This window comes from Ursus maritimus, unplaced genomic scaffold (assembly GCF_017311325.1).
Source record: "Ursus maritimus isolate PB19 unplaced genomic scaffold, ASM1731132v1 scaffold_1, whole genome shotgun sequence".
Taxonomy (NCBI): Eukaryota; Metazoa; Chordata; class Mammalia; order Carnivora; family Ursidae; genus Ursus; species Ursus maritimus.
The window spans coordinates 54,112,094-54,183,414 of record NW_024423343.1 but is presented as its reverse complement, the minus strand read 5'-3'; the positions used below and the strand labels follow the sequence as shown (position 1 = coordinate 54,183,414).

At 41.8% G+C, this 71,321-nt stretch overlaps 2 protein-coding genes across 9 annotated transcripts; one reads left to right on the top strand and one right to left on the bottom strand.

Moving 5' to 3' along the window:
• Positions 1 to 15,440: 15,440 nt before the first annotated feature.
• Positions 15,441 to 25,300, top strand: HNRNPA3 (heterogeneous nuclear ribonucleoprotein A3). Of its 5 annotated transcripts, none has more exons than XM_040643524.1 (11): positions 15,441 to 15,576; positions 17,501 to 17,623; positions 17,714 to 17,860; positions 17,939 to 18,149; positions 18,429 to 18,518; positions 18,602 to 18,694; positions 18,780 to 18,860; positions 19,542 to 19,685; positions 20,671 to 20,793; positions 20,894 to 20,968; positions 23,750 to 25,300. In XM_040643524.1, the coding sequence occupies exons 1-10, from the start codon at positions 15,505 to 15,507 to the stop codon at positions 20,944 to 20,946; spliced, it is 1,137 nt and encodes a 378-aa protein (XP_040499458.1). In that variant the 5' UTR covers positions 15,441 to 15,504; the 3' UTR covers positions 20,947 to 20,968; positions 23,750 to 25,300. The 5 variants fall into 5 exon arrangements, with proteins under 5 accessions (XP_040499458.1, XP_040499463.1, XP_040499451.1 ...); XM_040643529.1 differs by lacking the exon at positions 23,750 to 25,300 and adding an exon at positions 21,061 to 23,020 and having other exon boundaries at positions 19,542 to 19,682; XM_040643517.1 differs by lacking the exon at positions 23,750 to 25,300 and adding an exon at positions 21,061 to 23,020.
• A 5,079-nt stretch (positions 25,301 to 30,379) lies between these two features.
• NFE2L2 (nuclear factor, erythroid 2 like 2) lies at positions 30,380 to 63,696 on the bottom strand. Of its 4 annotated transcripts, XM_040643485.1 has the most exons (6): positions 63,496 to 63,677; positions 52,568 to 52,650; positions 34,487 to 34,753; positions 33,849 to 33,938; positions 33,040 to 33,231; positions 30,380 to 32,115 (listed from the first exon to the last, which is right to left on the bottom strand). In XM_040643485.1, the coding sequence occupies exons 3-6, from the start codon at positions 34,748 to 34,750 to the stop codon at positions 30,889 to 30,891; spliced, it is 1,773 nt and encodes a 590-aa protein (XP_040499419.1). In that variant the 5' UTR covers positions 34,751 to 34,753; positions 52,568 to 52,650; positions 63,496 to 63,677; the 3' UTR covers positions 30,380 to 30,888. The 4 variants fall into 4 exon arrangements, with proteins under 4 accessions (XP_040499419.1, XP_040499413.1, XP_008685395.1 ...); XM_040643479.1 differs by lacking the exon at positions 52,568 to 52,650 and having other exon boundaries at positions 63,496 to 63,696; XM_008687173.2 differs by lacking the exons at positions 52,568 to 52,650; positions 63,496 to 63,677 and adding an exon at positions 62,645 to 62,934.
• Positions 63,697 to 71,321: the final 7,625 nt, after the last annotated feature.

The window sequence follows — 71,321 nt, the reverse complement described above, 5'->3', positions numbered from 1 at the left end:
TCTTTTCACATACAATTTGTAGTAAAGACAGGACAGGACTAGTCTTAGCCAAAATGATAAGATACAGAACACTTGCTACTTTCTCGGCTAACAAAACCCACTTCTCAGCCTCTTGACCTATTCCGTTCAAACTAACCTACTTTTGACAATCAATTCCCTCCTACTGGGTTGCCTTTGGGTTGCCCAGATCCCTACCCTGGCCTTCCACTCAGGACTGCCCTCCACCTTGGAAGTCTCATTCTTCAAACTACCTCTCTTTCTGTTGTAGAAAGTGCTAGTTATTTCCCAATATCTGTATGACCCTTCTCCCATTTCGTGGCTCCCTTGCAGTCAGTTATGGCCATGTGACAAAGTTTTGCCCAATGGGATAAGAACACACTTTGTATATGCAGTTTGTAGCAAATATCCTTAAAGGAAGGTGATGTACCTTCACTCCCCCTTTCATTCTGCCTACTGGCTGCAATGTAGATTAAATTTCTAGTGTGAAATATAGCAGATAGCAAGATTGAAAGAGTCTAAGTCTCCAAGTCTTACTGAATGCCATGCCAGATATGGACAGACAACCTGGTGAACTAAAAAAAAAACTTCTGGAATATGATGGAGAAACAAACTTCCACCGTTTACTCTTACCTGGAGTATTTTTGTTACTTGCAGGCAACCTTAACCTAACTACTCCCCTTTTCAGCTATTGAGCAACAAGACTTGTGGTTTTATTAATATAAACAGAAGAGTATCCTCTCTATATACCACAGAACTTTATGAGCTGGTCCCTCCTGCTTCGGCCAGTGAATGACAAAAGGATTTGGAAAAATCCTCTCTTAAGATAAAAACTCAGCATGCAAGCCTACTGACATGCATAATACTTTCTGCTTTCCAAAGCTGAATATCATGTAGATATTTCTTTTTGTGTCCTTTCCATCTCAAATCCCAATTTCCCAGTTCTGCCAGCTAGATCAACACCTCTGCTAATGAGAGCAAATACGGCATCCTGAGAAAAGCGAAAGAGAAGGACACTATAATGGTTTTCCAAGTTTATCCCTTTGAGTTACCCGAAGGAAAAGAGTTAAGTCTTGTTCTTCTGCATTCCTTAAGCCATTTCCCATCCAAAAGCCACCAAAGTTCACCTTTTTAAAATGAGAAGGCTCTCCTGGGTGGCCCAGTTGGTTAAGCATCTGCTTTCGGCTCAAGTTGTGATCCTGGGGTCATGGGATCAAGTCCCAGGTAGGGCTCCCTGCTCAGTGGGGAGCCTGCTTCTCCCTCTGCCCCTTCCCCTGCTAGTCCTCTCTCTTTCAAATAAATAAATAAAATATTAAAAAGAAAAAAAAACCCTTAAAAATGACAGACGAGTCTGTAGACACAGAAAGTAGATTTGAGTTTACCAGAGATGGGAAGAGGGGGGAATGGGAAGTTATGACTTAGTGGGTACAGAGTTTCTGGTTGCAGTAATAGACAAATTTTGGAAATAGCAGTGATGGTTACACAACATTGTGAATGTAATTAATGTCACTGAATTGTACACTTAAAATTGGCTAAAACGATGTATTTTACGTTATATACATTTTACCACAGTGAAAATAAATAAAATGCCAGAGAAAAATGCCTATTAAGGGAATAAAGGGAATGATGCCCACCCTTCAAGCCTTATAATAATCTGCCTCTTCTTACACCTACTTCTTTTTATTCTATTTTTATCATTTTTTTAAAGATTTATTTATTTATTTGAAAGAGAGTGTGAGCATGAGTGGGAGGGGCAGAGGGAGAAGGAGAGAGAATCTCAAGCAGACTTCATGCTGAGCCTGGAGTCCAATACAGGGCTTGATCTCACAACCCTGAGATCAGGATCTGAGCCAAAACCAAGAGTTGGGCCCTCAACCAACTGTGCCTCCCAGGTGCCCCTCTATTTTCTAATTTTTATGTACACTTCTGGAGGTTAAGGAATGTGTATAAGATATACTGCCACAGTAACCAGAATATTTTGTTTGCTTAGCTGTGTAAATAAAAGTACTTTTCTTATTACATGGTTTTTTCCACTTATAGTTAATGATATGGAGGCAGGAGAGGTAACTTCTTAGCAGCCCATACCAAGATTCCTTTTACAGAGAGTCTGAGCAGAGCTCCAGGGTGGAAGAGAACCTGAGATGGTTTAGCTATTCCATGTAGCAAAGCAGAGAGGGGACATCTGAATTACACGTAAGCCTATCAAATCTACATCCTTGTTTTACTTACAAATTATTTGTCCTCTAAGATTGTGTATAATTTTATATAGTGTGTAGGATTAGCAGAATTCCCTTCATATTGTTTCCAGGAAATACTTCACTAAATCAAGAAATCCCAAAGCTCCTTGTTAGGAAAACTGAAGTAAAAAACATTCTTGATGGGAAGCACATGACAGTAGATACGAGGATATTAACTAAGGCAATGACAGTAAAAGGACTAGATGAACCCGAAGAAAGGGAAACACAGGGAAATGAAAATCAGCACATAAAGCAAAAGTATTTAAAATCTATGTAGGGATCTACGTATGTAGAATGAAAAGAGGTTGGGAGATTATTGAATAGACTGGCAGTCTTAAATGTCTCTTCCATTCTTCACAGAGTTTTTTAAATTTCTTACATCAAATATGTCTTGAGCATTACTATATTTGCAGCAACATGAAAGCATTTGTCCTTCCTCCTATAAGAAAGGAGATTGCATAACTCAGGGTAATTTAATCTTCTCTACATTCTGCATGTTTACAGCCATATAGTGAGTGATAAGATTGTAGGCAGGGCCAGAGATAGGTAGCAGACTAGGAAGTAGCTATGACGGTGTGACTTATGAAAAGAGTCCAAAATCAAATTCCTCCACTAATTTGTCTCAGTGACTCCCTTACCACCCTTGGAAAATGTTTGCTTTGGGTTAAGGTATTATTGTCACAAGAAATTTTCTTAAGACACGGCTTTTTCCTGGGATACCTAAGATAACTTAAAGCTGTGGGATTTGTTGTCAGTGTGAGCTCAGAAGGCCATGAAGGAACAAGGTGCAGGGCAGCCAGATTTCTGTGTGTGGACAGTCCCAAAGGCGTGCTCTCTCAGCATCTCAGTCAGAAATCTCTCATCACTATACACATTAACATGTGTTAAAAGATACACAGGCCTATAAAAATTTTGAGTTTGAGCAAAATTGATTCAAATCGGGCAGCATCTGATCTAGCAGGCAGAACAGCACTTCAAAGAGCTGTACAAAATCAAAGACTTCTATAGGCAGAAGGGAACAGACATGAGGAAGTTATGGTGGGCAAAGAGCCGGTTGGTTATCACAAGATTACTTTCCTCTAGGGGATGGCCGGGGCCTGTCAGGCATATGACCTATAAATAGTGCTGATCAGGTGATTCCTGTTTGACTGGTTTGGGAGTCCACTTCTGGGTGAGTGAAACTGCAATTAAGTCTTGGATTAGTGATGTAGGATTTAGCCTAAATGACTCCATTTTGGACCTACTGTCTTATTTTTAACTACGTGCTTTCCTTATTTAAGGTCCCATATTGCTACTGATGAATGTTTCCCTTTAATTATTTTTAAATTAGCATTTATTTATTAAGTAATCTCTACACCCAATGTGGGGCTCAAACTCAGCGTCCCAACGAGATCAAAAGTTGCATGTTCTACTGACTAAGCCAATCAGGAACCCCCCCCTTTTATTTCAATTAATTATATCTGGGTCATGTTATCTTGACTCTTCCTTCACAGATATGTAGGCAGTTCTTAATTTACAAACAAGTGGAACATTCACATAGTAATTTCAGCCTCCACCTGCCAATAAATTCTGAAAAACCATGGAGCTTTTGGTGAATCTTGGGCTGTGAATGTGAAGGAAGGGAAGATTCCCCAGGTCAAGATGAGCCTAGGCTGGCTGACTCTAAGGACAATCTTGCGGGCTTACATGTATATAGGCCACTTTCTCTCTTTCTTCATCTCCCAATCTTTCCACATATTGCCTAAAATTCCACCATCTACAGTTTGTTTTGATTAATAAAATTCAAATGCACCTGAGAGAGAATTCAGGCAAACTCTTTAAGGCTAATGGGGGCATGGGATGCCTGGCTGGCTCGTTGGTAGAGAATGTAACTCTTGATCTTGAGGTTGTGAGTTCGAGCCCCATGTTTGGTGAGGAGATTGCTTAAAAATAAAAAATCTTAAAAAAAAAAAAAGATTAGTGGGAGCATGACACAAAGGACATAGAAGCCAAATTTGGGGCAATTTATGTATCAAAAGGAATAATGACTGCAATTGATTATAAAAGATTTATAAATGAAAAACCCATGGCAATGTGATTATAGAAGAGAATGACCTTATTTTTAGGTTATGCAGGCTAAAGTATTAGGGGAAAAGTGTCATGATGTTTGCAATGTATTTCCATACAGAAACAAAAAATATATGGCAAGTGGTCATCTATTGTTTTATCTAATTGATAGGTATAACGGTGATTTTTGTACAGTTCTTTCCATTTTTCTGTATTTTAAAAAATTTCTATAATAAAAACAGAAAAAAAGTAGTCCTGAGAGAATTAAAGGTCTGTCAATTTGGATGTTAATCTCATTTTTTTCAATCAGATTACTTTCTTCCTAACAATAGCTGAGACCAACTGTACTGACAGCAACGCCCACCCAAATTTTTCTTCACGGTCTTGAACTTCATACTATTTTCATTCAGTGCGTTCACTGGTATTTCTCACCCACAAAGAAGCCAGATTGGTACATGATGTTAAAATTAATAAAAGTAAATCAAAATTAGGATGATGGGAATAGTAGTGGTGCTGGTGGTGGAAAACTGAAGTTGAGAAATTAAGACAAAACTGAGGACTGGCTACGGAGAGCTACCAAGATACCACAGTAAGAAATGCCACATCGAGGTGGTTACATAGAACACTCCCAGTTGGAGGGAAGTAATCCCAAACTGGGGAAACCATCCACCAAAATTAAGTTGATCCCCTTTCTAGGACTTCCATCTCCTTCCTCTTACTTCATCTGCCTGGCTCCTCCCTAATGATGTGGGAAACAAAGGCAGAAGGAAATGTAGATAAAATTAAATGTTCTTATAACCTGCAGCCCATGGACAAATACTCGAGGCAGGCAGAGTATAGCTTTCCTCCAGGAAGCTCCCAACTGTCTTAATGTTAATGCCTTGCTAGAGGGGGAAAAACAACCTTGGCTTGACAATAATAGCAAGGCCTCAGGTTTGAGGAGTCTTCTTTTAGCATATGAAAATCCTTTTGGAACTTCCCTTATCCTTACTTCCCCCCAACCCAAAGTAAAATAATCAGTTGCTCCCCACAATCCTGGGGCAGCAGGGGGGTGTGGGTGTTGCAGCAGCAGCTTGTTCTGCCCTTGGGTCCTGTTCCAGTCCTTTAATAAAACCACCATTTTGCACTGAAGACGTCTCAAGAATTCTTTCTTGACCGTCAGCTCCTGGACCCCACCAAACCTCACCTATATTCAAAAACTACATCACTAACAACTGGCTCTTATTTGATGCTCATTTCTCAGACTCATTCAAAAGTCTATCCTTAGCTCTGAGGATCAGAGTTGACAGTTCACTCTCAACTTCACCAGTTTTGAGTCCTTCTAGCCCACTTTATTTGGGTCATGTTATCTTGATTCTTCCTACACAGATATGTAGGCAGTTCTTAATTTACAAACAAGTGGAACATTCACATAGTCCCTCTAATCATTTCAGTTCTATCTACCATGCACTCTGGGTGGGATCTGAATTGCATTCATTGATCAGAGATTAATACCAACGCTCTACTGGATTGTCGTCTCCTTTGAGGACCTGAGGCTTTCCATATCTCTCCCATCTATTGGAATAACAAGTAGGCACTGTGTTGTATGTACACTCATGCAGATTATCTCATTTAACCCTTTAAAAAATATATCACTATTTCTACAGCTACTAAGTAATAGAAGTGGCTCTGCTAACTCAAAAGTTTACCTTTCATCTTCTTTCAACTACCTAGCATCAAATCCAACAAAAAGTCATCTTATTTTCTCCATATATTTTCTCTCTAGCCAAGATGTTTTCTCACTTCCCTATGTCAATTTAAGATGCATCAAAGACACCCAAGAACTCTTTCGTGGCCGTCGGCTCCCGACCCCATCAAAGCTCACCTATATTCAAAAATTACATCACTAACGCTCTTGTTTCTAGCACAGTTTCCTTTTCTACTCCAGTCCTGTCATCAGGGATAAATCCAGTGTCCATGTCTAACTAACCTAACACTCTGGTTTCACATTTCCCTGACTTGAACATTTGGCTCCCATTTGGACAATCACAAAGACTTGAAAGACAATCAAGAGCCCGGGCAGGGCTGAACAATAAAGTTCATCTCCTATACAAGACTATTCCCTCAAGACCGGAAGAGGTGACAGAGACTAAAGGAAAATGAAGAAACAGGTGTGCCTGGGTGGCTCAGTCAGTTAAGCCTCTGCCTTTGGCCCAGATCATGATCCCAGGGTTCTGGGATCAAGTACTGCATCAGGTTCCCTGCTCAGTTGGTGAGTCTGCTTCTTCCTCTCCCTCTGCCCCTCCCCACTGCTCATGCTCTCTCTCTCTCACTCAAATAAATAAATAAAATCTTAAAAAAAAAAAAAAAGAAAGAAAAGAAAAAGAACAGAGAAATATGTTCCAAAAAAAAAAAAGAGAGAACAAGATAAAACCCCAGAAACAGACCTTAATGAACAAAGATAGGAAGTGCTCTACCTGCTAGAGTTCAGAGCATCCAGTAAAAATCGAAGCCTCAAAACTACCCAATGTTTCTCCTATCACAGTAAAAAAACAAAATTCTTAAAATGTCCGACAAGTCCTGCGTGACCACATCTCCTATTATCTCTGATCCTACTGCAGTTCTCTTCCCCCTCTCTCACTCTGCTTCTACCAAATGAGCTTCCTGGCTCAAATACTCCCAACAAGACCCAGCTTCAGAATGTTAAAAAGAAAGCCACAGGACCAAGATGGAATTACTTGCCCCACCACAGCACTGCAGTTTCAAAACTTCTCCAGGAGTGGAATCTTAAGCCAAAATATGGAATTTTCTGGTAGGCACCACCAGGTAAACTGTTACCTGGGCCCTCTCTGCCAGCCCTAAAGGAAGATGAGGTAATCTACCTAGTAAGACATCTTTCCCCTTAATTCTTTGCCCTAGGGGAAGGACCTTGCCTGAAACAATCTTTCCTTTTCTTTTGCTAAAACTTCTTGCTCTAAGCTTCTTTCTATAAAAGCCTTCCATTTTGTACAACTCCTCACAGGAGGCCCCTCTACTTGCTAGGTGGGATGCTCCCTAATTCATGCTTCCCTTGTTTAATAAAACCAATTTGACCTTTAAAATTTACTCAGTTGAATTTTGATTTTTAACAAGGGTCTCTACACTTGCTATTTTCTACTCCTATATAATTTATTTATTGTCTGCCTCCCTCACTTTGAATGTAACCTCCATGAATGTTGTCTTTTTTTTTTTCTTTCCTGTGATGTATCCCTAGCACCTAAGACATTTTCAGGCACATGGTTGGTGCTCAATAAATATTTGTTGAGTGAATAAATGAATCAATGAATAAGTCACTTGCCCTATTGAGCCAATTACCATAGCTTAGAGGTGCTATCAGCAAGATCCCCAACAACCTCCTTCTTCACAAGAATGTTAACCTTATCTTTTAGAGGCAAACAAAAGGAAGAGCTCCTGCTGGCCTAGACCAGTTTGCACCTGACTCACACCTGCACAGATGGACCTCTGCAGGTGAGCCCTGGAGTGCTGGACAGTTACCTCTACCTCCTTATGTTAAAATCTCCACCCAAGGAGGAGTACAAACCTCGTTAACATAACATATAACGCGTGTATAGGCATGTTTCCTGAATATGCATGCATGACCTTATGCTCACCTCTACATATGATGACAAAACTCCCCTTTCTGAATATTTACCCTAACCCTAAATAAAAAGAACCCACTCACCCTTGCTTGGGGAGTCACAGCTTTGGAAGTTATTTCCTGTGATCTCCTTATTTGCTGCAAATAAATTTTCCTTTGTGTGACAACTCCATTTGGTGTAGTCCTTTATTTGTAACTCACCAAGGAACAAACTCCTTAGTTTAGTTACAAAGTGATACAATATTCCAATTGGCCAGACCTAAGTCAAATGCTGCTCTTGTGGTCAGGGGTGGGATCAGCGAGCTCCCCCTGCACCGTATACTCTAAGAATGAGAAGTGGGTAGTTCCATAAAAAAATCAGAGTATGAGGGGTGCCTGGGTGGCTCAGTCGGTTAAGCATCTGCTTTCAGCTCAGGTCATGATCTCAGGGTCCTGGAATCGAGCCCCGCATCGGACTCTCCACTCAGCAGTGAGTTTGCTTCTCCATCTCTGTCTCCCTCTGTGATCTCTTTTGCTATCATTCTCTCTAAAATAAATAAATAAATTCGTAAAAAAAAAAAAAAGAAAAAGAAAAAGAAAAAGAAAAAAAAATCAGAGTGCAATTACTAGAAGGAAACTAGATGTTAGACAGGTGAAATCACAGATATCCATTCCACAAGATGTGACAAGGGAAGCACAGGGAAGTCATTTGTAAAAGACCTATTACAAAGATTTTTAGCCTTTCCAAACTTTCAAGTTGGAACCTGTCGGACAGCATAATCAGTGTGCATTCATCAATACTTCTAGTATCAAACTACCTCATCCTTTAAATCATCCATCTGGGGGGGGGTGTGTTGGGGAGGAGGGTGTTGTGATCTATTCCATCATCACAACACACTTATCAGAACTGACCGCTACTTTAACCTCCTGGGAAGCATGTACAGATTCCCTGAGGATTCTCAGTGCTACAAATCTCATGGAAACAGAGGGAGAAGGAAATGGAGGAAAGGATCCAGAGGGGATTAGAGAGAACAGTGAAGGGGAGAATTAATGTCCTTAATAAAGACAAGGTAGGAGAACACCAAAAAGGAGGGATAGGCATTATTGTCAATCCCCGGGTTAGGGAGGTATGCTATGGATTGAATATTTGTGTTGCCCCAAAATTCACAGGTTGGAACCCTAATACCAAATGTGCTGGTACTTGGAGATGAGGCATTTAGTAGGAGACAATCAAGTCAGCAAGGTAGAGTTCTCATGTTGGGCTTAGTGTCCTTATAAAGAAGAAACACAAGAGCTAGTTCTCTTTCTCTTTTTTCCATGTAAGGACACAGCAAGAAGGCAGCCATCTGCAGTCAGGAAGAGGGCTCTAACAAGAAACCAACCATACTGGCACCCTTGATAGACTTCCCAGTCTAAAACTGTAGAAAATAAATGTTTTTAAATTCACCCAATCTCTGGTATTTTGCTAAAGTGGCCTGAACTAAGTCAAAAGAATTAACACTGAGAATAGAAAAATTAATTTGATGGTTAGATAATCATTTATGACTTTGAAGAAATTTTCCATAGCCTGAGGAACAAACTAGATTATGAACACTTAAGAAATGAGTTGCTGATGAGGAAGTGTAGATACATCACAAAATGAAGAGTGAACAAATTGTTTAAGAGACTGAGACCCTACTCTAGACAGGGCACTACACTAGGCATCAGGTCAGCCTCATAGGTATATGACACAACATTCTACACAGGGCACTGGGCTCTGGAGAGTCCTGGTTTGGCTTGATACTCTGATGTCAGTCTTGAAATTCTTACTAATTTTTGAACAAGGGGTGCTGCATTTTCATTTTGCACTAGGCCAAAAATATTTCATTCATTGTTTATTTATTTATTTATTTATTTATTTATTTATTTTTAAAGACTTTTTAAAGAACATTTATATCACAGAGAGTGAGTGCAAGCACAAGCAGGGGGGGCAGCAGGCATAGGGAGAGGGAGAAGCAGGCTCCCCACTGGGCAGGGAGCCCAATGTAGGGCTCAATCCCAGGACCCTGAGATCATGACCTGAGCTGAAAGCAGATGCTTAAACGACTGGGCCACCTGGGGAACCCCTTATTCACTTATTTCTTCAAAAACAAACGAGTTGCCTACTATGAGACAGCCACTCTTGTACACAAGTCTTTGGAGACATGATGAAAGAGGTAGTGAATGTGACAGATACAGGACAGAAAATCTTTTAAGAAAAGGTTGTTACTTTCAAGAATAGTAAAATGTACAAAGAGCTATGATGTAACATTCCACCTCAACTCCTCGGTTGTAGGGCCTATATGACCCTGATCAATTTATTCAACTTCCTAAACCCTAGTTTACTCACCTAAAAAAAATGGCAATAATGGGACCTACTCCTAAGGTTGCTAAGCGAATCAAATGAGATCAGGAATAGAAGGTGCTTAGAAAAGTGCCAGGTATACGGTACGTGTCCAAAAATGTGACTATAGGGGCGCCTGGGTGGCTCAGTTGGCTAAGTGTCTGCCTTTGGCTCAGATCCTGATTTCAGGGTCCTGGGATCAAGCCCCTGCCTCTGACAGCATGAGATCCCTGCTCAGCAGGGAGTCAGCTTCTCCCTCTCCCGCTGCCCCTCCCCCACCTTGTGCAAGTGTGTGCACATCTTCTCTCTCTCAAATAAACAAACAAAATCTTTTTTAAAAATGTGACTATAATGAATTTTCAGCACTTAGCAGTACCTGGCACATAGAGTTCAATAAATTACTCGTTTATTAAGTGGGGGTTAAATGAAAACTTCAGATCAATCTGGATAGTTTGATATATTTTTGTATAAATGAAATAGTTATGGTTACATATATACATTCATATATTTATTTATTTGAGAGAGAGAGCAAGCACGTGCGTGTGCACAAGCAGGGGGAGGGGTAAAGGGAGAAGGAGAAGCCGATTCCTGCTGAGCAGGGAGCTCCAAATGGGGCTCTATCCCAGCACCCTGAGACCATGACCTGAGCTGAAGGCAGGCGCTTAACTGACTGAGCTACCTGGGTGCCCCATACGCATTCATATATTTTTAATACATTCATTAGGTCTAGAAGAAAATATAAATGGAATTTTGTTGTGTTTTACTTTATATACTCCTTATGTAAAAACCAAGATTTTGGGACACCTGGGTGGCTCAGTCAGTTAAGCAGCTGCCTTCGGTTCAGGTCATGATCCCAGGGTCCTGGAATCAGTCCCGCATCAGCAGGGAGCCTGCTTCTCCCTCAGCCTATCACTCCCCCTGCTTGTGCTCTCTTTTGCTCTCTGACAAATAAATAAAATCGTTAAAATAAATAAAAAGAAATAAAACACAGGATTTTAGAAAAATAAAGTTATTATCATATTCTGAATATAGTGGTGGGTAACAAAGCTTATATTACAATTCCTCCTAAGAATTACCTTCCTCCTTCCAAAACATTTTCAATCAATTTTCTTTCTCTTTTAGTTCTGACTCTGACATAATTCGCTATTATTCTTAGAAAAAATCAACTCCTGGGGCTCCTGGGTGGCTCAGTCGTTAAGTGTCTGCCTTCGGCTCAGGTCATGATCCCAGAGTTCTGGGATCAAGTCCCACATCACGCTCCCTGCTCAGCAAGAAGCCTGCTTCTCCCTCTCTCACTCCCCCTGCTTGTGTTCCCTCTCTCGCTGTGTCTCTCTCTGTCAAATAAATAAAATCTTTAAAAAAAAAAAAAAGAAAAAGAAAAAGAAAAAATCAACTCCTTGATCTGCAGAACAACTTCCTCATTCATAAAATTAGGCACACAATCTAGGTAGTGCTTCACAACTACTGAACTTTGGCATGCTGGTGTCCTGAATGTGGATTAAGGAACTGACCTCTCCTGCAATGGGGCAGTTCAGAGGGTTCAGGGAGAGCCAGAGCTCCCTGGGTCAGTACCTCTGGCCATGAGCTGCCTTGTTTAGGTCTCCTTAAGGCAGCCTGTGTGGAGCAGTCCAGGATGTATGCCAAAGCAGCAGCAAGCACTGTGGACAACAACCAGCACTTAAGTCCTGCTGAGTGTGCATGGCCAAGGAGATGCCTGTCACATGGGCATCCACATGCAAAGCACTTCAGTGCACATCATGGACCAGAGATATGTTGGAGCCAATGCTCGAGTTTGTGATCCAGATATCCTAGGGGCAGAGCACAAAGTCTCGGGTAGTTTGTTAGAGGGTGAAAGAGGAGCCTGGGCAGAGTGGGGTTTCTGGTGGGCTCAACTCCAGGCAATGCCCTTAATATTCTTCTTAACATGTAGTGGCTATTTCTATCCCTTTGTAGCAATGCACTCTTTTTTTGGTGCCCAGATTAGCTGCTGACAGTGCATGCATGTTCTGAAAGCTAGAGTTTCAATGTGGAAATCCAGATAAAAAATACACTATTGGGTTCCAAATCCATTTGCATTATCTTATGACATTGCAATATTACATCTGTCAGTAAAAGAATTATTATTCTTTAAATATAATTATAATTGTAAATTTTGAATGGTTGCCCCAAAATGATTTTAAGTATTTTATCACCCACTTACGTGATCAGAGTCCCTCACCGATAATTACTATTCGGAATATGAGAAGTTTATCATTAAAAAGTTAAGATCACGGGCAGCTGGGTGGCTCAGTTGGTTGAGCGTCTGCCTTTGGCTCGGGTCATGATCCCATGGTCCTGGGGTTGAGCCCCACATCGGGCTCCCTGCTCAGCGGAGAGCCTGCTTCTCCCTCTGCCTCCCCCCGCACTTGTGCGCGCTCTCTCTCTCTCTCACACACTCTCTCTCTCAAATAGATAAAATCTTTTAAAAAAAAAGAGAGAAGTTTAGATCAGAAACTGCATAAAGTCACTTCAACCATAAAACCTAGTATCAAAATATATTCACAGAAACAAGTTCAAGTTGATCATTTAAAAATGTGGAAAAATTTATTTGGGTTATTCAAATGCAATTTCTAATATCTTCTCTAACACAGTGTAATTTATAATTACATAAAGATAATGCTATGAATTTTTTTTTTACCATCGTTTAGATGCTTCCAAATCTCATCTAGGTAACCTAGTGTGCTGTGCAAAAATTATCATTTTCTGTATGTGCTGTGATATGCAAGAAGTTGAGAGGCCCTGATATAATTTATTTATAAAGTGTGTCTGCCACCTCATCTTACGCTAGGACCCTTGTTCCCTGCTTCCCACCCCATATACTCTCTTTCCTCTCTATCACATTTCAAAGAGAGCCAGGGCTACAGGGATAGACAACGGCTAAGATTCAAGTCTGTATCCAACAGGGTCAAGAACTCCAGCATGGATATTTGTATGAGATACCATGCGGCTGCAGGGCTGGAGGGTAAGCTTAGACAAAAGCATAAAAAATAGCTAATGTCTAAAAATCACAGAGTCTGGATGAACAACAAACCTGGACAAATCCAAAGAGAGGATCTACATTTACTGAAGGACAAAAGACGAGAATAAATGGACTGATAAACCAGGTTCCTGGGTGAAGTACTTAATATCACATCCCCCATCATTTCTCATATGAATATAAGAATTTAATACAATTCAGGGACGCCTGGGAGGCTCAGTTGGTTAAGCGGCTGCCTTTGGCCCAGGTCATGATCCCAGGGTCCTGGGATCGAGTCCTGCATCAGGCTCCCTGCTTGGCGGGAAGTCTGCTTCTCCCTCTCCCTCTTCCCCTCCCACTGTTCCTTCTCTCTTTCTTTCTTTCAAATAAATAAATAAAATCTAAAAAAAAAAAGAATTTAATACAATTCAAAAGAGAAAGAATAGCAGCAAATTATGATTGTTATTATTGATTAGAAATAACTTGGTTAGGAAACATCTGGACGAACATGTCCTATAGTGAAGCCAAGTGATCAGTCTTCTTGATCACCCTTGAAGCGCCTCTTAGGTACCTTGGTGTGGATACCATCTTCCTAAGGTCTTTAACTTTGTGTTTTTCTAAGTACACGAATTGATGAAGTTATGCATGACTGTTTCACAGTAATCAAACTCACAAAGCTTTGATGTATAAGCAAAACACTGGGGTAAACATTTTCTGAACGTCTTAACTACTGTTGTTGGCTATTAGGAGTACCTGATAAGAATACATAATTGTTTGCTTTTGATATGGAATCATAGTAACAGGAGGAGGCTGGTTTGGAGGGTTATTTCATCCAAGTACATGAAGGCCTGGTGACTGGTTTCTGCTGCAGAACAAAGTACTTTTTGTTCATGTCTCCCAAATAAAACACCTGTTCCGCTTGGCAGTGGTAGATAAATACCAACAAATTCTTATTCTTTGTGTTCTCTTTTCTAAACTCCAAACCGACCATTCCCCATTTGTTAACAAGAACTGTTTTTCAAGGAATTTATAATATATTTGACTTTATTTCTAATCTTTCCAAGGGAGGACTTGATCAATTCTAAAGGAGGTGCTCTTATGCACTGCTACATTAAAATACAGGGCATTTCTAAGCAGGGCAGGGAGACTTGTAAATTGTGGTCACTTTTATCAGCACCTTTCTTTAAATATGGATCCGTAGACTATTAATTCACAGCTCTCAAAGGTGTTGGAGATCACCTAATTTCACCCCCACTTTCATTTAAAAAACTAAAACAAAAGCTCAGTAAGGTCGAATGACTTGAAATTACTTCGCTAGATCAAGAAAGGATTATTAGATCTCTGGTTTCTAACTCTTTTATCTCGTTCGTTATACTTCGAGACCGAGCTGGAAACATTAAGGTAAAAAAATCACTCGCGCATAGAAGACTATCTGCCCATCCTTTTAGAAATCTTGTAAATCATTCCTTAAATTAAATCCGCGAGAACAGCTGCTTCAGCTCTTTCCACAGTAACCAGAAGTTAAGTAAACAGTGGCGACAGATTTCTTGAGTTCGGTGAGTACTTTATGAACTAACCTCGATCAGTTCTGCCTCACCTCATTAAGGGTGAAATTTCACTATGTCAGCCGCGTTTTTGAGGCCTTTCCAACGTGCCCAAGATTCATATAAGTCGGGGGTCGCAGGACTGTTCAGTGCGGGCCCTCACAGTGGGCGTCTCAGTCACAGAAACTGGTCTCTGGCATACGGAAGAGTGTGAGGAGATGCCGAGGGGCCCAGAAGGCTTTCTTACAACCTTGAAGTACAAGAAAGAAAAGTGGAGTTTTATTCAGGCACCGGAAAGAAATGAACTCGCAAGTGAACACCGAGAGGCCTACGTGGGGGTGGGGAAAAAAACGCAAGAAGAAAGAGAAAGGCCTTTTTCTCCCGTGACGAGCGGTCACAAGGCCTTCTCCCGACGTGGGCGCTCACCATTGGCTGAGTCCAAGCGGACGTCACCACAGCAGCCCGGGCGCGAACGGCGGAAAGGGCGGCACCGCACTGGAAGTTGGAGAGACGCGCGCGTTCCCGCGGCCCGGCCCGCCCCCGTTCCTCGCCAGCCAACCCGCTCGCCCATACTCTCTTCGCGCCCAGTTGGCCACGCCCCTTCCCGGCTCGCCCCTCCCCCACCAGCACGGCGGCGCGCGGAAAGCGCATCACGTGATGACTAGCCCCGCCTCTTCCTCTCGGTCCCATATTGAACTCGAGTTGGAAGAGGCGAGTCCGGTCTCAAAATGGAGGTAAAACCGCCGCCCGGTCGCCCCCAGCCCGACTCCGGCCGTCGCCGCCGCCGCCGGGGGGAGGAGGTATTAGGGGGAGAGCGGGGGGTTGATGGGTAGTGGCCGGCGTGGGGGGCTTAGCTCGGTGGGAGCGGGGAGGCCGGGTGGACCGGATCGGCCGTCCCGCGCTCTGCGTTGAGACGGGCGGTGGGGGGGGAGGGGAGCGGGCCTCGGAGGCCTTCTTGGGGCCCCTCGCCCTCCTCGCTTTCTCCTTCGGCTGCACAGGTGGCCCCTCGGAGGCGCTGCGTGGCTGGGGAGACCTCGGGAGGGGACCCGGCCCGCCGGCCGCGCGGCCTCGGATTCGAGGCCGAGGGCGGCATGGCGGGCCCCGGCGGGAGCGGTTGGGAGGAGGCGGTGGGGGAGGGGAAGGGACGAGCAGTCACATCCGGGCGAGCGAGCGAGCAGGCGGGCGGCGGCCACATTGACATTGATCCGCTGCCGCGTTACGAAATGGCGCATTGGGCCGCAATGGCCGCCGCCTCGCTCCGCCGCCGGGAAAGAGCGCGGGATTGGAAGGAAGCGCGAGTAGGCGGCCCGGCAGAAAATGCCACAAATGGCCTCGAATCTTGCGGCCTAGTGCTTTCGCTGAAGTTACTGCCGGCGCGTTTCTAGTCCTTTCAGATATCTTTAAGGCGACGAGAATTTAACTCTCCTGTTTTTTCTTCGCAGTACCCTGTTGACAGTACGAAATTTTTAAAAAGTTTGCTGCTTTAAAATACTTCCTGATCTGCCATTCTTGCTAAAGTACTTAGAATTACACGTATTTTCGCGCCATGTGGGTCGGCTCTGGTTGTAGTTTTTCTTGAATTTTTGTTTGAGAGGGCTGCAACCAAAGTTGAATTTTTCATGTGTTTGAGATAATTTCATGTGGGTTATAATTTCTTGTCATCTCCGTGTTCTATCGATTAAATGTATTAACCAAGATTTGAAAAGATGAGACCAAGTGAATTGATGCTTTAGGCTATTAATCATTTAACATTTTTTTCTAGTATGTGACAGTCTTTTCATATTAAATGCCTTAACATCTCTACTTTGGAAGACACATGAAGACATTAGAATGTAAATGTGAGCCCCTTTATTTAAGGACTTTGGATGAACTATACTTAATGCATGCATTGAATGGCAGTTCATGTAATTTAGTGAGGAGCTAGTTCAGTTGCAAAACAGTTCGGACCGTATCTTTTTAAAAATCTCAGTTCCTGTTCTCCATTATTGTCAAAAAGTATATACTATATTTAATACAAATGCAACTTGCCCTTTTTGTGACCCTGTAATATCTTTTTGAAACTTTTGCCCTGTAATACAAGTGCAAATAGGTAACTTTACAGTATAAAACCTGGAACATAAATTGGTTACAGAAAGCTATCAGGATAATGGTCGGTTTCTTTTTGTATTCTGGGGTGGGGGATAATGCTGGTTTACTCTTTAATTGCATAATACCTATTTTAACCTTGCTGTGCTTGAAACTGAAGGATTTTTAAAAATTTGCCACTCAGAACCTTTAAGTTACATACTTCACAGTTTTGTGGTTTAACATGGAATGTTTGAAGTGTAGACTGATGAGGGAAGACATGAAAAATAGTGTGGATGGAACACTACTACAGCACTTTGGTTTCTTAAAGAGCAGTTTGTCAGTAGCAACTTTTAAAATAATTTGTCCCCAGATACTTTTAGTTGTAGTCTAAAGTTAAAGGACTTTGATTCTGGAATTTTCTTGGACTTAAATGTAGTTCAGGTGATGTTGGCATTTGAAAGGCTGTATAGATTTTTTTTTGGTACTTGGGTACCTTTAACCATTTGATGCGTGATCTTATTCCAATTTTTAATTGGACAAAATGTTAATGGTACATGAATTTGATGCTGAGTTTATTATTTGTAGCAGATTAAAGACGTCTACATTTCAGCAATTCACCTGCTAAAAGAAATAATTAAAACGTATTTGTTTCCTCAGGGCCATGATCCAAAGGAACCAGAGCAGTTGAGAAAACTGTTTATTGGTGGTTTGAGCTTTGAAACTACAGATGATAGTTTAAGAGAACATTTTGAAAAATGGGGTACACTTACAGATTGTGTGGTGAGTTACTAAAGGAACAGAAAAAAAGGTTGTTAAAGGGTGTAGGACCTCTACAGATGTATTTCAATACTCAAAATTTTTGTTTTGTAGGTGATGAGAGACCCCCAAACAAAACGTTCCAGGGGTTTTGGTTTTGTGACTTACTCTTGTGTTGAAGAGGTGGATGCAGCAATGTGTGCCCGACCACACAAGGTTGATGGGCGTGTAGTGGAACCAAAGAGAGCTGTTTCTAGAGAGGTATTTTGATAATATTATGCTTTGTGACACGTGAGATTGTTGGAGAATTTGGGTTTTGACTTATTTTTTTATTTGTAGGATTCTGTAAAGCCTGGTGCCCATCTAACAGTGAAGAAAATTTTTGTTGGTGGTATTAAAGAAGATACAGAAGAATATAACTTGAGAGACTACTTTGAAAAGTATGGCAAGATTGAAACCATAGAAGTTATGGAAGACAGGCAGAGTGGAAAAAAGAGAGGATTTGCTTTTGTAACTTTTGATGATCATGATACAGTTGATAAAATTGTTGGTAAGTAGAAATTTATTGGGACTTGAATGAGAAAACAGAAAAGGTCCCTTTGTGCTATGTTAGATTTGCCAAATTGCTTATCATTTTGTATTGTTTGATAGCATATATAACATATGGTTCAGTTTTCATAAATGACATTTTAGAACACTCCCTCATTCTCACTCAGTCACTACTTACTTGATATTTGAGTAAGTTATGTAGTGATAAAGGTTATCATTTATATGTTTTTCCAAACCTCAAATAACTTCTGTTTGTTTGTTTGATTAAAACAAATTTTAGTTCAGAAATACCACACTATTAATGGGCATAATTGTGAAGTGAAAAAGGCCCTTTCTAAACAAGAAATGCAGTCTGCTGGATCACAAAGAGGTGAGTAGTACAATAGATACACCTACAGTAGGTGCGAGTGGCATTTGTAAAGTTTTTAAAGCTCTCCTTTGCCCGTGTTAAAGGTCGTGGAGGTGGATCTGGCAACTTCATGGGTCGTGGAGGAAACTTTGGAGGTGGTGGTAACTTTGGCCGTGGTGGAAACTTTGGTGGAAGAGGTAAGAGGGGTCTTTGATTGTGTCTGTCTGAAATTTATTGGTAAGTTGTATGTTTATTTTTAATTCATGCCTTGATTTTCCTCAGGAGGCTATGGTGGTGGAGGTGGTGGCAGCAGAGGTAGTTATGGAGGAGGTGATGGTGGATATAATGGATTTGGAGGTGATGGTAAGTTTTTAATGGATGTTTGATACTTTGATTTTGTTTCTGTACTTTATGGAAGGTTACATATTTGTTTATATTTTTATTTCAGTTATAACTTGCGTGGCTTCACCATTAAAGTATTCTGAACTAGATTTTTTCCCCCCTAAATTTGTAGCATTAGCGAGTTCTTTTTTGGCCAGTAACATTTATTTTCCTAGTGTTTGAGCTGAATTGTCTGTCTCAGGAGACTGTTCACTGTTTTCTTTAGTGAACTTTAATTTCTAAAAATTAGAAAAATTTTTTTTAGTGTGAAAAGGTATTTATGCATTTGTCTTAATCCTCACAAGGCTAGGCTTTTTTTTTTTTTTTTTTTTTTAGGTTATTTGACAGCCAGAGAGTACAAGTGGGGGGTGGAGGGGAATGGCAGAGGGAGAAGGAGAAGCAGGTTCCCCACGGAGCAGGGAGCCTGATGCAGGGCTCAGTCCCAGGACCCTGGGATCATGACCTGGGCCTAAGGCAGATACTTAACCAAGTGAGCCACCCAGGCACCCCAGCCCAGGTTTTTGATGCTCTGTTAATGAGGTATTACCAGTTTTTAGAATGTTAAGTCATTGGTTTATTTTCAAGTTGATCAGTTGGTAATACAGGGTTCAGTAACTTGACTTAACACATTTATGTTTTTGTGTGACTCCCAATTTTTTTAAGGTGGCAACTATGGTGGTGGTCCTGGTTATAGTAGTAGAGGAGGCTATGGTGGTGGTGGACCAGGATATGGAAACCAAGGAGGCGGATATGGTGGTGGTGGTGGAGGATATGATGGTTACAATGAAGGAGGAAATTTTGGAGGTGGTAAGCTTTCACTTGTTCTAAATGTTCAAAATTGTTTATAGTTCATAACATATTTGAAAATATTAAAATGCAACATTTTGTTAAATAGTAATACTAGGAAATACTCAAATGATGAAAGATTAAACTGAATTTTCTCGCTTTGCTGGCTATTGAACAATTGGTAAAATACGTTCGCTGTTTATGTAATTGAAATGGACATTTTTCATTAATGTACTTATTGTCAGAATTCTGGGCATTTTTAAATTGGACAAATGGGAACTGCAAATTGAACATGCAGACACACTGAAATGAAATGGTCTGGAGTTAAGGGGACAGAAGTCCTAGGTACATTTCAGACAATAAGCAAGTTTGCATCATTATTCTATGATAACTACAGGTAAAGCGCTTTGTTATAAATAATGCACTGAATTTTTTGGGTGTGCATTAATGTTCTGACAAGGTTTTTAGGGTTTGGTTTTTTTTTTTTTTTTTAATTTTTAAATTTTTCTTTATTTTTAATCCCTCTATGCCCAACATGGGGCTCGAACTCGGACCCCAAGATCAAGAGTTGCATGCTCTACCCACTGAGCCAGCCAGGCACCCCTAGAAAATTTTTTTTAACAGCCAATTTAAAGTACCTTCTTTGTCATTGACTTAGAAGTTGTGCTGTGTCCAAATTGGAGTGAATCAAGCACAGTTTTGATGGGGTTAGTGGTATGAAGCCAAGAATGTGCAAGGATGTTGGCATCTGATGTAGAACAAAAGATGACATGTATTCACATACATGTTCTTCTGGACCATCTTCACTCTTTTCCCTCTCTTAATGCCTGAAGTCTGCAAACGGCCTCTGTTGTGGAGTCCGTAGCTCTATATATGGTTTTCGAAGGGTTGCATTGTACATTTCCTAGAGTGTGCTGTCATGATTATGGAAAGATAATACGCACGTGTATTAAAAGAGGAAAATAATTGTGTAGGTTAACCACAAGTAAAACTTTTGTAATTTCAGGTAACTATGGTGGTGGTGGGAACTATAATGATTTTGGAAATTATAGTGGACAACAGCAGTCAAATTATGGACCCATGAAGGGGGGCAGTTTTGGTGGAAGAAGCTCGGGCAGTCCCTATGGTGGTAAGTTCTCCCCCTCCCCTTTTAGTTAAAATTTCTCATGGATTTCTTAATTTAAAAACTTAAAAACATTTTTTTAAAAAACAACCTGTGTTATTTCTAGGTGGTTATGGATCTGGTGGTGGAAGTGGTGGATATGGTAGCAGAAGGTTCTAAAAAAAAAATTCAGAAGAAAAGGGTAGGTATCTTTAAAATTTTATATTGATGATAAAGAATATGTGGAACTGTTCACTGAGTGTAATAATTTTTTTATCCTGTATTATTCAACAGGCTACAGTTCTTAGCAGGAGAGAGAGCGAGGAGTTGTCAGGAAAGCTGCAGGTTACTTTGAGACAGTCGTCCCAAATGCATTAGAGGAACTGTAAAAATCTGCCACAGAAGGAACGATGATCCATAGTCAGAAAAGTTACTGCAGCTTAAACAGGAAACCCTTCTTGTTCAGGACTGTCATAGCCACAGTTTGCAAAAAGTGCAGCTATTGATTAATGCAATGTAGTGTCAATTAGATGTACATTCCTGAGGTCTTTTATCTGTTGTAGCTTTGTCTTTTTCTTTTTCTTTTCATTACATCAGGTATATTGCCCTGTAAATTGTGGTAGTGGTACCAGGAATAAAAAATTAAGGAATTTTTAACTTTTCAATATTTGTGTAGTTCAGTTTTTCTACATTTTAGTACAGAAACTTTAACAAAATGCAGTTTTGAAGGTGTTTCCTTGTGAGTTAACAAGTAAAGAAGATCATTGTTAATTACTATTTTGTATGAATTTTGCTAAAGTTAACTGTAAAGAAACACCTGCTGACTTGCAGTTTAAGGGGAATCTATTCTCCGCATTTCCAAACCATGAAATGAATGGGCTCTGACATGTGGAGAGAATAGATATTTGTATGTTTGCAATGTGTGTTTTAGATAAATAGAATTGGGTATTTAAATTAGCATATTTGTGAATTTAATAGCGTTAAGATTTACCTTCAAATGAAAAAATCTCAAAATTCCTATTTGGTTTTTGTGCATTTTCTTTCAAAATGTAATCATATGATTTTAGTGTGTGAGTTTTGCTGAGAGTCCTAGCTGTGTTTAGAACATCTCCATTCTACATTCACCTTGGTCACGTGTGAACTGCCATAGTTTTATTTGGGTGTAAAGAATGTCTACTGCCCTCTGTTTAAAATTCTGGAAAGGGGTAGTGGATGTTTTCCCTTCCCTTAAAAACCATTCTTAAAAACTTCAAAATACAGGACCACTAAGCCTGTGTCTGAGCAAATTAGTGGCTACCCTTTTTTTTTTTTTTCCTTTTCAAAGCACAAGAGGCCCATAAGTCTTCAGTTATTTTCCTTGGTTTAATATATATATATTTTTTTGATACAAGCTTTCAGAAGCAAGAGAATAAAAATCATGCATTGTTGAACCCTTAACTGGCTGGCATGCTTTCCTGTTTGTACCCTCTGTATTTTATTGGATAAAACCGAGGACAGTCTAGATAAAATCCCAAATGACTTTACTGCAGTAGAAGTGTAGCACAGTTGCTTAGTACAAGCTTCTCACTTCCCAGAGACCTGAATTCAAATTTGAATAGTCTGAGTTCTTGCTTACTTAAAATCCAAAAGAACACACTGTTATTCCATGTGTATGCTTGAACCTAAATCATGTTGGTATGAGTTAACAGTTTGGTTTGGAAGACCTTGGTTGAGAAGAGTTTCAGATAAGGTCATATATATAAACACCAATGTCTACTGTTTTGCGCCAGCTAGTGCTTACAATTTCATTCAAGCCCTAAGTTATGTGCTCTGCTGTTATTCTTTCTTTGGCAGTTGAACGTTGAATTCGAGATTATTTTTGTTTTCAGAAGTACTAAGCAAAAACAAGCAATAAAAAGGGGAATGGGGCGTGCTAGTGTTTGAATATGCTCTCTTGTTGCTCTAATTCTGTGCCTCTGTGCATTATTAATATTTGGATGCATGCAATGCCAGCATGGAAATCGGTCTTCACAGATACTGCAGTTCTCCAGAAAACACTCACAAACCAATAAATGTAACAGACAACATTCCATTTGTTAATGGACATATGTGAATAAGCAGCGTAGAAAATAGGCTAATATTAGAAAATGGTTAAGTCTTTAACAACTTCAAATGTGGTTATATAAATGGACACTGTCAATGTTCATAACTTAAACCTGGGTACCTGGTCAAAGTACTGCTTGGGAAACATTTTATTAAAATTGAGCTAAATTGTCTCAAGTTCTTTTATTCCATATAATAAAGGTTGAAGGAATGGGGGAGATTAACATTTCCTGTTTGTTTGTGAAATTGTTTGACACAACCTTGACAGTATCCTTTAATGGCATATGAGGTTAATTGTACTGTTAACAAACTTTCTATGTTCTGGAACTAGTTTAATAGTGAAAATATTTTCAGTAAGTTGATGTTTGCAACCTATAAGCAGGTGAAATCTGTGTATGTGACCTGTTTATAAGTTGTATTAGCTTAGTTTTTGTGAACAGTGTGGAAAAGTAAGCCATGAGGAGAGCGATTTAACCAGCTTTAAAGGACCTAAGATGTGCATTTTAAGCACAGTCTGGATCAAAGGAGACTCACTAAGACAGGACTTCAGCAGCCTTTTGAGTATGGACAAGTCAGCATAAATAAAGAATGACAAGGCAGCAGCAAGAGCTTCAACTACAGAGAAGTGAAGGCATAAGATACTATGGTGATAGTGAGCAACTTTCCAAAAGCTAGTTAAATCTGCTTATTACAACTGAAATATCGAAGAAAGTCTAGCAGGAAGGAGCTCTTCGCCTATTGGAACATCAATGAGAGATAGTTGCCACAGTCACTAGGTCTAGCATTTAGACCTGCAAGGAAGGGCAATAAGCATTTAGGTAAGGCTTGAATTTGAATTTTTTCACTAATTAAAGAGTAATTTTTTGTAAAGCAAGGTAAGAGTAATCTTTTTGATTTGCAGGTTGAATGAGAACCCTTCTTGCCTAAATGAGGAATGTCTTTCCTACCATCTTAAATACGAAGGTTTCTGGCTGGGTAAGGTTTGTAGCTCACAGTAAAAGCTGATGACACCATTTGTTTCCCTACAAGTACACCTTACATATTTTCAAACTAGTAGGTACATTGGCAAAATTATTCAGCTGAACACTCTGAGAACCACATCCAACACACAAAACCGTTTAAGGCCCTGCAACAACCATGAGTATCTTGAGTCAGATGTGGCCCATGTATATAATTCATTCTTGGTGTCTTTAGGGTACAGGTGATTTTTGGTAAGAGGAGGAGTAAGGTAATAAGCATGACACAACAAAAGCACTAAAGTGCCAATCCTCATTTGTCAGGTGAACAGATAGAAAAATGGTCTTCATTCAAGTGGCCTCATAAATTCTCTTGCATATAAATTCAGGGAATTATTTGAACTAATAAGATACATTTTTGGTTCTTTTTATCCAGTTGTCCAGAACTAGTAGGGCCTAATTATGCTAATGTTTCCTTTTTAAAAGATTTCCCAAAGAATGATTAAGATATTAGTTACTATTCATATCAGTTGCTGGTTATTCATAAGGGCTATTGCTGCCTCAAAAGGGCTTGTTAAAAATTGAGATTTGAGGGGTACCTGGCTGGCTCAGTCGGTAGAGCACGCAATTCACACTTGGGTTTATGAGTTTAAGCCCCATATTGGGCAAACACTTGGACAGGCATCATACAGTTTCTAAATTATAAGGTTTATAAGTAGATAGGTTACTTTGCCTAAGTTTATTCTCAGAAAATGACTGGTTGGCTCTATTTCCGTACCTAAATCAGGACTGAATTTCTACACATAGAATGAAGTGTTGAAGAAGGTAATAGTCTTTTAATGATAAATTTTCTTTACTGGTTTTAGTGTGAAATTAAGACAGGAAACATTTTTTAAAAGGCATTGTTCTTTACAGTCCATCTCATTTCTTATGAAATAAAGTGATTTTATTTAAATGTAGCTCCACTGTCATTCCTGAAAAATGTGCTCTTCCGTCATAGCACCAGTTTAAAAAAAAGGGTTCTAAAGAAGGGGAAATGGTTGAGGCAAACTTTTCAGCTGATCTTGTCAAGCTATCTCACATGTTACTGCTTCCCACGCTACATTTTTTCAAAAAAACCCCAAGAAACCTGATGCACACTGAAATCTTGAAGAAAACTGGGTAATAAAGATTTGTTAAGTATCTGAACAACTGAAATAAGCTTGTTTTTTAAGAGTTCCACTATGTAAGCCACAACTTGAAACCTTTCTAGTTAGAGCAGTATCTTGGAGTTCCAATAATTGATGTCACAAGTAGTCGGATAATTTGCAAATTAATGCAGGGGTGATGAAAGGATTGTTAGCCTATATAATACTCAAGATTACTTTTAAATTTCAATGTTTTATCCTGATTTTTAAGATTAAGAGGTGGTCTGTAATGGATTCAAATGTTTCATTTGTAGTATAATGAAATGTTTACAGAAAGATAACTTTTTCATTAAAATATTTTTAGAAATGTGTGTGTTGTTTTTGCTTCACAGTGTTCACGTGATTTAAACACTAGGTGAATATTACATTATTAGTAAAATAAAGGGAAACTTGGAATGATCCTTTACAAAGCAGTAAATTTTAAAGATGGATTCTATTCAGTGGAAAACAAATATGTGACACTAGAAATAGGTGTGGAAAAAATAAACCAAAAGCCTATTAGGGATGTAAGCCTTGAATACCAGAATACTGGGGTGGCAAGTGAGGAATGTGAACTTTGGGGAAAGAAATAGTTAAGGTTATGATACCCCACCACCCCCACCAAAAGCAGTGGATTGGTTGAGTCTGCTGTGGTGTGAGGGTGGGCTGGGAGGAAAAAACATGAAATTTCATCAAACTGCATTACTGCATTTTAACCCAAATAAAGGTGATAACAGTTCTCAAAGTGCTGAGTTTGTAAGGTAGGTCTTTGAGAATTGTGATGTTTAGGAAAACTTGACAGCACAAGTATTTAGATTCTTAGCGTTAATAACATGTTAAATACTTGAAACCATGTGAGGAATTTTAGCTGTTAGGATTGCAACACATTTTGCGTGATTACAACACATGCAGTGGTTTTGTTATTTTGCAGCTTTAAGTACCTTATATCCTAGTTCAATAGAGTTCCAAAGTAACTCGGCAAGAGTGGACTTAATTTCTACCAAAATAAGTATATCAGCCATTTTTTTTCAGAATGAAAATGTTAAATATTCAGGCAACAAGAGAAAAGATGGGAATCTTCCATGTATTCATACACTGTAATTAAATCTTGGAGATGAGTGTTTTGCAAAAATTGGACCTTGTTATGGTTAAGTTAGGATCGTACAGAAAGTACCAAGGATTGGGAAGGGGTTAAGATTAATAGGTAAGATACACCATTTTTGCTTAGATTTTTTTCCCCAAAGACCTGTAATGGCAGGGTGTACTGAACTACCATTTAAGCGATGAAGGTTAAGTGGACGTCCTACTGAAAGCTAGCTAGGAAATAGGAATTTGCCCAAGATAGCTTGTAAAATTTATCGATAAGTGTGGGTAAATAATGTTAAGTGCAAGTGTGTTGGCAGCTTTATTTAAAATAGAAATTGTTAAGGGTCACTGCATTCATGTGTATAGATAGCCATTACAATTGTTAGGAGGGCCTATAATCACAAAGATGAATCTCAAATGTTAACTACTTACACCTGAAGTTAAAATACAGGTAATTTTCACTTAAAAATACATTGTTAGTCTGTGCACTGTTGACAGAAATGTTGAATAAACTTTTGTCCTTTAGACTATGTACTTAAGAAAAGAACTGATGGGTGGTCTGTTTGGATTTAATCTTTGTCTCTTCTTAAATTCTTAATAGGTATTGGAAAATGGAATAGGTTTTTGTTTCTTCGTATCAAGTTAACTATCAGTAAAAGATACAAACAAGTTGTTTTGTGAGCTTGGGCAAATTACTTGGGGTTTCTTTTTTACGCATGCTAAACTTTGGCAGTGCGGTGATGCCAACAGACCCTTAGGGATGTTGGTTTCATATACATTAAATACGTAGAATTAAACATTACGTTGAAAATAGTAATCAAGGGGCACCCGGGTGGCTCAGTCGGTTCAGCATCTGATTTCAGCTGGGATTATGAGATACAGCCCCATGTTGGGCTCTGTGCTGGGCATGGAGCCTGCTTAAGATTCTCTCCCCTTCCCCCTCGAAAAATAGTGATCAAAATATTAAGTTTGATTTAGTAATACATGCACAAGTATTAAGTGAGGGTAGTGGGTCTGACTTCAGACTTTGAGGTTGTGATGCATAAATGTATTTTGAAATAACGAATCTGGTAAGGATTTTTAACAGTTCAAGCATTGTGAATACTTGTGATTTGTTGTCTCTAATATTGAAGGAAATGTTAAATTTCATTAAATGTTGGAAGTAACTCAGTCAAAATTTTGACATTCTATCCAGATTAGGAGCTGTTACCAAATTCCTCTTTTGTAAAATGTAGATTATACCTACCCTCAAAGTCTGAAGGTTAAATAATAATGGCTTAAAGAACTTAATCTGTTGCCTGGTCCATGGTCCTTAAAGATATTTTTGGTAGTAATTACAGGTACTGTCTTAATATCTTCAAGCATAGTTAAAATTTAATGGGTGACAAAGTTAATTATGCCAGTGTCTTTTAAGATTTGAGAGCGAGCAACAGAGATAGCCAGAAAGCACGAGGTGGGGGAGAGGCGAAGCAGACCCCCTGCTGAACAGGGAGCCCAACTCATGAGCCAAAGGCAGATGCTTAACCCAACTGAGCCACCCAGGCGCCCCTGTTATGCCAATGTCTCAAAGAGTTTTTCTCCACATACAATGAACGTTTTTGAGGTCTTCAAATTCTCTCCAGCTCTCAAAAAGTATAAAAAGCAACTGAAAACTGAACCTGTCCTGATAAATATCTTTAAAATACAAATGAGAACTTTGTGTGTGTTCTGAGGCTTAAAAATGTAAGTATGGTGCGAGAAGTAGTACAGGTGGAGCAGCCTTCCCTAAAGCTGACGGGCTTGAGAAGTCTCAGCAAGATGTTTCTTCATGTAACATGCAGTACCCTTCAGTTACGATTTCTAAGAATGCTTAATATACATCAATGTAAAAGCCATAGGTATACATTTTAAAACTAGAAACGAGTTTCATGTTTAACAATTGGGTAGCCAAATTTAATCTGAGGACGGTAAAAAGCTCTAACTCAAGTCCAGATCAAGAGATGAAAACTTCGCTTTGTTTTTTGTCATGTTAGGATTTACTATGTTTAAAAATTTTGGTTTCTAATTCTGCATAGTGCAGTATGCTTAGTACTTCAAAGTAATTTTTTCAGGTATTGTAAAGAACTATGGTTACTTGAATGAACTCCTCTGCTATTGAGCTAGAAGTCCATTCCAGTCTGCCCAGCAGCGCTTTTCACCCCTCGGCAAGTACCCGCCAATTCCAGGTGGGGCTGCTGGTTTCAAATTCATGCCACCCGGGGGTGCCTGGGTGGCACAGCGGTTAAGCGTCTGCCTTCGGCTCAGGGTGTGATCCCGGCGTTGTGGGATCGAGCCCCACATCAGGCTCCTCCGCTATGAGCCTGCTTCTTCCTCTCCCACTCCCCCTGCTTGTGTTCCCTCCCTCGCTGGCTGTCTCTATCCTGTCGAATAAATAAATAAAATCTTAAAAAAAAAAAAAAATTCATGCCACCCCCCCCCCAACACACACACCTATAATTTTGTCCAAGAGTGGGGCACTGTAGTCAAGATCTGAGATTTTTTTCTTGAGGTTGGAAAAATGAAGTCTCCAGGGATCTCACCACCACTACCAGGAGATACTTAACTGCATGAGAAAGGCCAGGGGCAGAATCTGAATGCCTGTTGACACCCCTTAGTTCCTGAGTTCATTTTCAACCCTAAGCTTTGTCATTCAAGTCAAATTCTCTCACTAATCTCACTTGTTTCTTTCACTAGCAACTAAAAGACATCCTAATAAGGCTAATAAGGAAAAAACTCCCATTTATAGAGTGCTTAATGAGCTAGGCACAGTACTTTTCGTATAGTAACTCAATACTTTCTTGCCCTACAGACAGGAAACTAGCCTGGGTACTTTGAGCTAATGGAGGTCATTCTAGGAAAATGGCAGCAGCAAGCCCAGCCAATCTGGCTTTAGGGCCTGTGGACCTCTGCACTGTGTTGCTCCTAATGGATTAATAGGACTTTGTGAATAATCCACATGTAGTGCTTACTCTGAATATGCGTAACTCTAAAGATGAATCTCCATTTCCCCACTTTAAAACAAAAGACAAACTGATCAGATGAAGAAATAGTGAATCAGTAATGTGAGTGGTCTATTGGAAAGCCTGCAGATTTGTTTTGTGGGGCCTTAATTTTGTCTTATTTATAGGTTTCATCTCTCAGTATGTCCTAAAATAAACGGACTTTCCCGCCTAGACTTCCTTCTAACCAGTCTTCATCTCAGGACAACTCCATTCTTAAAGATGTTAAGCCCTTGACTCCACCTTCGCCCAACATCCATTCTCTCAGAAAATTTTTAGTTTTACCTTTGAAACCTGTAGAATCCAGTGCCTTCTCCTTATTCCTGTTATCACCACCCTAGACTAAGACAACACTGTCCCTCCCACGTATTTCAGAGCTTCCCCCATTCATCTAACTGCTCCCATCTTAACACTCTAGGCTATTTTCAACACACAAGGCTAAGGAAACTTAAAAATCAGATGTTACTACTTAACACCTATAGCTCCCCATTTTGCTAGGTAAAGCCAAAGCCACCATGAGGGTGTAACAAGGTTCTGTGCCACATTCTCCTCTACCTGCCCTCTCTTTCTCCCCCCTCCATTTTCAGCCATGTAGTCCTTGTTCTGTCTCAAATAGGCCTCAGAGCCTTTAGATTTCTCTTGTCTGCATTACTCTTTTTAAAAGCTAATACAATGGGTCTCCCACACCTTTGGATGTTGCCATCTCAATAAGCCTTTTCCTGTTTGCAACCCTATTTATTCTAGTGTGGGGGCAGAGGGAGAGGGAGAAAGAATCTTAAGCAGGTTCCATGCCCAGTGCAGAGCCTGACATGGGGCTTGATCTCGTGACCCTGAGATCACGACCTGAGCTGAAAGTGTCAGGACGCTAATCAACTGAGCCACCCAGGTGCCCCCGCAACCCTATTTCAAATTGCAATGCTTCCTTTCTCCTGGCCTTCCCAATCCTGGCATGTGTAAGTTCTGCTGTCTACAATTCCAGGAGGACAGGGATTTCCATTGTGTCCTCTGTACTTTAAAAATATCTAGCACAAAGTAGGCATACATGTACTGATGTGGGTAAACAATGTTTTCATGTCAACATTCAGTATTTTCCTTGGTTGAGATGTACTTGCTATTGAAGAGATAAAATATCTTCTTGATATGCTTTATTTCTTTATAGCTCTGGGACCAGAAGTTTAGCATAAAATGCTTTTCATATTTTCAGTGACTGGAAACATTCTGAAAATGCAGAATACCTAAGTATGTTAAGTGTGTTACTGTTCCGGAAAATACTGTGAACAAACTCAAATGAATTCCAAAGAACAACTTAACAGTCATATTCCTTTATTAGTACCAGCTTTTCAACTAAATTGGTTTTTGCCAGAGCTAAACAATTTAATATAAAAAAATGCCTTTTTTGTTCATACAGTATTTATAAAAAAGTACATAGTGGTTAGTTTTCCAACAGTTTGCTTTTATTTTAGCCAGATGTCATATCATATAAATCTATGAACGTAACAAATGAGATAAGAACAGTATAAATAAGTTTTTGTAGTATTTACACTTATACAGAAACTAGCCCAAATGGTGTTCTAAGAAATTAAGTTTGCAGTTAAAGTGAAACTACTGATTCAGCATACTGATGACTTATTTTAATGCTTTTTAAAGTTTATATTATTTTCTATACTAGTTTTGACTATAATTTTGCAAAGAATTACTTATAAAGTATATTTTCGCATTTCACATCACAGTAGGAGCTTTTAGTATAACAGTACAAAACAAAACAAAAAACCCAAAACAACCCACTAGCTCAGAAAAGGTCAGATCTTCTCAAATCTAGTTTTTCTTAGTATCTGGCTTCTTACTTTTGGGCACAAGGAACACATTGCCATCTCTTGTTTGCTGCAGGGAGTATTCACTAGGAGAGTAAGGTTTTCCGTCTTCATCACGGAGCATGCTGAAGACTTCGAGATACAAGGTGCTGAGTTGTTTTTTCAGTAGATGGAGGCTTTTGTCATTCTCCCCTTTTTCTTTGAGCAATTTTTCTTTTTCATCTTTTAAATGATCCAAATCTTGTTCCAGTTCCACTATATTTTCCAGTTTTCTTTTTCTGCAATTCTGAGCAGCCACTTTATTCTTACCCCTCCTGCGTATATCTCGAATTAATGCCAGTTGAGCCTCATTGAATTGCTCCTTGGACATCATTTCATTGAAGTCATCAACAGGGAGGTTAATGATTTTTTCAACAGGGAATGGGATATGGAGAGCTTTTGCCCTTAGCTCATCTCTTGTGAGATGAGCCTCCAAGCGGCTTGAATGTTTGTCTTTTGTGAAGGGGGTTTTTCGGTGACCAGGGCTTACAGGCAATTCTTTCTTTGGCGTGTTTTCGCACTGGGCATCATGCGCTGGAGCGCTGTGCCCTGGAGATGGTGACGGGGATTGGGCTGTGTCTCCAGCAGACTGGACGGGCTGTGTTTTAGGACCGTTCTGTTTGACACTCCCAGGAGCACTATCTATCTCTTCCATTTCAGAATCGCTGAAGCCAAGTGGTGTGTCTCCATAGACAGAAGATTCCACTGAGTGTTCTGGTGATGCCATGCCAGGACTGGTGTTGAGTGAAATGCCAGAGTCAGAATCATTGAATTCTGTGGTTTCAGGGTGGTTTTGGTTGAAGGCTTTACAAAGTGATAGATCAGAAACATCAATGGGCCCATTAAGAAGTTCAGAGAGTGACTGGCTTAAAGTAGCAGAGGAGGGCATGCTGTTGCTACTACTGGGTTCTGCTATGAAAGCAGAATAAAATTCATCACCAAAATCTGTGTTTATTGTGGCATCTGAATTTAATGAGTTCACGGTCAACTGACTGGAATCTTCTGTGGAGAGGATGCTGCTGAAGGAATCCTCAAAAGCACTGAGAAAATGTGGACTGCAGTTACCTACTTCTTTTTCCAGTGAGGGCATTGATGAGTAGAAATGATAATTGTTGTCAATTTCTGTCATTTTGGTTTCTGGACTTGGAACCGTGCTAGTCTCAACCAACTTGTCATTTTGAATATTAAGACACTGTGTGGGAAAGAAATTTTTACTAAATGTAAATCAAGGTTAAATATTTTAATAGCTGATAATCTGTTTCTCATGGCAAATACCTATTTATTTATTTTTAAAGATTTTATTTTTAGGGGCGCCTGGGTGGCACAGCGGTTAAGCGCCTGCCTTCAGCTCAGGGCGTGATCCCGGAGATCCGGGATCGAGCCCCACATCAGGCTCTTTCGCTATGAGCCTGCTTCTTCCTCTCCCACTCCCCCTGCTTGTGTTCTCTCTCTCGCTGGCTGTCTCTATCTCTGTTGAATAAATAAATAAAATCTTTAAAAAAAAAAAATAAAAAAAATAAAAAAAGATTTTATTTTTAAGTAATCTCTACATGCAAAATGGGGCTTAAACTCAACAACCCCAGGATCAAGATTCGCACGCTCCCCTGAGTGACAGGCAGGTGCCGCTGATGGCAAATATTTTTAATAGCTGATAATCTCTATCTGATGGTAAACTCTCTCTCCACCGCTATTCTTTCCAGGCTCTTCTGTAATTCAGATAATTCCCATTTCTAACAGATACTTATGTCTAAGCATACGTATTATTTTCACAGTTCCTAGATCAGACTTCTGGCCTACGAAGACCAGATCTTTCCTCAAGACATCCAGTCCATTTAACTAATAAAAGTGCACCTAAGTGAGCACGGGCAGCTCTCGTGACTGAAGTTTATTTATTTATGTAATCTCTACACCCAGCGTGGGACTCGAACTCTCATCCCCGAAAGAGTCACGCGCTCTACCGACTGAGCCAGCCAGGCGCCCCTCTCATGATTAATTTAAAAGCACCCTCTAATCCTTCCACGAAGTAGGTGGCATGTCAGTAATAACTGGAGTAATTAATTTAAAGACACTTAATATAAAAGTGTCTTTGCATTTACTGATCTTAGATCTTAGTTACCTGCAATTCTGGAATGGATAACAGCTCCTCCCAAACTTGCTCCATGTCCTGCTGCATATCGTCTAGATCAGCAATGACTGACTGAACGACCAGAGTTTGAGGTGACTGAGCCTGAGCAGGAGCGACGAAGGCTGGGTTCTCGATTTGGCTGGGAATATCAGGAACAAGTGACTGAAACGCAGCTGAAGAAACCTGAAATTGACAAAGCGTTGATCTCCGTGAGTCCGCCAGCAACAGTGGAGACGTACACGCCAGGGCCCCCTCACAACACCTGAAACCGGAATTGGCTAACGGTGCTGTGTTTCTCTACTTACAACCACTTATCACCCTGATTTCTAGATAACGAAACACCTCTTTTTTCCCCTGCTCAACTGACTCCAAATTGACCCGTTTACTAGCTTGTTTTATCCTATGCATTTGAAGATAAATTTCAAAATAAGTAATCTTTAGGATTTAAATTTCTATCTCTTGGTAAAAATACCTAGTATAGTGCTTCAAACACAATAAATTTAAAATTGTTAATTGAGCAAGTCTTGGTTTACCCAGCTTGCTTTTTATTCACCAAAATTTATTTCTAAGTACCTATATAACCAATGAGTTGTTTGTTTCCAGGGTTATGCAGATAGAGGGATCTAAGTGGTTTTGGTTTTGTATTGTGTAGCGTTTTTTTTTTAATTGTAAAATTATCTATAGGCTAAGGTTTCTTTGACAAAATTTCCTCCTGAAACACTTTTTTTTAAAATGGGGATACACTTATAGGACGTATTTGGATACAGTTGGGGAGTTTCACTGTTAGCCAAACGCTGTACCTCATTGTCATCTACAAATGGGAATGTCTCTGCCAAAAGCTGCATGCAGTCATCAAAGTACAAAGCATCTGGTTTGGGAATGTGGGCAACCTAGATAAAAGGGAAAGACATAAAAGAAGAAAAAAATTGTTCCGTGTCATACAATGTTTACAATGTAGTTAATCAAACATTTATCTTCTTTCAGAAATGAGTTTACTGTAGTACAGAGCACAGAATCAAACCAACCAGACTATCTGGGTTCCAGTCTTCGCTTTCCCAATTTCTGGAGTGCTCTAAGCAAGTTACTGAGTCTTTGAGCTTCAACTGCTCATCTGTGAACAAAATGCTAGCGATCTGTGCTACTAGCTTTACCACTGCCACCGCTGCGGCTGCTAGATCCTTACATCACGTTTCCACAGCTTACAAAGTGCCGTCATGTAACTGATGCCCCCGTAATCCTTACACAAGTCTGTGAGGTCGGTCGGTCAGTCAGGTACTGAACTCATCAGGAGGCTGAGGCTGGGAAGTTGACTTGATATGGTCATGAAGACACAGTAAAAGGAAAAACTGGAACTCAAAGCCAGATGGTTTAACTCCTGGGCCAGTATTTGTTCCTTAAACCCTGCCATACACCTTCGTAAGAACTGAGTTTTCTGTACCTGGGAGTAGTTGGCAGATCCACTGGTTTCTGATGGGATGCGCTGGGCTGGCTGAATTGGGAGGAATTCACCTGTTTCTTCATCTAGTTGTAACTGAGCAAAAAAAGCCTTCTCTTGCTCCTTTTGGAGTTGTTCTTGTCTTTCCTTTTCAAGTTTTTTCTGTTTTTCGAGCTCATGCTCCTTCCGTCGTTGACTGAAGTCAAATACCTCTCGACTTACCCCAAGATCTATATCTTGCCTCCAAAGTATATCAATTAAATCCATGTCCTGTGTCCAAAAAAAGGAGAGCAAGAAACCACATCGTTTTTAAAATGGCAGATATCATATAATTTACATTATGCCACTGCTGATGGTCGGGCGTAGGGAGACGACAATCTGAATAGGAACACAGATCCAATGTTCTGGAAGGGCACAGTTAATTCCATTCAATGAATCTATTCATTAAAAGAAACAACAACCTACAAACACAGCCATCCATTCTAATCACTTCTTACTTGGACTATTAACGACTGGGTGATAGCAGAGGTCACTGAAGAGCAAAGTAACATGGTGCACATTAAAGCTCATGAATTACAAGAAATCCCACACCTGTTTAACGGAATACAGAAATTAGAGCAAGCACTCCAAGCCACTGGTTTCTTATGAGAAATGAAGTTTGGAAAACATGATCAAATACGTGGAATTTTTTCTAAACCTCAGCAAATATCCATTTTACAGAGGTGGGGGGAACCCTTGTTAAATGCCAATCTAGCAGTTGTGAAATATCACCGTTCTTTGGTATTTCCTACACTGAATTACTTTCCCTCATCATTTCTTGCTACTCTTGTCCCTGTGGCTCATTTATTAAAGCAATTTCCTCTTGACTTGAGTTTTAGCTCCTGAGGCATGAACAAATCAGTAAAGAAAGTTTAGCTAATGGTAATCTTGTGACCCATGAGTGAAGCAAGAGGCTGCTTGAGACAGAGGTAGTACCCATTAGTTTCACTTCTGAGAAATCATAAATAACCCTCTTAAAAAAGTAACACAAAATTAAAAAACAAAAAAACATGGCTTCAGGGAAGGATGGAAGGTACTAAAAGTTTTAAGATATGGGCAGAATCTTCCAATGAGGGAATGGTTATTTTGATTTCTATAACAAAGCTAGGCCTTGGTACCACGTCGAGATTTTCCTAACCACATGTCAAAAGCACATTTTTTTTATTTAGTTAGTTTTTGTTAAAGTCTACACAAATAGGACATTTAAATCATTTTCCATTTAAGACGTCACCTATACTGAAAATAATGAGATTGAGATTAGAAAAATCAAGACATGGGGAGCCTGGGTGGCGCAGTCATTAAGCGTCTGCCTTCGGCTCAGGGCGTGATCCCGGCATTCTGGGATCGAGCCCCACATCAGGCTCCTCTGTTATGAGCCTGCTTCTTCCTCTCCCACTCCCCCTGCTTGTGTTCCCTCTCTCACTCGCTGTCTCTCTCTGTCAAATAAATAAATAAAATCTTTAAAAAAAAAAAAAATCAAGACATGGGGGAAGGGAGCTGGGGCCTGAAGGCAGGTAGACACAGTGTGCACAGCCGTCACATAGGTGTCTGGGTTCTGATGACAGCTGGCAGCACTGGGTTGCCCAGTGTGTCTAGACTCTACTATTCTCTGCCTCCAAGGACAAAAATAACATGGTGGTTGCTTCACTGAGCAGTCGGGCTATTTTTACCCAACAAGGGGGAGCAGGCCACCCAGCCTAAAGGCAGCACAGCTAGATGGAGAGCAGAGGCCACCTCTAGCGCTGGTGATAGAATCCTAAATGCTGTGAAGCCCCACTCATGGGGTTCATCATCATTCCAGCCTTGAGCGGCGCTGCAGAGTGACCGGCACACGTAGTAGGTAACCGTTAGAACAGCATCTGTAGCTCCTTAGAACTGTTCTTAAGCCAACATCTATCAAAGGCTTTCTACATGCCAGGCATTGTTCGAAGTGCTTTACATATATACAAACGAATCCACAAGACGACCATATAAAGATAATATTCTTATTTCACAGATGAAAATACTGAGGTTTAGAAAAAAGGGATCCTGCTAGAAAGTGTACAGGGATATGTCCTGGGCAGCCTCAATCTTGGACTCGTGCTGTTTTAGCCACAAGTTACACTAAAAATATAAAATCTGATCATTGACCAGTGGTTCCCAAATTGGCCAGGATATAAAATCCACTGGCATATATATACTTTGCTTTAAACATCTTGAGATGTTTAAACATGTTGAGATGTTAAGAGAACAGCAACCACAGAGCATTTATTCACACATGGCTATCTCCTCAGGGAGCTCCCCACTAACACAGAGCATGAAAATAATTTCCAGTTTAAAAATGATGTGTTTCCACTTTAATGGACACGTTTATCCAAAGGTAACGTGAAAGACAAAGGCCCAAGGCAGAGAGAAACCTACTTTAAAACTCTGATTTGGTTAGGGCCTACCTTCTTAGTGAATTTAGATACAGCAAGAGTACCCTATCGAGGCTGTTCTCTAAGCTGGAGCTAAGGGACCAAGGTGAGGTCTTCAGACTTTTCACATCCACTAAATGCCAGCACTAAAATTAAAAGAATGTACGGTCACTCCATCTCAGCCGGACTCCAGTCCCTCTCGAAAACCGATCAACAGAAGAGAAAGGCAAACACGTGTCCCGGCAGCTGGGGCCACTCTGGCGCATCCCTTCCTCAAGTCCCCAGAATGCCTCGGCGGGGACTTCTCCTTGTTACGAGATCCCAGGATAAAAAGCAACACCCAGTTTTGATTTTTTTTCGTTAAAGAACTGAAAGAACAGGGCGCCTGGGTGGCTCAGTTGTTAAGCGTCTGCCTTTGGCTCAGGGCGTGATCCCAGAGTCCTGGGATCAAGCCCCACATCGGGCTCCTTGCTCAGTGGGAAGCCTGCTTCTCCCTCTCCCACTCCCCCTGCTTGTGTTCCCTCTCTTGTTGCCTCTCTCTCTGTCAAATTAATAAAATCTTAAAAAAAAAAAAAGAAAAAAAAGAACTGAAAGAACACTGAAGCAGTTTATGCTGCAAATACCTGCTAACAAATCAGACCATTTCAGAGTATTCCCAGAACCCAGCTCTATGGGCTGAAAGAAAATTTCTACTGTAATTTACTCTCAAAAGACCAGTGGCTGTCACACCAAGAGTTGATACAACTCTATTTTTTCCTTTCTTACCCTTTCCTCCCGATGAGCTGTCTTGAGTGGGTTCAGATCGTTTAGCTATAAATTCAGTAGATAACTGTTCTACCCCACCCCATCACACAGACGTTGGTGGATCAAGTGAGACGTGAAAGCGATCGCTCTATAAATGTAAAGTCTATGCAAATGTTGCTATGCATGCTGACCGTGATGGTTCTAGTACTTGCTGTACTATAAGCAAGATCAAACCCAAGGCCAACGGACGGTCAGGAAGCCGTGGACCTAACTGTAGTGGAAGCCTGCAGTAACATTCAGCAGTGAAGCTCCCTGGTTCCTCCTCAGGGAGGGTCCGAAATGGACGACTGGGCTTGTGCAACATGCGTTGAAAACAACACATAACATATGCTTTCGTGTTTACTTTCATGTACCCACATACACCCATTCGATCGTCGCTCAGTTCCTCAGAGGACTACCCTTCAATGCACAGCCAAACGGATTCAATTTTTAAAATTCCCCATAACATGCTCAGAAAAGGACACCCTGATGGATCCTTATCAACAAACAGGAAAAATAAGTCATGAAGCACCATCTGGATCACCTCGTGAGCATCCTACTCTCTGACCGGACACGACGCCGGGCCCAGGAGCCCGAGCTTACGGTCTCCACCAGGAACGCCACCAAAAGATGCTTCGAGCGGCAGCGTCTACTTGTTCTTAAGGCGGACTGGGTAGCCCTCAGTGAGATCCCAGCGAGACCAAAACGGGTTTCGAAGTGTCCTCAGAGGTCTTCCTCTCTGTTTTATAGTTTATTTTTCTGTAATGTTTACTGTTGCTGTGATAAGTCTCTAAAAGAAAACTGCTTAAAAATAAAAGCAAGGGTAGTCTGAACTACCTTGAATTCCTTAAAACAGATGTTCTGATCAAATTTAGAACGAAGCAACAATGGGTTTCTTGTCGTGGCCTTCACATATTATCCTCTGTGTTACTCAAATTTTCACATCATTTTCAGAGGAAAACACCTTCAGGGATCTGACGTTGTATGACATCTTCAAAGCTTTATGTTGAAAATGAGAACTATGTCCACCTAAGACTTGCCGTTGGGAGCCCCACGGCCTCGGGACTGTTCTGTGCTACTCTCACAGGCAGGCAGCGCTTCCTGCAACGAGCCCTGTGACTGGGCACATGACTTCTTCCACAAATGACCCACCCCCACAAAGCTCGTGGGCCATCTAGGAGGAAGGAGTCCGGTGGAGCCCATTAACACACTGGTCAGTGGGGAAGGGAAGTGCCTAAGGAAAAGCTAAAACTGCTCTAATGCACAGAAATCTAAGGCCCTGAGAAAGAACAGCTTCTTACTCCCCAAGCCCCTAAAGAGAAAGGCCACCATGCTAAATGGCAGGTCAGTAGAGCCTGGAAGGAGAAGAAAGCAGGGGGACGGTTTCTACAGCATTCCAACAGGTATTTCCTTAGGACTAGGGAAAAAGCTTCCGAGGGCAACGCAGGCGCTGGCTGTGAGCCTTCACATGCCATACGGAGCCACTCAGTGTCTGAATTTTTTGTTGTTGTCCTTTAGTGATTCCTGAGCGTGTTGCGAATTATGCTGCTAGCTTGGCTTACACAAAAGATGACAATTTAATAAGAAACATAAATGTTTGACAATTCGCATTAAATCACCATCTGGTCCAACGGAAATAGTCATATTTAAAATGTTTATATCATCATTTGCCATCTGTGTAATCTATTACATGTCTTATGGGGAATCTGAAGTTGGATTATTAACTCATACCACTTCGAAACAAACATCTTTGTTCCAGGATAAAGAGAAAGGCCTTGAACAAATCAGCATTTTTCATACTCAGATGATCCAAAAAAAATTAGAAAAGATAAGGCAAGATGGCATAATCTCCTGTTAAATTAAGTAATTCTGTAAACTGAGGCTTTGGGAAATACCTGAAATGAAAAATAAAATGGCTTCTATAATATATTCACACATGTAAATGAGGCCTGCAGCTCTCAACCCACTGCCCTCCCCTCCCTCTCCCACCCTTTATTTTGTCTTGAAGATGGGAAGGAGGTGGGAGGCTTGCTTCTAAAAATAAATTTCACCAATACACTTAAAAAAAAAATTAACTGCACAGATTACTAAGCTTGTAAACAGAAAATGAAAACTTTCAATTTTACTAGGTAAGCATGAAACCATGTCTCCAGCTACTCCTTAAAATCATGTATTTCCAGGGGCACCTGAGTGGCTCGTCAGTTGACCGTCTGCCTTGGCTCAGGTCATGATCCCAGGGTCCCCGCGTTGGGCTCCCTGCTCGGTGGGGAGTCTGTTTCTCCCTCTCCCTCTGTCCCCCAGCTTGTGCTCTCTCTCTCTATCTCAAATAGGTAAAATCTTAAAAAAAAAAATGTATTTCCATTAAGAAAATAAGTCTTTTAAAGTTTATTCTCCCTGAGATCTTTCAATCAAATATTAATTATTGGCATTCAGAGTCTAATTTATTTTTTTCAGTAATTTCTTTTCCCTATCCATGTCAGTCTTTAGATTATGCCCAGGTGGGTTATATTACTCACCTGAAAATGAAATCTGGTTTAATATTTTCTCCATAGAAGCTGCTCAAATATTTTTGAGCAAAACCAGATGGAACATGAATCCTATCCCATCGTCCAACATGAAGAGCTATACTTGGCTACAACACAACCCAGGGTATGCTCAAATTCTGAAGAATTGATAAAACAACAACAAATCTCTCCTTGATTCATAAGTCACAGTCCCTACTAAATAAAGTAAAATGACAACAAGCAGGTGTAGTTTTAAAATACATCTCACTGATGACTATTACATTTCATAAATATTTATCTGCCCATTTTACTTCTCTTAGCTTCTCTCCTACTGCTTCATTACAAGACACGCAACACAACACCAGTTGTTTTTCCAGCGAGCATTCTAGAGAAGGCAGATGATAGGTTATTCTTTATCGTTTGCCCACATTCAGGCACTTTTGGTTCTATTGGACTGATGTGCTAACGTTTAAATATATTTGCTACAATAATTTAGGTAAGAGTCACAAACAGTGTGTGTGTGTGTGTGTGTGTGTGTGTGTACACACATGTAAAATCACAGAATGTTAGACGTGGAAGGGGCCTTTCAGCTGTCTAGGCCAAGTGTAAATGCCACTGAGTTAACTTCTGTGTAACTACAGCTCCATTTTAAAAAATAACGGGCCTAGCAAAAAGTCGTATGTTGGCAGAGACTCCAAGCAGGTAGCTAACAGTTACCACTAGTCCAAGTTTTCCTTCTAGAGAAATCTTGTAAGGATTATTTCCCCAATCTTCAACAACCAGTGATTTCTGACAATAAAAATTCTCCCCAATACACCAAGAGATCATGAGTTTGCTCTTCCCTGAGGGGTGGTACCGTCCTTCTGCCCTTTTGTCTTTCAACTAGAAAATGGTCCTGTTTCCTGAGTCTGGCACGTTACTACGCACAGACATTTTCATGGGCTGTTTCCTGTTCACAAACAAGTTTCTCAGCAATGACTCAATCTAAGAAATATGATCCAGCCAGTTTACTGGAACTCTCACCCATTATACTTGTCTGTAAGCTGCAAACACAAGGCAAAGATAAAGCAAAACTGGAGAGTGAAGAGAATCGGAACTTGGACTGCTGATTTTCTCAGGAGGTACATATGTGTTTAGCCACAAGAAGTCAGAAACGACACTGAATTTCCAAAAGGGTAGGTGATCCCACCTGCTACAAAGAGTGCACAGCTCCCACTCATCCACGAGCAGTTTCACACCTGCACCCCAACAGACCTCTTATCTGGTGGTCCGTATGGGAGTGGACACTGCCACCAGGCCTGAGAGGGCTTCTCAGAGGGTTTATCCTGAGTTTGCCAGGAGAATGGCTCGGTTTGATAAGCAAACTTCAGGATACATTTTTCTAATCTCTTTTGCATTTTTTTTAAACAAGCCATAGATACACATTCAGTTCTGGACGCTGTTCTTCACACACGAAAGGAACTCTGTGAGTAGGTCTCCCATCACCATTAGAATGATTCTACTGGGGGGACGCCTGGGTGGCTCAACCGGTTAAGCGGCAGGCAGCTCAGGTATGATCCCAGGGTCCTGGGATCGAGTCCACGTCTGCTTCTCCCGCTGCCTGCCGCTACCCCTGCTTGTGCTCTCTCTGTCTCTGACCAATAAATAAATAAAATCTTTAAAATAAAAAAAAAAAGAATGATTGTACTGGGAAATACACCACATCAACACACGCACGTGTGCGCCCCAAAAGAACCTTCAGGAGCACTGGCTCTAACTCTTCCACCTACTTTACCTAAGGTTCACTGAAACTCACTGGATGTGGACTCACCACGTGGCTCGGCTCTCCACGGTGAGGTCAACAGCCCTGCCTGCCCACCCTGGGTGCCTTCCTCCGACAGGGCGTCCGCCAGGACGGAGAGCAGTGCTCCAGCGTGCCTCAACTGCTGGGGCTCTTTACAGCCACTTCCGCTACTTCTAAACACCCTGTGTGGTCCACCTGCTTTGCGTCCTGCATTTTTTTTTTTAAGATTTTATTTGACAGAGCTAGCGCACGAGCAAGGAGAGCGGCAGGCGGAGGGAGAAGCAGGCTCCCCGCTGAGCAGGGAGCCCATGGGGCTTGATCCCAGGACCCTGGGATCGTGACCCGAGCTGAAGGCAGCCGTGTAACCGACTGAGCCACCTAGGCAGCCTGGGTCTTGCATTTGTAAAAAGAAATTATTTATTTCAATCTTAAAGCTCCTTTTCAGATTTCACTGCCTACCGTTAGCTTTAGAAAGTAAGAGTCAGGGGAGTCACCCGGGCTTGGAGGCTGGGTGCGTACTGTAACTGGCTGACCGCCGCTAGCCAGAGACCTTGTCTGCCATGGTGGGGGTAGGGGCTGAATATGAGATACAGCTATATTATATGTGGTAATACATATAAACCATCTAAAACCCAAGGGTTTTTTTTTAACTGTAGGTTCTGTTAAAATACATTCTAAGGGGTCTGGTTTTTTTTGCATGTTCTCTTTTGAGTATGAAATATTTCTTGAAATAATGAGCCACTAATGTCTAAAACCTCATTTTACTAGGATGGTGGTAGTTATAATACAGGTGGTGGGTCAAGATCAACAAGATTAGTGCACGTAACTACCCAAATGGATCACCTCTCCATCGCCCCATCTCCGCATCTAATCCACATATACGGATCACCTCTCAGGTCCCGGTAACTGTACAGAAATAAGTCAGTCTCTGATCTCAGTCTGGACACCATGAGAAGCATACAGGACCCAAGGCAGCATGACGGGAAGTATCACTGAACTGCAGAGACAGACCTCACAGAGGTCACAACCAACATAAAGTCACAACTGTGTGAATGTGAATGTCCCCCATTCGATAAACAACGGTTGTACCTGGTTTCCAAAGGTCTAATTCAAGGAAACATTTAAATGCAAAGGAGGTTATGCAGGTGGAGAGAACACAGAACAATGGTGGCGGTAATGTGTTACCCCTCTCCCCACGGAGGCTCAGATTCTCTAGCACAAGGCCAATTCTCAGACCCAGAGACTTCCTCCCCACATATGGACTTCTCCGTCAGCATGACTCATGTCAGCTGAGCTGGGTATTACCGCTAATGCCACACTGTCACGGAATGCTACAACTGGAAGGGACCACAGGACTCACCGACAGCCCCTTTCATTTTCCCAACAGGGCAGCAGGCCAGAGGATGAAATGACTTGCCCCAAGGTCAGAGGTCAAGGATTCCAAAACCACCAACCTCTCTAACTTTACAACTCTTCCAAGTTACTTGGCAGAGGGGAAAAGACACATCGATACATTTTTGCTCCATCTTAATTTTTAAACGAACCTCTCTTGCTCTAACTTACCAGCCTGCAGGTTTCTATTACAGCTGGTGTTGGCCAAGCACTCAGGGCAGACAGGGGTATTCGAGGGCAGTATCTCATTCCAGCTTCACTGCAGTGCCCAAGGGAGTTGGTTTATCTTCATTTAGGGATGAACATATTTAGGCTTTGGGCACAGAGCAACCCTGCCCCAAATCACATGTCTGGCAAGTGGCAGAGCCAGGACTCCAACCCAGAAGGGACTCTGGGCCTGCCAGCTCTTCCCAAGCCGTGGGGCTGCTCCCCGGCATTCACACCTCAACAGGAGAAGGTCTGGAAACTGCTTTAGCCCCAGTGCCCTCTCCCCAGGCAGCACACGAAGATTTGGAAGCTGTCCCTCTTTACACTCAGACCTGCCTGTCCTGATGACTCCCGGGTAAATCAGGTGCACTTCGCCGCACCAGGAGAGGTTTGCATTTAAATCTACCTTCCCATAAAGACAGCAGTCACCCCATACTTTTTCTCTCTTATCTGGGCTTTCTTACAAAGGTCTGACTCAACTGTGAACTCCTTTAGGGCATGACAATGTCTTTTTTTAAAAACAGGTAACACATGTATATGTGGTACAATATTTAAAAGATGCAAAAGTAGGGGCGCCTGGGTGGCACAGCGGTTAAGCGTCTGCCTTCAGCTCAGGGCGTGATCCCGGCGTTATGGGATCGAGCCCCACATCAGGCTCCTCCGCTATGAGCCTGCTTCTTCCTCTCCCACTCCCCCTGCTTGTGTTCCCTCTCTCGCTGGCTGTCTCTATCTCTGTCGAATAAATAAATAAAATCTTTAAAAAAATAAAAGATGCAAATGTAATCTCCCAGTTACCCTTCCCAAAGGCAACTGCTGACATCAATTTTTTGTGTTTTCTTAGGAAGATATTCTATTAAATACACACAAATAGCATATAATCACTGTGTTCCACACTTACTAATGTATTTTAGGGACAGTTCTAAATCAGGGCATAGAAATGTTCTATTATTATTATTTTTGAAGATTTTATTTTTCAGTAATCTTTTTTCTTTTTTTTAAGATTTTATTTATTTGACAGACAGAGAGAGACAGTAAGAGAGGGAACACAAGCAGGGGGAGTGGGAGAGGGAGAAGCAGGCTTCCCGCTGAGCAGGGAGCCCAATGCGGGGCTTGATTCCAGGACCCCGGGATCATGACCTGAGCTGAAGGCAGATGCTTAACGACTGAGCCACCCAGGCGCCCCTATTTTTAAGTAATCTCTACACCCAATGTGCAGCTTGAACTTACAACCCTGAGACTGAGTCACATGCTTCACCGATGAAGCCAACCAGGCTCCTGTTCCAGTATTTTTAATGGCTGAGCAGTATTTCATCATAAAGATGCACTAGAACAATATATTATTTAATAACATAACTATTTAATTAGTCCCTCCTTGGGTTTTTAAGTTCTTTCGGATCTTTTACTACTACAAATAATACCATAACGAATATCCTTGTACGTAAATCATCCCATAAAAGTGGTGAAGACATCTGTGGAATAAAGAATTATAAGTGGAACTGCTGGGTCAAACAGTCCAGCTGACCCTTGAACAACGTGGGAGTTAGTGGCACTAAGCCCCCACGTGGTCAAAAATCCACGTGTAACTTTTGACCAGAAGCCTCACAGGTAACAAACAGTAGATTAACACGTTTTGTATGTTCTGTGCGTTATATTATTATATTCTTACAATAAAGAAAACTAGAGAAAAGAAAATGTTATTAAGAAAATCAGAAGAGAAAATACATGTAGCCGGAAACATCTTTGTTTATGCGGACCCGTACAGTACAGTTGAAACCTGTGTTGTTCAAGGGTTAACTGCTCATGCATCTGTAATTATGACAGATATTGCCGAACAGCTCTAACACAGTGGTTGTGCCTTTCGCACTCACCCCAGCAACGTGCGGAGTGCCCATTTCCCACTCGTGTATCCTGCATACCTTACATCATACTGGCACACGGTACCCTTACGATAAACATGTATCAACTGTACAAGGTCTCCTATATTAATTCCAGAATCATTCCAAAACCAGCCCCTCCCTCTACATTTTACCAATGAAGTTAAGGCTAAAGCTGAGAATAAACATTACAGTTGGCTGGCTAGCAAGCAGCACTTCTTTAACCACCAGTCCCTGTCCAGACTTGCTCCTGCCAACTTAACCTTGGTTGATGCCTTTGGAACTAGTGGAACATCTGCAGAAGCAAGAAGTGGAGAGGCTGTGGTACACATAGGTAAGACAGAGGCTGGGCCAGGTCTCAACAGCTGAAATACCACAGCATGTCAGGCAGAACCAAAAACCTCTGCCTTTCTCACAGAGAAGGCAAACGTCAAAGGGAAAAAGCAAGTCCAGCCTAGTTGACGCCTCTCCCAAGTTCTTAAAGACCAGGAGAAAGCATTCTTTCTAGGGACAAGTCTCTCAGGAACAGATGTTTCTTGGTCATTAAATTACATTTAGAGGACGCAATGGCCTAAGGAAAGCTGACTGTGATCCTGGAGACCACAGTCCAAACCCCAGGTTTACAAATGAGGTTCCTGAGGCCACGAGATGCTAAATGAGTAACTGTCCCTAGGTCTCATTTGATGAAGCAGAACCAAGGAGGGGTCATATGGTCAACCTAATACAAATTAGATTTTAAGGTACTTTCTATTGCAACGTCTATTACTTAGGACTCATGAAATATTAGGAATTACTCTGAAAACAGACCTTCACAAAACTGTTGTGTGGCACTGAACCCTGCAGCCAAATTAATGGCCTATAAAACCCTGTTATTTGACCAATGTCTAACATGCATTCTTCTGTGCAGAACTTTCCTTCTACCACCTCCAAATTTCCTGAAGACTGTGCCCCTGCTCAACTCGTCGGAACTAAGCCCCTTCAGGCAGATCATCTCTGCTACCACAACAAAAGCAACTCAGAATCAACATGGAGCCCCCAAATCCCCAAATCACAGAGACAAGGCCATGTACCCAGCACTAAATACACATTCCAAACTTGATGGAATCATCCAACGGTTCACTGAGAACAAGTGTGATCCAAGAGATAGTTCTACACTGCTCTGGAGAAAGAAAACCGTTGACGACAGTAGCCCATACATTTTATAGTGCTTTAAGATCAGAAAACACTTTCACGAGCATTCTTTTTCATTTTTTTCATTTTTGAGGGAGAGAGGAGGCGAGCACACATGCCCACCAGCGAGGTGCAGAGGGGTAGGGAGAGGGAGACAGAGAATCTTAAGCAGACTCCACACCCAGGGTGGAGCCCACACAGGGCTCTTGATCTCACAACCCTTGAGATCATGACCAGAGCGGAAATGAAGAGTCAGACCGTAACCAACTGAGCCACCCAGGTGCGCCTCACGTGCATTCTTATGTCATTTAATCCTCACACTACTCTGTGTGAAGATCAGTGGGATGAAGAAACTGAGGTTGAGATAGGCTGTCAAAGGTCACACAATTGTCACCTGCATTTTAGGCAGAAGCAGCCTCCCCTAATCTGATGGACATATTCATAAATCAAATCACCATTTGGTAAATCATAATGCCTCCCTTTCTTCTTCCAAGCCTCAAAATACAAATAAAATTCGGGTTTGTTCTAAGGGTGTTCCTTGTACTTTGTTGGTGGCTTCTTCCTTCAAATCAGTTTTGTTACCCTTGTAAGAAAACAGTACCATAAAACAGGCCTTGACTTTTACCAAATGACCTAAGACAACCTACCTAAATAATAAACACACGAAGTCAAGCTCAGTCTTTTTCTCAAGGACAACAGCTGTGGGTCTGGTTTAAAATCTTCTGGCTTTGGGAAAACGACTTCTTAAAGTATGACAGCCAGATGTGAGGAGGTTCCCAAAGTAAATGTTCACACAAAGCGTGGGAATTATTTTTACCTTATTACTACTCCCCATGATTGTATCATTATACAGCCCAACGAAAATACATGTCAAACACGGAATCGACCATCCTGTCCACTGGTAGGCAAAGCAAAAAAATTATTTTTCCTTACCATCAAAAATAATTTTTTTCTTTTTTTGAAAATTTTATTTATTTATTTGACAGGGAGAGCGAGCACAAGCAGTGGGAGCGTCAGGCAGAGGGAGAGGGAGAAGCAGGTTCCCTGCTGAGCAGGGAGCCGGATGCAGGACTCGATCCCGGGACCCTGAGATCACCACCTGAGCAAAAGGCAGACACTTAACTGACTGAGGCACCCAGGCGCCCTGAAAAGAAAGTCCTTTTCTTCAGTCTGGATCTGGGGGAAATTTAAGTTCTTTGCACCCCGGACACGCACCAACTTTCCAAGGCCACGCTACCCGAGGCAGTAGGCTATCAAGAACACCCGTTTCCGGTCCCCATCTAGTCATGCCATCTTACAGTACCTTTTAGCCTCGCGTTCTTCCTCTGCCAAAGGACATGGCTGGGTTAGGTAACTCCTAAGATCCCTTCCTCTAAATACCTCTGATTCTATGATGTCCAAAATGTAAGTCTGAAATCTAATTTGGAATTTTAAGACAAGCTAATTTTGGCTACCTGTAATAGATGCTCTAAAGCTGTACTGTGCAGTAGAAATACAAGGCAAACCACGTGTATCATTTAGAAATGTGTAGTAGCCATACTATAAAGACCAAAGAAGAAACAAGTGAATTTCATTTTAACAGTATATTTAATCCAATACACCAAAAAATTATTTTAACACGTAACAAAATTTAAAATTATCAGTGAGGTATCAGAAGTGGTAACACACTCAATAAACACCACAACAAATCTCATGGATATGATCACGAAATGTACTCCCAGAATAAAATTATATTAAACAAAAGATCTTAACACTGTTTGTTTTTAAATTTAAATAAAAATTCCTTGAAATTAAAAATTCAGTTTCTCAGCTGCTTTAGCCCCATTTCAAGTGCTCCAAAGTGACAAGTGGTTCATGATGGTGCAGCTCCATGGAAGCTTATAAAGTCAGCCCTCCACACTCCTATGGGGGGAATTCTATTGAACCAATCTTTTCTGATTTGCAAATTACTTCCTGGGGATACAATGGGAACATTAAGTCTTCCAAACCTCACTAGGTCGTATTTACACTGCTAGCGATTAGTTGTAAAAAGCACTACAGTGACCTTCAAGTGTTCGTGTAAGTCTGAATGCCTAAAGGGGCTCTTAACGACTGATGGCACCTTGATGGTCCGTTACTCGGCACTTGCCAGTCCAGAAGCCACACAACTACCAGACTATTGCAAAGGTCATCTGAAGAATGGAGAGAAACGGGGGGCTTAGGTGATGGGAAAGCACTAGATGTTCCAACTAAGGATATGAACTAGGCTGAGTTTGGAAACTATATTTCAGCTACTGTCACATGCAGAGGCTTGAAGATGCACGACACCCGCAGCTGCTGTCAACCGCCAGGCAGCATCCAGACCTCGCACAGCAAAACTGTAACTGGTGTATGTCTCCCAGCTCATGCTCTTAAGATCAGTAGAGAAATCTTTCATTTTCCTTAATGCAAATCTTTTCAATTCACTTGTTAAATGAATATGTAGGGACAACGGTTACCTGGTGAGCCTTCGCCTTAAGATTTGAGAATCAAAGATCACAGTGCCTGCCGCAGGATTCTGACTCCAGATAAAGAGAGGTACGACACAATCTAAGTAATACTAATGACAACGGCTACTTATTGGGCACTGTCTACGTGGTCAACATTTCCGCACGTACTGGTGTCTATTACCTCATTTACTCACAGCAATCTGCTAGGCAGGCGGCATTATAATCATCGCCCTTTTGGAGGGAGGAAACTGAAGCACAAAGAGGTTAAGTCATTTTGCCTGAGGACCCCCCTCTACTAAATGACAATGAGATCCAACCCAGGTGCATGTCACAGAAGCACTCAAATACCACGAGCTTTTCTTCAGAACAACCTAGGTCTCTCAGGGGAGACTGCCCAGTGTGGTACCAGTTAGGGCTCTGCTGTTAACTAGCTGCACTGACTAGCTTGCACCTCGCCACCCTATCAGGAATAACCGGGACACTAACACTAGCCCTACAGAGTTGTTTTCCACAGGAAAAAAAAGTATGTAATGCCCCTTAAAAATATAAAGGACAACCAGGGGTGAGGTATTAAAACTTAATAAATTCAACTCCTGTTGCGATGTCAAATGAACACGAGAAGCATCTAACTTTTAGGCTTCTGGGTGGAACTACTGTATAAAAAATAGAAGGTGAGGTCATAATTTATTTACATACAGACATCTGCATGGCAACATCAGAGAGTAGTGAATGTAGAAGTTTTCAGCTGTGTCCTCTCCCCTCAAGGGTCTTCCAGAAGGTCTTCTCTCCCTTTACCACTCTACCCCACCCCCCTTTTTTAAGGCCAGAGTCATTCGGGGTAGCTATTACAAAAGGAACATTTCAGTCCTGAAAGACTAAAAGAAGGGGTAGCATTGGGAGGAGGACAACACTGCAGGGTCAGCTCAGTTCATATTTGGATCTGGCCTTCTACTAATATACTTCTATTCCCCAAACGCTTTCTGTTTGTTCAACTTGCCTGTGGACACTGCTCCTTTTCTAGGCCCAGAACCCCAGAGTAAGAAATTCTGCCACAAGTGAAGGAGTCTGTCTGGGAAGGAGTTCAATGAGACGGCTTATCAATGCACATCAGTACAGGGAATCTGGCGGGTAGGCTGCAGGGTCCCCCACGGGAGACCGGGGCAGCAGGCAGCCCTCTGCAGTCACAGGGGGCACATAAAGTCTTGCCATGGACTGGTTTTCTGTCTCTGGAGACTTCAGTGCCCAACGTGAGGGACATGCAGAGGGAGGACCACAGGAGAGTAAGTTTATAGCGAAGAACAAAAACGGGCATGAATGTTTATGCTTCTACACAGCTAGAATTCAAGGAGGGTTTTTTTTTCAGGTGTGCCAAAGAAATCTCAGCCCCCCACAACAAACATCCCTGACAGAGAAGAGACACATCGTGGGAACAATAAACACAGCCACCGTTTGTCCAACGTGCGCAGTGTGCTCGGTCTCGTGGCTAGTTCTTCTCTGGCTTAACTGTCAGAGCGCCACGGTAGGGGTCCTCCACGTTGCAGTGATGATGAAACCGAAGCACATCCCACCACAATGTCCATCAGCTTAACCGCTCTGGGCCTCGGTTCTCTGCCTACAAAACAGGGATCATGTCCACCTCACCGGGCAGAGTCAGGAGCGCACAGGACGAGATCGGTGTGCTGAAGCATCAACACCCTGGCCAGCACTGGGAAGAGCCCGACAGACCTCAGCTGCCATCACCGAGAGCGTCAGATGCCCACCTCTGTCAGCTTGGGGCTTACAAGCAAAGCACTCGGGGGAGGAAAAAAAAGAGAGGATACTGTCGGTTCTTTCTTCTCTTGGGTGAATACTGCTAATCACGGGGCTTGAAAGCCAAGGATGAGACTGTAACAGTTGAAAAGGCAGTAAGAGTGCTTTGATCTTAGAGGAGGGCTCTGTACCACCTTGGAGAAGAAAACAATCCATCCCTCCAGCAAAGCGGCAATTTCTGGCTCGTTTTCCCTCCCATTCCAGCAAGGGAATGAATACAGTGGCGGATGCTTTCTCTTACAACACAGCAACAGCAGGGTGTGCAAGTTTGAGCACAGGTGCTAAGATGACGGGGCCAACAGAAAGAGGAAACCTCCCCTCCTTTGAAAAGGGGGCTGAAAAAATTCTTAAATGGCTAACAAAGGTGGTACAGACTGGAGTTACCAACACAGATCCTCAGTACATGTCCTGAGCCACCCCCATCCTCCTCTCTGCCTCCAACCCAGCCCTCTTTTGAGATTTTATTTATTTTTGTGACAGAGAGACAGTCAGCGAGAGAGGGAACACAGCAGGGGAGTGGGAGAGGAAGAAGCAGGCTCCCAGCGGAGGAGCCTGATGTGGGGCTCCATCCCGGAACGCCGGGATCACGCCCTGAGCCGAAGGCAGACGCTTAACGACTGCGCCACCCAGGCGCCCCATACCCAGCCCTCTTTTGATTCATGGGCCATAATAGCTTCCTGTCCACGTCCAGCTCATGTGTCTTCCCCTTTCCAAAGACTTTTGTGATTTTGAACTACATAAGTAAAACTTGAAATGCCACACGTGGGCACTGCAGGGCTCTCTACAGTCAGCCCCAAATTAACCTTTCACCCTTCACCCCTAGTGACTCAATCCGTTGTCAGAGCCCAGCTCCCGCCTGCGCCCTTCCTCAGGCTTCCAAAGGAAGCCTGAGCCAAAGAAATCTTACTGACTTAAAAAAAAAATCAAGTTAAAATGCTACCTCCTCCAGGATGTCCTCTCTGAGCACCCCAGCTGGAAATGCCATTTTCTCCTCTCTACTGTCACACAGCACAGCTGTCACACAGCACAGATGGGCTTGTGTGAATACCAAGCTGCTAGAAGGCAGTAACAGGCTCACCCTCACTTTACGGAGCAACTACTATTACGTAAACACTAGGCATGATGCCAGACACCAGAGTTATAAAAATGAGTAAAATACAGTTCCTGCCCTAGAGAAAGTCATATCTTAACCAGAGAGGAAAGAGATGTAAAGTCATTTATGCTCACTGATAATGAAATACGTATAATCCAGGTGTACAAAGAGCAAAAGGATATCAGGAGGAAGGGCCATTTGAAAAGCAAATGTCCTTCAAGGAAGACAACACATTTGCTGCATTATCTTCTAAGAGTAAAACAACTTCAGGCTCTGAAAGTTCCTAAGGTGTGGAAATACCTAATAAATATTTGTGGAATGAGTAAGTATACATTTAGGCTCAGGATTCAGTATTTTAATTGCATACCTAAGGTATCTGGGATCAAAGAATTCTAATTACTTAAATAACAAAGATACTGTGTTTGATATCGGTTATGACCCAACAACTAGTCATAGAAAAATTATTTAATTATTAAAATTATTTCATAGTTACCAATACTTCAAATTATTCCTTGGCTGCTTTACTAAAGTCAACGTATTACACCTTAAAAACTATAAACACTTACCCCTTCAAGTTAACAACAAAATCGATTTTCTGAGGGAATCAACATGACAGTATCTTCAAATATCCATCAAAGAGTCTTGCAACCTGAGTAACACATCAATCAGTCAACATAAATGCTGAGTGTATGTTCTTGGAGGACACCAGTCATGTCCCTCAGACTGACGGTCAAACATGGCAGCCTCACTTTGCCCCCATATTCTAGACTTTTATCAAAGCATCAATCTATTACCATAATATCTTAACCTCTTCAATTATTCTATACTCACGACTCAGACTTTTTCACAAAGTACGGGGTAGAAAAGGTAGTAAAGACCCAGGGAGATATGGTACATGACTTTTAACTTCATCTTGAAAATTTAAAACAATGTTTTTTATCTTTTGAGGACAGGTTCCTTGCAGCTGTAGGCCTGAGAAATGGTCAACATTAGCAGTGACAGTATTACTGTATCAAATGACACTGATCTCTGTGTTAAGTGAACTGGACCACACAATCTACCTGAATAAATGAAATGTACTTGGCCCCTCTGGTTTCTGGAGCTTTCATCACTTTCTCTATCACTCCCGGCGAGTTTAGCATAAAAGGTGTGCATAGGCTGACATCCCTACAAAGAACAAGGGAAATACACACGGAGTGCCCTCTGATCCGCGGTTTTGTTTTCCACCAGTTTCAGTGACCTGCAGTCAACCAAGGTCCAGAAGCAGACGATCCTCTCTTGATGTATCGTCAGAAGGTCAACAGCAGCCGGAGCAAGGCCTGTATCATTCAGTTCATCTCATCACACAGGCATTGTACCATCTCGCATCATCACAAGAAGAGTACAGTATAGTATTTTGAGAGACCATGTTCATAACTTTTATTACATTATATTGTTATAATTGTTCTATTTTATCATGCTGTTGTTAATCTCTTACTGTGCCTAAATGATAAATTAAACTTTGTCCTAGGTATGTAGGCACAGGAAAAAACATAGTATATATACCGTTTAGTACCATCTCAGGTTCAGGCATCCACTGGGTCTTGGAACTTATCCCCACGGATAATGGGGGATTACTGTAATATACTAAGCTTTCCTGGGCACAGTAAAGTCCTAGCTTTGAACCATCTCTGGAAGTCAGCGTACCACAGTGGTTCTGCCGGGGCTGGCACCACCACCAAGGAGCAACTGATATTGGATGGGGATGAGGGAAGGGTTTTCTAGTTGTCACAATGATGCTGAATGTCCTGGGATGTGGGACAGTCCTCCACCCCAAAAAGAAGTCCAGCCCCTATGCCAGTAGCACTCCTGATAAACACTGAGCAAGCTCCTTGAAGTAGGGACACTCCTTAATTAATCTTTGTACAGGAGTGCCTCACTCTTCGGCACCTAACAAAACACCCATAGTCATTAGACAAGAAAAGAAGAAATGGAAGGAAGGAGGAAAACAGGGAAGGGAGAACAGGGATTGTGGGCATTCTAAATCCCTGTTCCGCCATTGTGAGGAACATGACCCTGGACAAGTTACTAAACTCTTTGAACAGGTTTCCTTCGTCTGTAAAATGGAGGTAATGGCCCTTATCACCATAGATTTGTTGTCAAGATCAAGTAAGAGAATATATCCAAGATCTGCTACAGTACTAGCAGGTATTCAGTAAATGGTCGCTTCTTTCCTTTCCTTCCCTATGAAATTGCTAGTTGTCTGTATTCAGATGCCTTGTAACAACAAAAGGCTGATTCTTTTCACAACATTGGGAGTTGGTAAAAGGTGAACTGCAAAGAACGACTCACCCCCCCCCCCATCTCCATTACTATCTTCACCAAAACACACACAAGTGCTGAAGAAAGGGAGATAAGTGAGCTATCTAGGGGAGTCATTTCTACTACCATCCCTTTGGGGGAGAATATTTATCAGGATCAATGAGAAAAGATGTGAGGTTCCCCAGCTCTTAAGATACCCTCCCTCCTTTCTGAACTTCTCCCCAAGTTCAGGACCCAGCGGCCCAAGTCCTTCAGCAACACCAGAAACATCCCTACATGGAATCATTCCTGCCCTGGCATCCCAAGGACACCTCACAGGGGAAGGGAGGCACACAACCTGCCAACAACAGGAATACACCCCCAAACTGGGAACTCCCTGAATGGAGACTACATCCGTCCTCTACAGGAATGTCCAAGATTCCGTTATGACTGAACTGCCCAGTGGTCACATATGTGTACTTGGTTAACTAGAAGGGGCACAGGAGGGGTGCTGGAGGGTGGGAGGGAGAACCCTTCTCTCAGGGCTGCCAGCTCCTGACGCAGTGCGAACTTCCAGAGGGCAGTGGCCTCCTGACGCTTCTCATCTCTGGGTGGTCTGTCCATCACATACAGAATTAATTTCCTATATTAAATTCCCTGCTGGAAATACCTCGTGTGGTTTCTGGTTTTCTAAACTGAACTCTGGACTGTTTCTTAACCTCTCCAAAGAGTTTTCTCAAGAACGACAAAACCTGTATTAATAGGGTTGTTACAAGAATTAAAGGTGATGAGTATAAATAGCATAAGTAAATACTCGAAAATGCTTTCCCTTTCCTCACATGGAGAATCTAACTGCAGGCTGCATGCTGAAGAACAAATCTAAGTATTAAAGATTCCTTCAGGTAAAAATTCCAGGTCCATCTGAAGCCTTCCTCAGGAAGAGTCCAAAAGGTCTGTATTCCTCCTGGGTTCATTAAAAGAAATCCCTTAAGCTACTGTTCTTTTTCCTCCCAAACTCTCTCCCTTTCATGATAGAACCTTTTTCCCAAGTCAAACAGAACCTGGAATTTCCCTCCTCAGAGTCATCATCCTACTCTCAATCCACTGCCCCCAAGGATTCTCCCAAACATGCAGCCTGGTGGTAAAGAATTTTCTGGCAGAGGGTGAGCCTGTCGCTGGAGGAGAAGAAAGGAGCCTGAATTCACAGAATGGCTCTTATTCTTGGTGCTGGTCTCAGCCAGGGAACCAGCAGCAGAACATATGGGCCACAGCTAGCACAAAGTGAACCAGCCCTGTCCCTGTCCTTTGGGGTTGGTTTCTCAATGTATATTTTAATTATGGTTCACTGAGAATTACCAAGGACAAAAACAACTTCTTGGGGCACCTGGGTGGCATGGATGGTTAAGCGGCTTGCCTTCGGCTCAGGTCATGGTTCCCAGGTCCTAGGATCGAGCCCCATGTCCATGTCCACTTCCAGCTCAGTGGGGAGCCTGCTTCTCCCTGCCTCTCCCCCCTGCTTGTGCTCTGTCTCTGTGTGTCTCTCTCAAATGAATAAGTAAAATCTTAAAAAAAAAAAAAAAAAAAAAAACTTCAAAAATTGCCAATTTTCCCTACTGCAATTAAAAAAATACAGTTTTTATTTTGGGTGGTTTTCATTACCAGGGTTTTAACCTTAATTTCTTTTTTTCCTACGTCAAAAAATTCAGGGCTCTTCAACACTCTAGACACAGCAGCATGACTCCCCGGATCCAATACTATAAAATAAAGCAGCAAAAAGGACCGGTTCTTTAGTCAGCCCTCAAGCTCCTACAGAACCAACAGCGCGGTTCCACCGTGCGCCATACCTCTGTTCCAATTCTGTTCATAGAAAGCAACAACACACCATAACCATCTCCCCCGGATTCTAATTCCTCGGACTGGAACAGGCTGGGTTCCACATGCGTGTGCATTATTATTTTGTGCTGAAGCAGAGCAGACAAAAGGCTATCAAGTCTGGAGTAAAGCAAAATTCCGTACCCTTTATCAGCAGGCCACCCACAGGGCAGTCAATTTGCCCCCACCTCTTACACAGAGGGGTGTGTGTGGGGGGGGAGATGGGAACTAATCCACCCTGCATGACGGCTACATTCTGGCAAAGAAGGAAAAAGGCACGTAATGGGAGAAGTAATTCTTTGAAATACAAGTATGCGTTGCAATAACCTAAACGTTCACATTGAAATCTTTCTGTTTAAAGGTACTTTTAACATTCATTACATCCATCACTCAGTACAAAATTCTTAAGAATAAAAGAATAAGATACTGTTTTTTAAATATTAAAAGAACGGGTTAAAAGAATTTCGAACTACTGATGACTAGTGTGAGAAAAGCAGCAGCTTCCCAAGAGGTGACTAACGGTACCCCTCCCACGACAGATGGTGGGGAAAGGCTGGAGATGGGCTGCAAAAGTTCTGCCCGGCTACACTACGGAGAGGCCAAGGCTGGAGCGGGGTGCCTGCTCCCTTCTGGGCCTGTTCCCATCCTGTCTGCTAAGCCAGCTTCAGAAGGCCTGAACCACACCTTCAAGTCTCTTGAGTGGTACTGCTGTGCCGTACAAAACCCGCACACTCGCAAATCATTCAGAAATTAGGCTCAGTTTCCAAAGATGTACACCAGAAAGCCATTCAGATAAGTACAAATGGCAGCCACTGAGGTCAGAATATAAAGGAGACTTCACCAGGCAGATTACAGGGAGTCAAAAAATGAACTGCTAAAAACGCCTTATAGATTTAAGGTTTTCGTTCTTTTTAAATAGGATAATGAGGCAGAGGAATACAGAGCAAAGAACTTCCCAGAGTAAGGCCAAGTCTGTCCTGGTCTCCAGGCTCTCCAACACCTCGCCCAAGCACTCTGTCCTCAATGCCTTTTCTATACTATCTCAAATAATCCAGGTGGCACGTTCTCACAGGTCACATTCCTGACAAAACACAGAAAAATTCTGACCCACTTGGAGAAAACGTTTTGATAACAAAATTATCACCCAAATCAACTTAAAGAGCTTAAAGAGCTCAAGTTATATGTACTGAATTTCAAACATTTTGCCAGGCACCTTAAAACGGTTCCCAGATTTAGGTGTTAACCTTAGGATGTGAAGATCAGTGATCAAATACAAAACCACTTCTTTTCATGATTTCAGACAGACATCCTAAAACCATACCTTCGAGGGGTACCAAGCACTGAGCTAGGTGCCCTTTCCAGAAGCTTAAAAAAAAAAAAAAGAAAAACTGTTGCCTGGGTCCCACCACCATGGACTTTGATTTAATGAGGGATATGACCTGGATGCCGGTATTTTAAAATACTGACGGTGATTCTTCTAGACAACAAAGTTTAAGAACCGTTGCTGCAGGGAACAAAAAGAAATACATAAAGTAGAAACAAACCAAATGCCTATCAACTGATGAGAAGATAAATTACCATACAGTGGAACAGTACTGGCAAGAGAAAGACTGAAGTCCTGTGCTACCCCCATGGTCAAACCTTATAAACACTACATCAAACGAAAGAAGCCCATCACACAAAATCGCGTACAGTATGATTTCATTTATATGAAATATCCAGAATAGACAACTCCACAGAGACGGAGAATGGATGAGTGGTTACCAGAGACTAAGGGAGTTGAAGGGAAATGGGGAGTTATGCTAGTGAATACAGGCTTTCTTCCTGGGGTAATGGAAATGCTCTAAAATTGTGATGATGATGGCTGCAAGTACACTAAGTCACCGAACTGTCTGTTTTAAATGGGTGCACTGTATGGTATGTGAATGCTATCTCATAAAGCTGTTTTTTTTTTTTTTTTAAAAAGGACAGAAACATAAATTCTATGCCCAGCTTCCAACGAATTTACAATCTAGTTGTACAGGGGAACAAAAGATACACAGTCAAGACAAGTATCAGAGTAAAAGCAATTTAATAAAATTGCTAATGCAGAAAATAAAAACTCAAGTTCAAAAGAAGTCTTCAAAGTCAAAATGATCCTATTTTTTCTTTTCTTACACAATCATTCTTCTCTTATTTAAAAAAAAAAGCAATGGAGGGCGCAGATCTGGCCAGTATGCTGTTACTACAGGCCTCAGAGTCCCCATTTCCGAGCCTGTGAGAAAGGAGTGACTACTTAGCATTGCCAAGGAATTTTTTTTAATCCTCCAGAACACAGGCTCTTGAGGGATTATAATGAGTCTCAAGAGTCAGTTATCAACAGGACCAGTGAAAGATGGACGTGGTGCTCTAAATCCTTCTTAGGGCCTGGATTTGTCTTTACCACCAGAGTTTGGGCCAAATAAATTCACATGCTTATACACACAGAAACTCTCCCATATGAGGCTTTATAATACACAGGTATTAAAGGCCACGTGCAATAAAGTTGACTGGTTAAAAGTGCCTCCTATGCTCAGAGTTCCTAAAATTCTTCTTCTTTTCTCTTAATTTCTACACCCAACGTGGGGCTCAAACTCATGACCCTGAGATCCAGAGTTGTATGCTCTACCGACTGAACCAGCCAGATGACCCACTCCTAAAATTCTTAAAAGTTGAATAGTGTTTATTGTGGCCAGGGCTGACACACAGAAAACTCCCAACTTCAGGCAGAATGGAATTTTCTTTAGTAGTCCTGGTTTTTCGAGGGGGTGTCCGTGTGTGGGGGAGGTTAGTACACGAATACCATTGTTTTTTCCTAACACCGTTTGGGAACGTAAATATTATACACTTGAATGTATTTTTGCTTTTGTTTCTAGAAAACATACCATTATCAACTGAGCAATTGAAAAGCCTTGGTCTGTATCTTAGAGCCTTTTACAGAAACATTTGTTGGAGCATATTTAAAAGCAAGTGGCAATGAAATTTTAGTAACTCCTAGAAATCATGTATCAAAATATAAATTATTTTCTCTATGTTATAGTAAATTTAAAACAAACATACAGCCAAAGGTGAAGGAGGCAGGCCAAACACTGCATTTAGTAAACCTGTCTTCCTATACCACGGTGTGCAACAGATTTCCGCAAACCTTCAGTGACTGGACCAGGCATTTAAATGCCCTGGGTTTACCCAGACCAACTTCCAGGCAGATCATCAACTGGATGGCAGCATGCTTAATTAGACAAATAAGACAATAATTCTGAAGATGACTTGTTTAACAATAAAGACTAAGAAATAACATATTTAATTTTGAAATGTACTGTACTCAAAATCCTAAGTAAGCTTCAACAAGATAGATTTGAGCTCTTATGCTTGCTTCAATTCAGAAATGCCCCAAATAGGAGATTAGTGTTTAATTTGGGCCAGCAGGTATCTCCTGGCCATTTTCCACTCAAATTCTCCCCATTTTACCCACTGACCTTTAACCTGGCTTAACCCAGTCTTTCCCACTCTTCACCATATTACATATCTTCACTATCAAATTTATTTTTTACTACTACGTCAAAACAAAAAAAGCCAATGCAACAGGAGAATGTACCAACTAACAAGGCAAATAAAGGTAAACAAAGATTCCAATAGCTAACAGATTTAGTGAAGAAAAAGGAAAATGGTCCCTGAAAAATGTAATGCCCTAACCCCAATCCTAACCCAACCCTAACCCTAATCTGGAACACTGCCAAAATCCCAGGATTTTTAAAAGTACTATTATATTAAGAAATGATCCAGGGGTGCCTGGCTGGTTCAGTCAACAGAGCATGCAACTCTCGATCTTGGGGTTGAGTTTGAATCCCACGTTGAGTACGGAGATTACTTAAAAATAAAATCTAAAAAAAAAAAAAAAAAAAAAAGATCCTGCCTCTCTAAATTAAACCCCTCTAGGTCTCTGTGTCTTCCTTAAAAGGCCTCCATGCAGTAATTCCATTGACAGGTTGTATTTACTCTCCCTGTATTTAAGAAGGTCCACCTCCCCCAATACACACATAGTTACTGAATTTCTTGTTAAAGGGAAAAGGTGCAGAGATCAATCTTTTTAATTCCTGCCTCTCCTTCCCTGAGTTTTTCTCAATTAATCCATTTTTAAATAAAGTATGAGCTTTTCCTTCTGTTTAAAGTTTAAGTAGTCTTGATCTAGTTTGGAGGTGGTGATTAAAAGCCACTGGAGTCAGACTATCTAGGTCTGATTCCCATCTCTACCACTCGAGTTGGGGCATCACAGGTGCCTGGTTGGCTCAGTCAGTGGAGCGTGTGACTCTTGATTTCGGGATCTTGAGCTTGAGCCCCACGCTGGGTGCAGAGATTACTTAAATAGATGAATTAATTTAAAAAAATAGTTGAGGCACTTTAAGCAGGACTCTTGGCTTCTTTTCTCCCCCTGGAAACTTGAGATAATAGTATTTCCCGTGCGGTTATAGGGTGGAATTATGCATGTGAAGCAATTATTGCAGTGCCTGGCACGCAAGGAAATACCCAATAACTCCTCTATTACCATCTTAGTGCCAAATTCTTCCTGCACTCAAGGGTTTGCACTGAAAAATTAACCCCAGACCAAGGAAAAATTAAAGAGAAAATATTTATGCAAAATCCCCTTTAAATTATGTTCAGCCAGTAGGGAGGCAATTCTCAGAAAAACGTGCTTACAGTCCACAGAGGGGTCCTTTTCTATGTAGCTCTGAAGGATATTTCATCCTGAATAAAAATAAATATTAAGAAAAAGAGTGTATTTGGCTTTCAATTCATCCTGGTAATCTTAAAGACAGGATTTCTTTTTTCCAGCATTGTTTATAAAAACCCAAGTTAACAAGAAAGACTCCAAAATGGCCCAAGTTATTTTTAATGCAGAAAGTCTATTGTGAATTGTATATTTATTCTCCGACACGCGGCTTCCATAATCTCTCAAGTCTGAAAAGTCGTATCTAAAAAGTCAAGCTGTTCTCTGTTCATTCAGATGACAGACCTTATTTTTCTTTTTAAAAATAATCTTATCAGTCTAGTCCAAGATCAACTCCAAGACCCCCTTGGAAAGGGTAATGGATGGTTCCTTCCACCTAACGGAACTACAGAATCTAAGGCTCTCCTTACTACCCTGTTTATCAACATCTCCTCCCCACGCAGATGAAAACTGTATCCTAGTACCATCTCACACCTGGAATTTCTTTGACAAAGGTCCGAATCCATTTTTGATTCTGTTGAAATCTTTCCAGAATACCAACAACTATTTAAGATGAATCACAGTTACAGACATGAAACTGATTCCAAATTTTACTCCATTTTCTTTTTTCATAGTATTCAGATATGAAAATTGTGTCTGATTAAAGGTGGAAAGGTAGTTAAATGAAACTGAAAATTCACATTTAAAAGAGAAAGCAATACACATGCTTTATGAGCTTTTGTATGTATGGAACGTTAAATTACACAGTCCTTACTGTTATTTAAAAATAATAGAGAGCTCTAGGCTACAATTTAGAAAAACAAAAGGCCATTAGCCTCTTATATCCTTTGATCATAAAGATTATAAATGTCTATCCGGCTATATGAATTACTGTTGAATAGCAGCTAAATTGAAAAGCACAATTTACCTCATACTAGTGGGAACTGGGGGAATATGATCCTAATCATTACTGGGAGAAAGTTCAAGGCAAACAGTTTTAAACAACAAAAAAGCACAATTAATAAATTATCAATAACTTAAAATCTTACTTTAAATCTTCAAGATTAGTCTAAAACTTCACACTTAAGAATATAAACATATGCTTTTACTGTACTTATTACGTTACACATTTCCTTGAACCAAATATTTTTTCCTAAGAACCCAATTACCAAAAAAGTTGGAAACAGAAGTATCTACTCCTTTAAACGTCCCTACAAAGTATGAACAGAAACGTTTCACTTTTATAACGATTTACAAAACTTGTTAGCAAAACATTAAGAAACAGAAGTGTTCCTCCCTCCGCCCTAGCAAAAGAAGAAACATGCTATGAAATCGAGGCAAATTCTTAAACAGAAAAAGAAAAACTGTATAAAGCACCCAAGGAAGAAATAGCGTATGACAGAAAGCCTAAAATCAACAGAAATTCTAATCTACACTCGAAACTCTTACCCTTGACAGCACAGAACAGAATATCCTGCTTTACACATTTTGGAACTGCAATTCTGAAACGTTAAATCCAAAGACAAAGCCGCCCTGGGGAAAATAACAATTGCGCAACAGATCAACAGCTCCAACTTGTCCCTTGGCCCCGGCGCGGCAAGGTTTGCACGCTAGGAAGCAGGAAAGGGCCAACCAAGGGCCGCCGTGACAGCCAACCGGCCACTGTCATGGAGGCCGAATCCGCGCACGCCCCGAGGCACCGCGCGGGGATCGAGAAGCTGGGGCGCGGCGGCGTCCCACCTCAGTCAGCGGCCTCGCCCGCACTTACCTGCCGGTTGCCAGAGGCTGACCTTGCATCTCCGAGCCCGAATCTTTCTCACTACGCGAGCAAGCGCGCAGGTCCGTTTGGACTGCCGCACGTCGGGGCACCGGAGCGCGCTGAGCACTTCGCGACCTCTTCCCTCCCCCAGCCTGGGGGCTGGGCTTTCTCGCCAAGCTGCCTAGCAGCTATCCGACGGAGGGACTGACTGATTACTTCGCAACGGAGCGCCCTTAGACGGTCCAGCGGGGTGGGCGCGCAGCGCCACAGTCGGCGCCCACGGAGTCCGTGGATGGGGGAGGTGGCAGAGCAGGGGCTTCGGGTCCCAGTTCGGAGGAGACCTCAACTCCCCCGAGAGCGGCCCCGTGACTAGGCACATTTTTGCCGGCTCCGAGGCGGAGGAGCAGCGCAGCCCCGGAAGGGCCGGGCCGCGCCGGCTCAGACCGCCAGCGTCCGCCCCCTCCTCCTGCCCTGCCACCTCTGGGCCGCTCAAACTCCGGGGCCCAGCTGGGGCTCCCGAGTCCCAGCTCCGGAAGCTGGGGACGCGGCTACAGAGGCCCCTTCGCCCTACGCACGCGAACGTAGCCTCCAGACCTCCACCCAGTTGCCCTCGGAGGCCGCACCCCCTACTCTCCCTCTTGCCCCTTGGGTCCTCGCGGCCCTCTCGAGTTCTCGCTCGCTCCCCCTCCCCGCCCGGGCGCGGCGCAAGCGCAGCGGCTCTAGTGTGCGGCCGCTGCAGTCTGGACTCCGGCCGTAGACGGGAGAAGCCGGCTGCGGCTGTTCCCGCCCGGTCCGCGGCTCCCTCGCACCCCTACCCCTGTCCTGGGACCACCGCGGGGCTCCAAGGGTCGGGGCAGCACCTGCTGGGACGGCAGTCCGGGCGGCGGCAGCTCCAAATCCATCATGATGAGCTGGGGATCTGCTCTGGCGCTCCCCGACGGCGGCCCTGTCCCAGCTGCCGAGGCGCGGCGCGGACCCGGCTGCGGAGGCGGTGGCGGTGGCTCCTCCGGACTCCCCGGCACTCGCTACTCCGCAACACCGCCCGAGTGGCCAGCCGGGCTGTTGCCCCGCTCCGCCTCCCGCCCCCCGAGGGCGGGGCAAGAGCCCGGGCCCTTCCTTCCCGGGCAGGCGACGCGGGCCCAGCTTCCGAAAATCCCCCACCCCCGCTCCAGCTGACGCAAGAAGCTCGGTGGCCGCGGGCGGGGGTCCCAGTGGGCGGCCGTGGGCTGGGGAGCCGCGTGCCCGGAGGAGGGCTGCATTAGCCCCCCGCTCCCTGAGCTAACCTCCCCCCCAACCCCGCAAATAAAACCTACGCTCTCGGCCCGCGAGATTAAGAGTTGTTTGCCGAAGGTCGCTCGGGTTCGGGCGCTTTGAAACAGTTTAAACAGTTGGAACAAACACGCCTGGAGACCCGGCAGAGGCGCGGGTATCGGAGCTGCGCCTCCCTGATTTGGAGTTGCAGAACCTTGCCCTGCTTTATCTCGCTCCACCGCTCGAGAGTGGCGCCAGCCCTGGGGGAGGGGGCTAAAAGTTTGGACCCAGGCCCTGCGCAAGGCGAACTGCCCTCTCGTCCTCCGTCCCCTCCGGGGCCAGAGCCAGCGGGACTTGCCCAGGGCAGATGTGGACCGCGCGGGGAGCTCGTGCTCGCAGTCACCCTGAACGCCCTCCGCTTACTCCCCCCGCGCTGGCACTCTCACTAGGCCCAGATCGTCAAGGGCAAACGGGGAGGTCTCTTTTGGTCGGGAGAGTGGTCAGTATTGCCCAGCAAGAGTTTTCTCTTCCACTAGAGCGCACACACAACATCACAGATGGCGTCTTTTAACACTGCAATACTACAACGTGCCATAATCTTTACAAGTTTCTTTTTCCGTACCCAGCGTATAATTTGAAAAATAAGAATAAAAAAAAGACCAAGTTATAAAATAGTTTGTGTAGTATGGACCCATCTTTGTAAAAACATGTGGTGTCTAGGAAAAGAATTGAAAGTTGTTCACCAAAATAGTAGTTGTAACATCACGAATATTTTTTACCTTCCTCGTTGTTATTTTAAGCATATTTTAAATCTACAATGAACATGTGTTACGTTTTACATTAAAAGCGATTATTTAAAAAGTAATCATTGTCCACAAAAAATTTCAAGTACTTGAAAGCAGGAATATTGCGAATCTTTTTAAGAGAGAAGAGATAAATGGTTTTGTTCTGTTTTCTCTTATGCATTAACAATCTTTCTAACTCTTTAAGAATCCTTGTTTTTAGTTTCTGGTTTCTTGGAATTATGCAAAGCCAGGTGAAGTAGTGTTGGCAGAAGTTTTACTATTTCATTCAAGAACCTGCCGGGGCGGGAGGGGGGTGTGGGCTGACTATTGCAGATCAACGCCCAAAAAAACTGCAAAGAACTTACTTCTCTTGATTGCATAATTTGACACTCCCAGGATTTATCTGTAAATTTATATGTTCAAATATTCCTTGAGGTAAGTGAAGCCTAAATTAATTGCTTGTAATTGAAGCAAACTTCTTCAACTTGAATTAAACCTTTTCAGCTGTTCTTTGAAAAGCCTGCAAAATGATCAAGCTTAGGAGCAATTATTTACAATGAACCTGACATGAAACATGCAGAGACATAATGAAAAGACATTTCTACGTCAAAGAAGGGCACAGGAGTATATTGTTTAACAATTCAAGTTACTTATTAAAACTACTACATGGGAGAAAGTAGACAATGAACCCAGAAGGTAGGAGATACCAAAGTCATATATGACACGGTTGCTGTCCTCAAGAAGTTTATAAAGAGTTTGGAATTTCCTTGTTAAGCAACAAATTTCCATTGAGTTTAATGAATGAAATAACCTTTATTTTTCAAAACTGCAATTGCTGGGAGTGTATTATTTTAGGCACCTCCAGAGTACATATTTCCAAAGGGAGGAGAATAATATGATAACAGTCTAAACATGTTAAAGAAAATAAACATTAATGAAAGCTGCTTGGTGTTAAATGGTGGTTCCGCACCAGGAAAGGGAACCCTAGTCTCAGACTGTCAAAGAGGTTCCCAGTCTTTGCAGACACTGAAATGACATCTTCATGTGAGAACCTGGACCCTTCCTTGCCCTATAAACTTACCTATTGTGCTGTGGGGGCACAGATATTATTCGTTTTGAGAAGCTCCAGAGGAACAGGAAAGAGGATGCTGGTTTTCTTCTGTCCTGGTGCCATGGGAATCTTTACCGCCAGCTCTCCTAGCTACTAGTTAATTTTTTCCCTCAATTTGTTTCACATGCTACTAACCCTTGCACATTTCCACTGATATCTGAATTCTGTGCTGTTTTTGGAAAGACAACCCACCATATATGCTTTAAATGTTTCAGAATTATAATACTTTGTTCTATAGTTATAAAAAAATAAGCATCATCAATCATCAATTAAGTCTTCTGAGTACACAAAGTTTGGATAGTGGTGATGCAGTGACCCATTTATTTCACCTTCTCTTTGATCTGATCTGCCAAGTTTGCAAGGCTATGAAAGCACCTATTGCTTTAAAATCCTTTATCACCTTGAGGCTCCTTCCCTCTTCTTTTTAATTGTACTCCATGTTTGAGCCAGAAAATATCCAGACTCTTTTGGAATTATAGTCGAAATTCTAAATTTGTCCAGCATACAGTTAGAGAATATTGCGTAACAAGTTTCCAAAAATGGCACCCCGTGAACCACCCCCCCATGTTGATGTGCTCGTATAGCCCCCCACATTGAATCAAGGCTGGCCCTAAGTTGCTTTAACTTATGGAAAGAGGCTGAAACTGATACTATGCCAGGTCTCTGCCTAAGCCTTAAAAAGTCCTGAAAGCTTTTAATTTTATACTTAGAAGTCAGCCATCATGGAAGAAATCCTATCTTCGTGGGAAGAGAGGCCACGGAAAAAACCCTGGGGGTTGACACTCCAGGTGGAGAGGGAGGCTATGTGAACCAAAGCACCAGACCGGTGAGTGAAGAAACCATCTTGGAACCTTCCAGCCCACTTAGTCAAGGCCTCCGTGAAGTCCAGCCCCTGCTACTATCTGACATCATCAATTAGAGACTACAAGCAAGGCCCATGGAAGACTGCCTGGCTGTGCCTAACCAGCCCAGAGAATTGCAAGAGATTATAATCAATTGTTTTCAGCCACTAAATTTTGGGGGGGTGGCTTGTTTCTCAGCAATAGATAACAAAACAGCATATATTAAATATCAAAGGCAAGGTTTCTCCTGGCTGCTTTTTGTTTGTTAACCATCATTGGGAACACATATCGGGATGGTATTTTGCAATTTTAATAGAGTCTCAAACCCTTAGAAGCAAATTGACTTCCCTGTGAGTGAGGAAGATGTTTTTCTTATGATGTATACTTGTAGCTACATACAAAGTAAGTCACCTTCTCACAGCATATGTCAGTATCGTACCATTAGTAGATGATGGTAGATGATGAGATATTCCTATCAGAATACACTTAAGGAACACAGACATTTCATCGATTAAATAGATGGAGATATAAATGCATATAGAAATTCTGGCCCTGACATGACCTCATTTATACCAGTTATGTAAGATACTTGTTAATATCTGCTGAGGGAATTTGAACTTCAGGAGCAGCATGCCCACTGGATAAACTAAACTCCCGTACAGCAGTATTCAAAGTAATTGGTGTATTAATTTCAAAACACACCCATAACCTTGGTTCCTTGGTGTGCATACCTCACTATACAAACTACTGATACAAAGAACTGTATATCTCCAAAGCCTGTTTTAACTTGTTGAGTTTCCTGCCAATAGAAACAATGCTCTGCAGAAACTGCAGTGCAATGAGCGAAGAGAAAAACCCAGAAGTTTAAAGAGTGCTTTTGAATTATGTGTTGATACTTATATAAATGTATATGCATAGAAAAAAAAGGACTGAACATATATGCTCCAAAATGTTAATCATAATTATTCTCTTTTTTAAAAAATTTATTTATTTATTTATTTATTTGACAGAGAGGGAGCATGGGGGTGGAAGGATGAAGGGGCAGGGAGCCTATGACGTTGGGCTCTATCACAGGACCCTGGGATCAGGTGGAGCCCCTGGGATCATGACCTAGGCCAAAGGCAGATGCTTACCCAACTGAGCCACCCAGGTGCCTCAATCATAAATATTCTGATAAGATTATTTATGATTTTATTTTTCTCATTTTTGCCTGTCTGTATTTTCCTAAATAAACATATGTTACTTTTATAATAATAAGCAAAAAAAGTGGGGTTGGGGTATGGGGTAAAGGAGGAACACTTGCTCTTCTCCCAAGCCACTGGTCCATTTCATTTTCAAATTGAATTTTAACCACAAGCTTTGCAAATCTTTCCATTCTGTATCTACTAGAGTGGACCCTGGAGAATTTGACCAAATCTTTAAGTGCTGTTGTGGTAAGGGTCTAAAGATCCTTTGCTCTTTCAATTTACTGCTATATTTGAAAAGTTTCACCCAAAATAGGAGCCCCCAGACAAAGATGAAATTTTTTTTTTAAAGATTTTATTTATTTATTCGACAAAGATAGAGACAGCCAGCGAGAGAGGGAACACAAGCAGGGGGAGTGGGAGAGGAAGAAGCAGGCTCATAGCGGAGGAGCCTGATGTGGGGCTCGATCCCATAATGCCGGGATCACGCCCTGAGCCGAAGGCAGACACTTAACCGCTGTGCCATCCAGGCGCCACAAAGATGAAATTTTATGAGTACATCTAGTAGAGACTAAGAACCACAGCTTCGGAGTGATACTCAAAGTTGCCCATATATAACATTGTCATATTAAAAAAATAAACAGAGTACAGAAAAACACTTACACCTAGAGCTATGTCTGCAAGACCAGTTATCAAGGGGTGTTGGATATCAGATAATTTTCACTTTTATTTTGTACTTTTCTGCACTGTTCAAATTTTTACAGTAAGCATTTTTAGAATTAGGGGAAAAAATGAAACTGTTTTCATTTTGGAAAAAAAAAAACTGAATGCAATCATGGAAGAGCAAAGTATCCTCTTGGATAGACCTTTCAGACAAAGTCTTTAACACTCTCAGATACTGGAATGTGAAAAAGAGAAGTAAGATTTGCCAAGGTATTTGTCTTTTGGCATTTGCTATTTCACAGATTCTCATTTTGGCCTTTGAGTATTAGAATTGAAAGAACCTTTACAGATCTTTCAGCCCAAAGATGGCAATTAAGTTTTACTTTGATTGCAAACTCTACAATGCTTTGTTGAGAATTTAGAAGCAGCTTTCCAATTTGGTAGAAAACTTTCAGTGATTGATTAGTAATGTCTGCCCTGAACAGAGAAGGACAGGAGTAGTGGCACGTATTGGGTGTTTTTCCTCCCTGATCTAGTTCAACTCTCTACTTTTACATTTGAGGAAACTGAGGGGTGAAGGGGTTACCAATCATCACAGAGCTAGCTATTGGCAGAGCCAGGAGTGGAATAACATTTCCTGATTCTGGTATTACGTTCTTCCCATGCAACGAATGGACTAGGACTTTCCTCTTTTTTTTTTTTTTTTTTAAGATTTTCTTTAAAAAAATTTTTTTTTTAAAGATTTTATTTATTTACTTATTTAACAAAGAGAGAGAGAGAGAGCACAAGCAGGGGTCAGCAGGAGAGAGCGAAGAAAACTCTCCACTGAGCAGGGAGCCCGATGTGGGACTTGATCCCAGGACCCATGTGATCATGACCTGAGCCGAATGCAGACACTTAACCGACTGAGGCAAATTTAATACTGGACCAGCCCTAAAGGGTCAGTTGTAAATTTTATTTACATGCCAGCACCCTATTTTTGGAGGAGATTAATAACCCAGTTTATTAATGATGATAATTGTTTCATGTATTTAAAAAATATTCCCTACAAATAATGGAGACATGATTAGGCCCAATATTATAAATCAGAGGGCTACAAAACAATGATGTGAGTTGCTCAAAGCTCAGGAAAATTATCCTCTGAAGCTGGCCAATTCTAAAGCCAGGCTCAGTCCACTCTAGGTCAGGTCTCAGTAGAACTCCTTGGCTATGCTGTATTTATTGAGAGTACTGACAGCAAGGTTCCCTGGAGATTACAGTTTTCCACATTCTGTTTAATTAATTCCCCATGGACAGAATGATAAAGTATTTTTCACTAGAGAGAAAACTTGCAAACAAATATGAGAACAGGATTTCTATATGTAAGAACCTCAAAGTGAAGGGCAGGAAAAAACTAAATGGACCATTTGCAACTTCAGCCTCTCTACTTAATGGTAGGGTTTTTATTTTTCTGTTTTACCGAAAAGGTCTAAGAGCATTGGCATAAAATGTAGTGACAAGAATATAAGCTATTATAATCCTTGTACTTCTTCCAATAAATTAAATTCCTCTGGTTGTTTGCTTCTAAAAAGCCTAACATGCAGTAACTTTGCTGCCAGTTTAAAGCAATCTTTCCTGGTAAGGTTTAGGTAACTGTTAATCACAGTTCTTTCTTTCTTTTCTTTTCTTTCTTTTTTCTTTTTTTCTTTTGGTTGTTGTCTTTTAAAGATTTTATTTATTTATTATTTGAGAGAGAGAGAGAGAGCAGGGAGAGGGGTAGAGGGAGAGGGAGACTCTCAAGCAGACTCCACGCTGAGCATGGACCATGCGGGGCTCAATCTCATAACTGTGAGATCACAACCTGAGCTGAAATCACGAGTCCGATGGTTAACCAACTGAGCCACCCAGGTGTCCCTATCACATTTCTTTCTCCTGATGAAAGATAAAATATTTCAGTCTTTGGGGTTCATAAACTTTAAAAAAGTTTGTGATGGTAAATGTATGAATTCACTCACCTTTTAAAAATTGAGCTTTGAGGGGTGCCTGGGTGGCTCAGTCAGTTAAGTGTCTGACTTCAGCTCAGGTCATGATCTTGGGGTCCTGGGATCAAGTCCCACATCAGGCTCAGTCAGCGGAGAGTCTGCTTGTCCCTCTCCTTTTGTCCCTCCCCCTGGTTGTCCTCTCTCTGTCTCTCTCTCAAATAAATAAATAAAATCTTAATAAAATAAAATAAAATTGAGTTTTGACTATGGGCCATGCACTTTACATGGATCGTTTTATTTAATCCTATCAGAAAACGAACAACATAGATATATTATTACCTCCTCTAAAAATGAGGAAACGGAGGCCTGGAGCAGCTATTTTTTATCTATGGCCAAGCAGTTAGTAAGTAGCTGAGCAGGTCCCTGGCACTGAAGCCCTTAAGCATGAAGATTTGCTGTTTCCCTTGGATGTCAAAAACAAAACAAAACAAAACAGCAAGAGTTAATTAGGGAATTTGGGTAGAACTGTTTTCTGAAACGTTTTGCCAAAAAGAAACTACAAAATTTATTCATTTAAAAATTAACAGTTGATGGGGGTTACCATGCTGGAGGTTTGAGGGAAGACCCAGATGAATTAAACATGGATTCTAAACTCAAGGCCCTTACCATCCAGTAATAAAACATCACCATTGCCCGCAGCCAGGAAGTGGTGGATGCCGCAGAAAAGAGGCAGTGGATCTAGCTAACCTAATGGCACAGGGTCAGGTCGTCTCTTCGGTTTTATGAAAAATTGACACAATGCTTTTTTTTCTTCCCCTAAAACCAGGTCACCTGGATGGCTTAGTTGGTTGAGCAACTGACTCTTGGTTTCGGCTCAGGTCGTGATCTC

What these genes read in the sequence shown, in the direction of transcription:
- NFE2L2 (XM_040643479.1), bottom strand. Translation starts at nt 63,540, where the DNA reads ATGATGGATTTGGAGCTGCCGCCGCCCGGACTGCCGTCCCAGCAG. An exon ending in GATCTGCCAACTACTCCCAG is followed by an intron (nt 33,939 to 34,486) that starts GTACAGAAAACT and finishes CCTTTTATCTAG; the next exon opens with GTTGCCCACATTCCCAAACC. An exon ending in TATCCATTCCAGAATTGCAG is followed by an intron (nt 32,116 to 33,039) that starts GTAACTAAGATC and finishes TTTCCCACACAG; the next exon opens with TGTCTTAATATTCAAAATGA.
- HNRNPA3 (XM_040643524.1), top strand. Translation starts at nt 15,505, where the DNA reads ATGGAGGTAAAACCGCCGCCCGGTCGCCCCCAGCCCGACTCCGGCCGT. An exon ending in AGAGAGCTGTTTCTAGAGAG is followed by an intron (nt 17,861 to 17,938) that starts GTATTTTGATAA and finishes TTTTATTTGTAG; the next exon opens with GATTCTGTAAAGCCTGGTGC. An exon ending in GTCTGCTGGATCACAAAGAG is followed by an intron (nt 18,519 to 18,601) that starts GTGAGTAGTACA and finishes CCCGTGTTAAAG; the next exon opens with GTCGTGGAGGTGGATCTGGC.